General features: G+C 41.2%; 1 protein-coding gene, 1 long non-coding RNA gene and 1 pseudogene across 3 annotated transcripts; all 3 read left to right on the top strand.

Moving 5' to 3' along the window:
• Positions 1-82: 82 nt before the first annotated feature.
• Positions 83-2,675, top strand: LOC101012080 (annotated as a pseudogene). The gene is made up of 2 exons (XR_160232.3): positions 83-1,519; positions 1,831-2,675. The product of XR_160232.3 is annotated as a ubiquitin-protein ligase E3A-like (transcript).
• A 10,295-nt stretch (positions 2,676-12,970) lies between these two features.
• LOC103882634 lies at positions 12,971-24,225 on the top strand. Its single transcript, XR_644532.4, has 3 exons — positions 12,971-13,960; positions 15,649-15,773; positions 21,302-24,225. It is a non-coding gene; the product is annotated as an uncharacterized LOC103882634 (long non-coding RNA).
• LOC116274601 (keratin-associated protein 19-8) lies at positions 20,152-21,305 on the top strand. The gene has a single exon (XM_031665708.1). It carries the CDS (start codon positions 21,046-21,048, stop codon positions 21,211-21,213), a length of 168 nt encoding a protein of 55 aa, XP_031521568.1. The 5' UTR covers positions 20,152-21,045; the 3' UTR covers positions 21,214-21,305.
• Positions 24,226-69,223: the final 44,998 nt, after the last annotated feature.

The raw sequence follows: 69,223 nt of genomic DNA, 5'->3' as shown, positions 1-69,223 counted from the left end.
ATCGGGCCACTGCACTCCAGCCTGGGCGACAGAGCAAGACTCCGTCTCAAAAGGAAAAAAAAAAAAAAAAAAAAAATTTCATATGGATTTTAAAGATGTGACTTACTTAACAGAAGAGAAGGTATATGAAATTCTTGAATTATGTAGAGAAAGAGGATTATTCCCCTTTAATCTGTGTTACTGGAAGAGTTTTTTCTAGTGCTGAGGCATTGGTACAGAGCTTCCGGAAAGTTAACACACCAAGGAAGAACTGAAGTCTCTTCAAGCAAAGGATGAAGACAAGGATGAAAATGAAAATGAAAAAGCTGCATCTTCTGCTGCTGCTATGGAAGAAGACTCAGAAGCATCTTCCTCAAGGACAGGTGATAGCTCACAGGGAGACAACAATTTGCAAAAATTAGGCCCTGGTCATGTGTCTGTGGATATTGATGCCATTAACAAGGTCTACACCAGATTGCTCTCTAATGAAAAAATTCAAACAGCCTTTCTCAATGCACTTGTATATTTGTCACCTAATGTGGAATGTGACTTGATGTATCACAATGTATACTCTCAAGATCCTAATTATCTGAATTTGTTCATTATCGTAATGGAGAATAGAAATCTCCACAGTCCTGAATATCTGGAAATGGCTTTGCCATGATTTTGCAAAGCAATGAGCAAGCTACCCCTTGCAGCCCAAGGAAAACTGATCAGACTGTGGTCTAAATACAATGCAGACCAGATTCGGAGAATGATGGAGACATATCAGCAACTTATTACTTACAAAGTCATAAGCAATGAATTTAACAGTCGAAATCTAGTGAACGATGATGATGCCATTGTTGCTGCTTCGAAGTGCTTGAAAATGGTTTACTATGCAAATGTAGTGGGAGGGGAAGTGGACACAAACCACAATGAGGAAGATGATGAAGAGTCCATCCCTGAGTCCAGTGAGCTTACACTTCAGGAGAAGAAAGAAGAAACAAGAAAGGTCCTTGAGTGGACCCTCTGGAAACTGAACTTGGTGTTAAAACCCTGGATAGTCAAAAATCACTTACTCCTTTTGAAGAGTTTATTAATGAACCACTGAAGGAGGTTCTAGAAATGCATAAAGATTATACTGTTTTCAAAGTAGAAGCAGAGAACAAATTCTCTTTTATGGCATATCCCTTTATAGTGTATGCTGTCACAAAGAATCTGGGATCATATTACGACAACAGAATTCACATGTACAGTGAACGAAGAATCACTGTTCTCTACAGCTTAGTTCAAGGACATCAGTTGAATCCATATTTGAGACTCATCGTTAGATGTGACCATATAATAGATGATGCATTTGTCTGGCTAGAGATGATTACTATGGAAAATCCTGCAGACTTGAAGAAGCAGTTCTATGTGGAATTTGAAGGAGAACAAGGAGTTGATGAGGGAGGTGTTTCCAAATAATTTTTTCAGCTGATTTTGGAGGAAATCTTCAATCCAGATATTGGTATGTTCACATACGATGAACCTACAAAATTGCTTTGGTTTAATCCATCTTCTTTTCTTTTCCTTTTTTGAGATGTAGTCTCGCTCTGTCACCCAGGCTGGAGTACAGTGGCACGATCTCCGCTCACTGCAACCTCCGCCTCCTGGGTTCACGCAATTCTACTGCCTCAGCCTCCCAAGTAGCTGGGACTACAGGCGCCCACCACCACGCCCGGCTAATTTTTTTTTTGTACCCTTTAGTAGAGACGGGGTTTCACTATGTTAGCCAGGATGGTCTCAATCTCCTGACCTTGTGATCCGCCCACCTCGGCTTCCCAAAGTGCTGGGATTACAGGCGTGAGCCACCATGCCCAGCTAATCCATCTTTCCAAACTGAGGGTCAGTTTACTCTGACTGGCATAGTACTGGGTCTGGCTATTTACAATAACTGTATACTGGATGTACCTTTTCCCATGGTTGTCTACAGAAAGCTAATGGGGAAAAAAGGAACTTTTCGTGACTTGGGAGACTCTCACCCAGTTCTGTATCAGAGTTAAAAAGATTTATTGGTGTATGAAGGGAATGTGGAAGATGATATGATGATCACTTTCCAGGTATCACAGACAGATCTTTTTGGTAACCCAATGATGTATGATCTAAAGGAAAATGGTGATAAAATTCCAATGACAAATGAAAACAGGAAGGAATTTGTCAATCTTTATTCTGACTACATTCTCAATAAATCAGTAGATAAACAGTTCAAGGCTTTTTGGAGAGGTTTTCATATGGTGACCAATGAATCGCCCTTAAAGTATTTATTCAGACCAGAAGAAATTGAATTGTTTATATGTGGAAGCCAGAATCTAGATTTCCAAGCACTAGAAGAAACTATGGAATATGATGGTGGCTATACCAGGGACTACGTTCTGATTAGGGAGTTCTGGGAAATCATTAATTCATTTACAGATGAACAGAAGAGACTCTTCTTGCTGTTTACAATGGGCACAGACAGAGCACTTGTGGGAGGACTAGGAAAATTAAAGAAGATTATAGCCAAAAATGGCCCAGACACAGAAAGGTTACCTACATCTCATACTTGCTTTCATGTGCTTTTACTTCCGGAATATTCAAGCAAAGAAAAACTTAAAGAGAGATTGTTGAAGGCCATCACATATGTCAAAGGATTTGGCATGCTGTAAAACAAAACAAAATAAAACAAAAAAAAAAAAAAAGGAAGAAAAAATTAAAAACATTTAAAAATAAAACAAGAGGGATAAATTTTTGGTGGTAATAGTATCCCAGTACAAAAAGGCTGTAAGAAAACCACAGTGGTCACCTATGTCTGTGACTCCCTTCTGGGAACATGTGGGCCAGAACAGCAGATTTCAGCTACATGTATGAACAAATCCTTTATTATTATTATAATTTTTTGAGTGAAAGTGTTACATATTCTTTCACTTGTATGTACAGAGAGGTTTTTCTGAGTATTTATTTTAAGGGTTAAATCACTTTTGCTTGTGTTTATTACTGCTTGAGGTTGAGCCTTTTGAGTATTTAAAAAATAAATACCAACAGAACTACTCTCCCAAGCAAAATATTGCCACCATTTGTAGACCATGTAACCTTCAAGTATGTGCTGCTTTTTTGTCTCTGTATCTAACTCAAATCAGGAGCTATATATATTTTTTAGTGATTTGCTTTTGAAACCTGAAATTTTGAAAACAGTGTGATGCAATTACTGTTCTTCTAACCCCCAAAGAGTTTTCTGTGCAAAATCTTGAGAATCAATAAAGATGGATGGGAGAAATTGGAAAAAAAATTTCATACAATGCAGCATAATGGAATAAATTACTAATAGTGCCACATGCATGCATCTCAAAAACATGACGCTGAGTGGATGAAGCCAGACCCCAAATAGCACACACTGCATGATTTCATTTATATGAAATTCTGGCACACTCAAAATTAATCTGTGATGATAGAAATCAGAAAAGTGTTTGCCTAGGAGTGATAATTGATGGGGGAGTGGGAAGCATAAGAAAAATTTCTGGGGTGATAGAATATTCTATATCTTGATAAGGCTATAGGTTACAAAAGTGTATACATTTATTAAAACTCATTGAATTGTTCATATACTCTATGTAAGTTATACCTTAGTGAAAGAAAGGAGATAAAAGTCTATCTAGCGGAAGCGAGGAGGAGATTTGGAGAGAAAGTACACATGGTTTGGATACTAGTGTGTACTGAAGATACCTCTTTCCCCAGCCTTGCTGACCACACTTTGTTTCTCTTGACCCAAGAATGTCCAACATGGCATCGGAGACTGTATGGCTAAGGTGTCCAGGTAATGAACTGAGAGAGTCTAACAGAATCTAGCCGATATGTTTGGCTGTGTTCCCACCCAAATCTCATCTTGAGCTGTAGCTCCCATAATCCTCATGGTTTGTGGGAGGGATCTGGTGGGAGGTAATTGAATCATGGGGACAGATTTTTTCCCATGATGTTCTTGTGATAGCGAATATGTCCTGTGAGAACTGATGGTTTTATAAAGGACAATTATTTTGCACACACTCTCTTGCCCATCACCATGTAAGACGTCCCTTTGCTCCTCCTTCACCTTCCGCCATGATCGTGAGGCCTCCCCAGCCATGTGGAACTGTGAGTCCATTAAACCTCTTTTTCTTTATAAACTACCCAGTCTCTGGTATTTCTTCACAGCAGTATGAAAATGGACTAATACACTAGACCTCACTGTGTATGAGGTAGAGCAAAGAAAAGCCACTTAGATTTTCCCAATCCCTTCATTCTATGTCCTCTTTTCCTATTGGAGGTAGGTTGCAGCATTCTGGGACAGAGCTAGTGAACCTAAGGCAAACTTGATTGGGTTTAGAGGAAGTCAGTTGTAGATGCCAACTCCAGTTGCCTCTTACACCTGGTGCCAGGACAATGCAAACCCACCCACCAGTAAAAACCATTCCCAGGGAGAAAGGAGCTGAGGAACAAAGGCTTGAATTGACTGAGTTTAATATTGAGTCGCTACATTTTAAAATGGTAGCAATTGAGTTTAACTTGAATGACAAGGTAAGATGTTTCAATCGTCAAGGAGAAATATGTTCTCAAGAGCCAAGTTGATTTTAGTTAAACAAAGTCTTCTCATCCTCAATAGGTGCTCAGAGCCATTTATAAGACTCTTCCTCTCTCTTTCCCTCTCTCAAATAAACATTAATAACTTAAGGCTATATTTGTGAGAGGAAATTCTACAGCACCTACCAGTGGGCATGTGAGCTCAGCTGAGGTGGCAGGGAAGAACTCCAGACATGAAATTGATAGAATTACAAAAATTAAAATGCAGCAACATTTAGAAATATGACACTCACCGTGAAAAATAATTTTTGCAATTATAGACCAAAATATGATTTTTTTAAAGGATGAATGGTATCTGGAAAAAAGCACTGACAATTTAAAAATGAAAACTAAAAATGACTTTGTCAGCAACATTTTAAAGATTTTTTTAAAAAAGTGAACTTAAACATATTTTTATTTGATACTCTGATAATTTCAATTATTTGCTTCAGTGGTCAGTTCATCTGGTAATTTTGAATGAATTTTTACTATGGAAGCCTGCACTTATGGAAAAACAACCTTTCATGTAGGGCATTGTAAAGCTTCCGTTACTGAGCTATATGAACAATTAAAATTATTTAGAGCATGTTACCTAATGACATGGAAACAGAGAAATCTTAGCTGCTGAGCTACAGGAGGGTCTCTTATTGGGATTGTGTTTTCTCAGTCTAATTCGTGCATTCCTCTGAGTTTCTATAACTGAATCCATGTATTATTTTTCCAAATTGAACTAGTTTTTTTCTGATAATTTCTTATGAGTGTTTCAATCACCTTTCAGGCACAATGCAGTGAATCATGGTGTTTTAAGCACCCCAAGAACATGAATTTTCCAAAAAGTGGAGAAGCTGTATTGTTCAGGGATGATATGGTTTGGCCATGTCCCCACCCAAATCTCATCTTGATTTGTAGCTCCTATGATTCCCATGTGTTGTGGGAGGGACCCGGTGGGAGGTGATTGAATCATGGGGGCAGGTCTTCACAATGCTGTTCTCATGATAGTGAATAAGTGTCATGAGATCTGATGGCTTTATGAAGGGGAGTTTCCCTACACAAGCCGTCTTTGCCTCCCACCTTACATGTAAGATGGGCTTTTGCTGCTCCTTGCCTTCCACCATGATTACGAGGCCTCCCTAGTCATGTGGAACTGTGAGCTCATTAAACCTGTTTTTCTTTATAAATTACCCAGTCTCACGTATGTCTTTATTAGCAGTAAGAGAATGAGCTAATACAAGGGACATTGAGGCACTGACTACCCTCACCCCCTGGAGGAGGATAGGGCCTTGCTAGTGCTAATTTGGGTTCAAAAAGCAGGAGAGCTTGATGTTTGTAAAAGTTTTGTTAAAGGGTAGCACACAGATTTTAATGTACCTCATTTATTTTAATATAAATGCTTCTGAAATGATGATATATAAGCCATGTATATTAAAAGGGCAGTGACTTGGCAGTTTTCCACCAAGACCTTACCTTGAGCCAAAAAAGTCAATGGTGACTACATGCCCTCCATGAAACATTTTGAGGGTGAAGTATATCACATCTGTTTCTGCCCTGCATGGCCACTATGCTTTCAGTAGGGTTTGTAACCTTGCTGAAGTAGTGTGGGAATATAATCTAATCTCACAGTGGGGTATGAATTTGTGGTTACTCCCCATCAATATATATAGCCCACCAGAAAAATCTATAAAATTTTTGGAAAAATTTTATTTTTCCTTTGCAGAAAGAAGCATTATTAAGAATAGGTAGGTTCTATGCTTTCAGGGGCTAAATGTTCAACATAATCCAAGGATGTTGGGTATCTCTGGAAGTGACTTGTCACTGTTTCATGATTGGCTCAAGTCCAGTAGTGCAAAGAGACTTTCAGTTTAGTGGGAGAAATCCTTTAGAGATTGAGAGTGAAGAACTGGTATAAATATATATGTATATAATATATAATTTATATATAATATATAAAACAATGAACTGAATTGTGTCCCTCAAAAATTTGTGTGTTGAAGCCTTAACCGCCATTGTGATTGTATTTAGAGATTGAGTTTTTAGGAGGCAATTAAGGGTAGGTGAGGTCGTAAGGGTGGGGCCCTAAACTGATAGGATTAGTGTCCTTATAAGAAGAGAGAGAAACCAGCTGGGCATGGTGGCTTATGCCTGTAATCCTAGCACTTTGGGAGGCTGAGGTAGGTAGATTAGGTTAGAGAGCTCGGGAGTTAGAGACCAACCTGGGCAACATGGTGAAACCCTGTCTCTACTAAAATACAAAAAATTAGATGGCCATTGTGGTGCACACCTGTAATCCCAGGTACTCGGGAGGCTGAGGCAAGAGAATCCTTTGAACCCCGGAGGCAGAGGTTACAGTAAGCCAAGATTGTGCCACTGCACTCTAGCCTGGGCGACAGGCCAAGACTCCGTCTCAAGAAAAAAAAAAAGAGAGAGAGAGAGAGAGTGAGAGAGTGAGAAAGGGAGAGCTTTGCTTTGCTCTCTCTTTCTCTCTCTATCATATAAGAACATAGGGAGAAGGTGGCTGTCTACAAGCCAAGAGAAGAGGCCTCAGAATGAAACATAGCTTGCTGGCACCTTAATCTTGGACTTCTCAGCCTCTAGAATGGTGAAAAATAAATTTCTGTTGTCTAAGCCACCCAGTCTGTGGCATTTTGTTATGGCAACCTAACCAAACTAATACAATTATTGAGCACCGAATTAAGTATTTATTGAGTTTCACAAGCTATATATATTTGCTGGGTTGTTAGATTTATTCAATCAGTTGTTTTACACACACACATCACACACACACACACACACAGACACACACACACACGATACCAGTATTCACCTTTAGAAGTGGGCATGGTGGTTAAACCTTATGACAGATGAAGCCAGTTCTGGGGTGCTACCAGAGTGGTTCTGCAGTCACTGGCCAGGTTACCTGATTTTATCCTCTAGTGACATCCCACAGTGAAGCCACACAGGCCTTTACATTATTCAAATTCCTGACTAAGTAATCTGTTTCTCTCTGGTGATGGATTTCTTAACCTTGGGTCTACAGGTAGACTTCATGGTTTTATACATTTCATGAAATTTTATGCCAAATATATCTATGTGCATTTTCAGAGGAGAGAATTTGTAGTTTTAAACAGATTCGCTAGTAATTCCAGACTCTAAGGTTAAGACCAATGGCTTCAGGCCAGCATGTGGTGGAGATCTTATTAATAGTGAAGAGTCCAGCTCCAGGTTAAAGTCCTGGGTACGATCTCTCAGGTCTGACCAAAGACAATTGCAAGGCTTTTCCTGGCAGGTCTCAGGGGAGAAAGTTGACCTCCCCACATTACAGTCTCTGGAGGAGGGAGGTGCAGTCAAGGATTCAAATCCCCCCACACTTACTGCTCATACACTTATGGATATTCACATTCACAGCCAAAACATCTCCATTTGGGGTCCTCCTTATCTATAGCCCTGAGAGAGCGGGGGCACTTTTCAGGTACATCCACCAAGATGTTCCTTATGGGGGGACCTTGACTAAGACTCTTCTCTCCATTGGGACCTAGTACCTTTTAACCCTAGTTCTTCCCCCTCCCTCCTTTTTCTCTTTCTTTGTCTCTTGCCTTCACTCTTGTGATAAATGAATAAAGGCCTGGTTGTTTCTTTCAGTTTGGCTTGTTGTCCTCCTTGATCACCTTGGGATCTGGCAGCTCAACAGGAGCCGAGGGACTTTAAGAGGTCACACTAAAATAATCATTTACGGGAGATCTTTACAGAAGAACATGAATATCTCAGAGACATGTTAATTCCAAGGAGCCTCAAAATGACCCATGCTCTTAATAATTCATGTGGATTCTTCTTTACTTGGCCAGTAATCTGATTTTAGTTCTATTTGGCATTTGGAAACTGGTGAACATACTCCATCAAATTCTGGCTTTTTCTTCCAAATGTTCCACCAGGGTCACCTGTGGCCTCTGGTGTTAGTCAGACTATCCAACTACAATTATAGCACAAAACCACTCATTAGAATGGATCCCAAGCTTACACAGTAGGCTCAGAGAACAGCCACACCTGCCCCATGTTAGGCACCTCGCCCATGCATTTGTGCACACACTCAGGCTTATATGCATTTATTTCACTCAGTAACTTTTACTCGTCTATTTGGCATTTTCCAATTACCTTAGAACCGAGGCCTTACTACTCCTATGTAACTGAGTTGGACAGGAAGATGAGGGCAGGGCATTGACATATGTTAAGCAGTGGCCTTTAAGAACTATGAAAAATGCTTTTATGAACCTTATCTCCTGTGATCCTTCCATGAGTGTCATTTCGCAGAAGAGGATATGGATTCGCAGGTTAAGTAACATGCCCAAGGGAGCAAGTGGAGGCTTTGGGATATGATTGCAAAGTCTGTGTCCTTTACCCCCATCCCCCACAGTATTTCCCTGGATGGAGGTCTGCTCTGTCCAACTTACCATTGTCTATTGAAGTTATCCATGATGTAATAATACTACTCTGTTAATGTTTGTATTAGTCTGTTCAGGCTGCGATAACAAAATACCACAGACTGGGTGGCTTAAACAACAGAAATTTATTTTCTCACAGTTCAGGAGGCTGGAACTCCAAAATCAAGGCCCGTGGGATTGTTTTGTTCTGAGGCCTCTCTCCTTGGCTTGTAGCTGGACCACCTCCTTGCTGTGAACTCATGTGGTCTTCTCTCCGTGTGTGCACATTCCTAGTGTTTCTCTAGTGTGCCCAAATATCCTTTTTTTTTTTTAGATGGAGTCTCGCTATGTTGCCCAGGCTGGAGTGCAGTGGATTGATCCCGGCTCACTGCAACCTCTGCCTCCCGGGTTCAAGCGATTCTCCTGCCTCAGCCTCCTGAGTAGCTGGGACTACAGGAATGTGCCATCACACCCAGCTAATTTTTTAAAAATATTTTTCGTAGAGATGGGGTTTCATCATATTGGTCAGGCTGCTCTTGAACTCCTGACATTATGATCTGCCCTCCTCGGCATCCCAAAGTGCTGGGATTACAGGTGTGAGCCACCGGGCCTGGCCAACAAATACACTTTCATGTAGCTTTGAATTTAAAGGGCATATACAGAGTGATGCCTTTAGCATTTTAGCCTTATTAGAGCCAGAGAAATGTATTAGTATTTGATAAAGTATAGTGAAGGAAGAATATAATAATAGTGATGATAATGATGACAATGTGAACATAAAAAAATTCATTTATTGAAGGCTAATCACATGCCAGACACTTGGCTACACACATTTCTGAGAACAATTCATTCAGTCCCTACAACACATTTTTAGAGTCTTGGACCCTCAGTCTCTTCAGCTCTAACTTCTCTTAACTTCGTGGGATGGCTAATTTCATGTGTCAACTTGTCTGGGCTAAAGGATGCCCAGATAACTGAGAAAATATTATTTTTGTGTTGTCTGTGAGGGGTTTCAAGAAGAAGTTAACATTTGAATCAATCTGCTGAGTTAAAGAATCGCCCACCAATGTGGGCAGACATCACCCAATACTTTGAGTCTCTAAATAGAATGAAGAGGCAGAGGAAGGGCAAATTTGCTCCCTCTATTTGAGTTGGAACATACACCTTATTGTGTCTCAAGAACCAAGGATATCAGAGCTCCTGGTTCTTGTAGCTTTGGACTTAGCCTGGTATACCATTGGCTCCTCTGGCTCTCAGGCCAGAGGACTTGGATTGAACTATACCACTGGCTTTCTTGCTTCCCCAACTTGCAGTGGCGTATGACGGGGCTTCTTGGCTTCCAAAGTTGCATGAGACAATTTCCATTATAAACTTCTCTCTGTCTCATATATATATATGAGATATATATGTGAGACATATATATATATATATGTGAGACAGAGAGAGGTTTATAAATATATGTATACACACACACACACACACACATATACACACACATTCTCTTTTCCTGTTTCTCTGGAAAACCCTGACTAATACACTTCATTAGACCTCTGTTTTCCCATCTGAAAAGTAAGGACAGTAATTTTTACCTCTAGAGTCGTTGCAAAGATTACATGAAACAGTGGACCCAAGGCCCATAGCACAGCGTCTGTTACTGAGTAAGCATTCACTAGAAATTGTATTTATGTTTGTGACTATTATAAGGAAATGTCTTTAGGCATGTGTCCAAGGGCTGAATTCAGCTGTGTCTCTCACTTCTCCCTGAGGGCTGTGCCATGGCCAGGTGTCTTCCAATCTGTACTCAACTGTTACTGTACAGACTGTTTCTTTTTCAGTGGCAGCCCCTTAGGTCCCAAGGTGAATAGGCCACTACTTAAAAGAAGCTCATGTTTTGTGACCCGCCCCAATATTTATTACCCTATGAGAGTGGGTAATGCCCTGCTGTGGGCCTGAGGGACGCCCACAAGTGCTTTTAGAAGTCGCAGTATTATGATACCTTTCCAGCCTTCTCCTGCTTCCACTGTTCTCAACCCCTTGGCAACACACATCCCAAAAGCAAGAGGAGGGAAATTTTCAGATGTATTTCTGTATTAGTGTTTTCTAGAGAAACAGAACCAACAAGATGTGTATATGTAGAAAGAGATTTATTACAAGAAATCGGTTCATGCAATCATGGAGGCTGAGCAGTCTTAATATCTGCAGGGTGGGTTGGTAGGCTGGAGACCCAGGAGAGCTGATGGTTTGACTCCAGTCTGAATCTGAAGGCCTGAGAACCAGGAGAGTCTGTGTTGTGGTACCAGTCCAAAGCCTGGCAGACTAAAGACTCAGGAAGAGCCTGTGCATCAGTGTGAGTCTGAAGGCAGGAAAAAATCTCATGTCAGTCAAAAGGCAGTCAGGCAGAAGAGATTCCCTCCTACTTGGGCAATAGTTGGCTTTTTAGCTCTATTTAGACCTTCAGCTGATTGGATGAGGCCCACTGACACTAGGGAAGGCAATTGCTTCACTTAGTCCATTGGTTTAAATGTTAATCCATCCAAAACACTTTTGCAGAAACACCGGGAGAAATACTTAACCTTGAATTTTGCTTGATATTCTTGAATATCAAGCACTCCATGACCCAGTCAGTTTGCCAAATAAAAGTAACCATCATAATTTTGGTTCTCATCAGTCTTGAAGAACCCTTCCTCACCCTCCAGTAAACTGGCATTTTGTTCAAAGCTTCTAAGTTATTTAAAGTTTTACACACCATTGAGGGTGAGCTTTTAATCTAAGGGGTAGGAAAGGAAGAATAGGGTGAGGAGGGAATAGCAGAAGTAATTAAAAGTAATTGTCATAATTGCTTCTTGTTAAACCCAGCTAATTGGTAAAAAGTAACAAGGAGGAGGCCATTATGCAAATATATGGCCACTCTGTTTGGCTCCAGTTGAAGATATTAGAGCAGAGAACGGGAACATTTCTACTAGCCAGTTACATGATGATCTGTTCATTGTCCTTCCTTATCAGTAACCCTTGGCCGCTTGCAGCATCAGACTTCTGCAATCTTGTTAGTTTTTCCCAACCTGTCCAAATCCAATTCGGTATATTTAGAGTCATTCCTGACCCTTAAGTTATACTATTTTCCTCTCTGTCTTCCAACTACTACCACCCTTTCATGCCCAGCTCAAATTCTGTCTTCCCCTTGATGCGTTCTGTGACTGTTTCAGTCCTTAGTCTTCCATTTTCTCTGTATTCTTTTCTTCTTGCCTTTTCTGTACGCTGACAGCTGCCTGTATGACCTGTGTTACTAGTGGCTGCTTTTCCCTGTTATTTCCCCATCAGGAGAGTAAAAAACCTTACAACAAAGCTCTGTTTCTTGTGTACCTTCTTTAGTACCAAGAATAATCCCAGGAATAGAGTTGCTAATAAATACTTATGAATAATGAGTGACTCTAACATGTAAGCCAAATCATATCATTCCTCTGGGCAAAACTCTCTAATGACTCCCCATCTTACAAGAAAACCTAAAGTTCTATAACAGACAACATGGGAAAGTTTGATCGGATCCCTTGTCCCTTCTCTTGTCTCCTTAATTCTCCACCTTGTTCACTGGAGCATCATCTAAATTGTCTTCCACGAAAACCTCTCAAGTGTAGGGGTTTCTAGGTACTGTAAGGGCAAATACAAACAAAAATAAGAGGCTGGGCCTGTAATCCCAGCACTTTGGGAGGCTGAGGCGGGTGGATCACCTGAGGTCAGGAGTTCGGGACCAGCCTGGCCAACATGGTGAAACCCTGTCTCTACTAAAAATACAAAACATTAGCTGGGCGTGGTGGCAGGCGCCTGTAATCCCAGCTACTCAGGAGGCTGAGGCAATAGAATTGCCCGAACCCGGGAGGTGGAGATTGCAGTAAGCTGAGATTGTGCTATTGCACTCCGGCCTGGATGACAAGAGCCAGACTCCATCTCAAAAAAAAAAAAAAAAAAAAAAAAAGAAGGAGAAGAAGAAGAGGAAGTGTCATTGTCTCTGTTGAAAATAAGGGAAGATACCTCCTTTTTCTTAGATAATTTACTTTAGAAAACTTGTCATTGTAAATTCTCTGTCACTTTGGTAGGTGTCTTGATCCCAAACTACCTTCTATCATCAGGATATAAGAAGTTTATTTTTCCTTTGAATAAAGCCAATTGGGAAACACAGATGGTCACTGCAATTACTCAGTGAATCTAGGATGAGCTATGTGTGACAAATCGTGCTGCCAAGTCCTCTTGTGGAGGCGTAGGTGTTGTTTATTTTGAGAACATGTATGTAACGGGCTGTATCTGCTTGGCTGTATAAAAAGGTGAGACTTCTTTCTGTCTTCACAATTTCTTAGTGGGTCGCCTGTGATGTGCACCACATTCTGGTTCAATGTTTATTCAATAACGAAATTGTTTTCTTCCTCTTGTTCCTTCGTGGGAAGTTTTCTGGGTTGGAGATGTGCTGTTGTTAATTGTATTTCTCTAACAGCACCTGCCTGGATGTTTCTAGTTGCCCTTCACACTACAGACTTCTATCTTGAGAAGGGGAAGGTGAGGACTTGTGTCTACAATTTCTTCCTCCCCCCCTTTGTTTTATACTCCAGTGCATTATACAGAGTGGGTGCTACAGTCCAAATGCTACAGTCCAAATTCCTATGTTGGAATTCTAACCCCTGAGATGACGATGTTAGGAGGTGGGGCTTTGGGAAGGTGATTAGGTAGTGAGGACATAGCCTGCATGAATGGCATTAGTGTCCTCATAAAAGGGAACCCAGAGAGCGAGCTTGCCTCTTCCACCTTGAGAGAACACAGGGAGAAGGTGCCATCTACGAACGAGGGAGCAGACCCTCACCAGACACCAAATCTACTGGCACCTTGATCTTAGACTTCCCAGACTCCAGAACTGTGAGAAATAGATTTCTATTGATATAAGCCATCCATTTTATGGTTTTAAAAAATAGCAGCCTGAACGGACTAAAATAGTAGGTTGTGTTTGTTCTTTTTCTTCTTGGAAAGGATTTCATTTTACTATATCCTTCTTCTTCCTGTTGGCATTAATCTCTACATATTGGTTTTTTTGTTAATGAGAGAAACTCTATGATCTGTGTCTACCAGGCATATATATATATGTATGATATGGGAGCTGTTTAGTTTGGCTTCTCCCAGAGGTAGATCCTTGGATAAAGATTTGAGTGCAAGTAGTTTATTTGGGAGGGGGAGGGAACAGACGTAGGGGAGTGGGAAAGTGAGAAATGGAGGGGAAGATGGACAGCAAAGGGTGGGCTGCTAAGACAGTTCCTGCAGTGGGTGACTGGCACTTAATCTCCCATGGAAACTGGAGGAATAGCGGGAAACATACATCAGAACTAGCCCACGGAGGGGTTAGGTAGCTGGGTCTTTATTAACTCCCAAGAGTCAGTGATTAAAGGCTGCTGGTGGGAGGGAGGGAGATATTCATTCCCTGGCACTTCCAAATGTTCTCACTTATGAGCAAAGCTGCCTTTAGTGGTTCAGCCAAAAGCCGGCAGGCACAGCGATGTGGATTACATCTGTGGGAGGTGTATTAGTCCATTCTCTAACTGCTATAAAGAACTACCAGGTCATGCCTGTAATCCTAGCACTTTGGGAGGCCGAGGCAGGCAGATCATGAGGTCAGGAGTTTGAGACCAGCCTGGCCAATATGGTGAAACCCCACGCTACTAAAAAATATATATAAAAATTAGCCAGGCGTGGTGGTGCATGCCTGTAGTCCCAGCTACTCTGGAGGCTGAGGCAGGAGAATTGCTTGAACCCAGGAGGAGGAGGTTGCAATGAGCCGAGATTGCGCCACTGCACTCCAACCTGGGTGACAGAGTGAGACTCCATCTTAAAAAACAAAAAAAACCCCCAAAAAACAGAAAAAGAACTACTAGAGACTGGGTAATTTAGGAAGAAAAGACGTTTAATTGACTCACAGTTCTGCAGGCTGTACAGGAAGCATGACTGGGAGGCCTCAGGAAACTTACAATCACGGCAGAAAGGTGAAGGGGAAGCAAGCACCTTCTTCACATGGTGGCAAGACAGAGAGTGAAGGGGGAGGTGCTACACACTTTTATACCACCAGATCTCATAAGAACTCACTCACTGTCACGAGAGCAGCAAGGGGGAAGTTCACCCCCATGATTCAGTCACCTCCCACCAGGCACTTCATCCAACACGTGGGGATTACAATTCGACATGAGATTTGGGTGGGGACACAGAGCCAAACCGTAACAGGAGGACTGCTGGCATTGAGGGTCTAACCATACAGGCGAGGCCCGGGCAGCATCTGCAGCAGGAGCCTGGGGTAGCATGTGCTCAACACCGGGATGTGCTGCCAGATCCCCTCCAAGAACTGACTTGTTCCCCAGGCACTGGGAGCATGGTGAGTACACAACCTGCAGCTGTGAGCCCCTTCCAGGATTGGCTCAGCTGCTGAGCTGCTCACCCAAGCTCACACTTCTTCCCACATTTGATGACTGATCAGTATAGGAATATAAAGGCCTGGCCATCTGGCACAGCACTGCGAGGGCCAGTCTAGCTGCAGAGGACCTGAGAGGTCAGCCCAGGCTCCCTTCCTTAGGGCGGATCCTAGGGCTCTCCTTACTAAACATCCCATACTCACAACTCCTTTCCCAAATCGGTTTCCCAGAGAACCCCAGTGCTTTCATGTGGTTGCAGATATTGCCAAGAATGAAAGCACATCGGCTTGGTATCCTAGGACTAGTATGCCAGCTAAACAACGATAAAGGAGCTACAAATCCCGGTTTCCACAGGGTAAGTAAGAGTGGGTCTTTGTAAAGGCAATGATTATTTTTAATCATGATTATCTCCATTTTTTCTCAGAAAAAAAAATTATCTTCCAATCTCTTCTTTGTACCCTGTCTGATTCTTGCATTGGATCTCTTTTCCTCATTTCTGATAGCTTATTTTTCTGTCTTTAAAGCAGTTTTTCTCTCAACCACTCAATCTTTATCAGTTGATTTCTAAGGATATATTTATTTTTTCTGTACTGCCTGCCAAAAGCTGGCTGCCTCCTTAAAGAATTTTGGCCTGAGACTGCAGCTCTGGGCCTCGCCGGCCTGAGTGCTCTGACTCTGTGGTCTTCTTTTTCCAGCTGCATTTGTTTCTCTGATGTGATGGAGGTTCTGCTTGCTGTGGCAGTAGGAGAGGTGTTTGGATTCCCTTGAGTGGGAGGAAGCACTTTCTCCTCGGTGTCCAGGCTGAAGACACACTCCCCTTGGTAGACCATCAGGGCTCCTTACATGCGATGCCACGAGTCAGCTCTCTGGCAGAAGCAGCTCGAGAGTGTTACCTTGGGGTCACATAGCATCCAGGATTTCGGCTATGCTTTTATATCCTAAAACTTAGTATGGCCCATAAATGGAGAGAAACAATAAAAGTGTATATCAGTATATCAGTGTTTTTATACTGTATATCAGTGTTTTTACATAAACACAAAATTTCTGCTTATATACGTTTAAAAATAGCCTCCTTACATCACTGACTATAAAGACATGTATATATGTGTATGTGTGTACATATATGTGTGTATGTATATATGTACATGTGCGTATATATACATATATGTGTGTATATACATATGTGTGTATATGTGTGTGTATATACATGTGTGTACATGTGTATATATTGTTAGCTCTGCAAGAATATGTAAGTATGTATATATTTGTGTGTGTACACACACACATATATCTCGCTAGCTCTGTAAGTCAACTCAGTTTGGGGGAATGATTTTACCACGAATATCAGATCAGTACTTTCTCAGGTATAATTTATGCCTATTACCAGAACTACACTAGTGCTGCTAAATATATATATATATATTTTGAGACAGAGTTTTGCTCTGTCGCCCAGGCTGGAGTGCAGTGGAGTGATCTCAGCTCACTGCAAGCTCCACCTCCCAGGTTCACGCCATTCTCCTGCCTCAGCCTCCCGAGTAGCTGGGACTACAGGTGCCCACCACCACACCTGGCTAATTTTTTGTATTTTTAGTAGAGACAGAGTTTCACCATGTTAGCCAGGATGGTCTTGACCTCCTGACCTCATGATCTGCCCACCTCAGCCTCCCAAAGTGCTGGGATTACAGGTGTGAGCCACCGCGCCCGGCCAATATATTACTTTTAACAACTCTTGTGCAAGAAAGAGTTGGGCTTCAACTTTCCTCTGTAAACCTATAAACCAGCAGTGGTGAGAGAGGCAGGGTGGACCTCTCTCTTAAGCATCGGTCTCACCTCTAGGCTGCTCTGACTCTTCTGGGGTTAAAACAGGGATTGGGGGAGAGATGCATGCCTCTGACAATCTGACCAGAGGGTTCTCCGAATTGTGCATCTTTTGGAGCTGACTCTTGCACTCATGGGCCTCTCATCAGTGCTCTGGTATAACAATCCCTCTAGTGGACTGCTCACATCCTCCCTCACTTTCTGCATCTCATGGGACCATCCAAATTGCTTTGGCTGAGGTTGCTTCACCCTCTTGACCAGGATCCCTTTTAAATCAGCTCAGTGGCATTCCCACCCCAGATTCCTATCTGGCAGCCAGGAACCATGTATCTTTGAACAGTCACAGATAGGGGGCAAGGTTACTCTGAAACTCAGCCCTGGCTCATTGCGATGGACTGGTCAGCCCTGTCTCTCACCTGTAGTCACTTTCCCAGCCCTGAGTCAGACAGCAGTTGGCTGTGTCTTCCATATTCAAGGGATACAGTACACTTCCCATGGAAGTTGGCTAGAAAATGCCCAGGTTCTTGAAAACCATTTCCAAAGAAATCTCTTCCCCTTCCTAATGCTTGGCCTCTCCAGCGTATTTCATGATTGGAGATAGGAGCTTAGTGTAACTGGCCAATGGGTTCTTGCCCGCTGCCTAGACAGAGTCAATTTATCAAGATGGGGGAATTGCAATAGAGAATTTAATTCTCACAGAGCCAGCTGTACAGGAGACTGGAGTTTTATTATTACTCAAATCAGTCTCCCTGAAAATTTGAGGATCAGGGTTTTAAAGGATAATTTGGTGGGTAGGGGATCGGGAAGTGGGGGGTACTGAGTGGCTGGGTCAGGATGAAATCAGTGGGTTGAAGTGGGTTTTCTTGTTATCTTCTGTTTCTGGGTGGGATTGCAGAACTCGTTGAGCCAGGTTACTGGTCTGGGTGGCACCCCTTGGTGCATCAGAAGGCAGAGTCTGCCAAATATTTCAAGTGCTGATCTTAGGTTTCACGACACTGATGTTATCCCCAGGAGCAACTCGGGGAGGTTGAGAATCTTGCAGCTGGAGCCTCTGGCTGCATGACTCTGAAGCCACACTTCCCAATCTTTTTTTTTTTTTTGAGATGGAGTCTCGCTCTGTCGCCCAGGCTGGAGTGCAGTGGTATAATCTTGGCTCACTGCAACTTCCACCTCCTGGGTTCAAGCAATTCTCCTGCCTCAGCCTCCCGAGTAGCTGGGACTACAGGCGCCCACCACCACACCTGGCTAATTTTTATATTTTTAGTAGAGATGGGGTTTCACCATATAGGTCAGGCTGGTCTCAAACTCCTGACCTCAGGTGAGCCACTGCACCTGGCCTCTAATCTTATAGTTCATTTGTTAGTCCTACAAAGGCAGACTGGTCCTCATGCAAGAAGGGGCTTTATCTCAGGAAAGGGCTGTTATCATTGTTGTTTTGAAGTTAAACTATAAATTCCTCCCAAAGTTAGTCTGGCCTACACCCAGGAATGAACAAGGACAGCTTAGAGGTTAAAAGCAAGAAGGAGTCGGTTAGATCAGATCTCTTTCACTGTTATAATTTTCTCAGATCTCTTTCACTGTTATAATTTTTTCAGTTAAAATTATTGCAAAGGGGGTTTCAATTAGTTGCAGACCGCAGATCTAGGTTTCTACAGCTCCCTTTGCAAGTCCTTCTTAGGTAGACTACCACCTTTCTTTGTAATGTGAGAGCTGTTGTCACTGATGATACAGGTCCTCAGCTAAAACTAAGAGTCCTATTTTACATGTTGTTTTGCTTTAATATTTATCTCTTGGTGAATACATATACTTTTAACTCTAAGACAAGAAGGAGTTGGGCTTCAACTTTCCACTTCAAAACTTTTGAACCTATCTTTGTTCTCCCCTCTCAGTTTTACATCTCTTGAACAATCAGTGCAACAAGCATTTCGATTGTAATCACATCGAGAATAAGTGGGTGTGACATTCAGTTTTCACTTGCTAATTTTAGTCCTTTGAGTTCTGGCCCAAAGGAAAGGAACAGACCAATCAGCATATAGATCAAAAATCAAAATGAGAAAGCTCACCAGCCCAGAAAGCAAAGAAAAGTTTTCATTTTTCTGTTGTGATAATACAATATTTCTTGCTTTTGCCTTTGTTGTTCAACATCTATAAAATATGATGATGAAAAGAAAGAGGTGAAAGTGAATGATTTAGGTTCTAGTCTGGGTTTTGTCACTCACTGGGTGATCTGACCAGTCTTCTCCAATGCTGTTTCATCATCTGTAAAATAAGAGGTTACACCAGTTCCAATATTATATTATTCTACCTGAAGTGATTATTAATAGTACATAGAATAATTCTACTGCTTATGTGTTTGAAATTGGTTTTGATACCAATGGTTAAGTAGTAATGATTCTGACCCTCATCATGAACACTTCAGTGGGCTTCATTCTTCAAAAAGAAAATGTCATATTTAAGTATGTTTAATTTTACGTATTTCTGTAAATTATAGTTTAATTAAGGTTTCCTTAGAGAACAGAAGACGGAATCCCAGAATTTGGAAAACAACTTTTTAAAACCTCTTTCCTGATCGTGTTAGAAATTCAGTAAGGCAGAGAAGGCTGCCTGCCCACCTGTGGCTGTGGAGTCAGATGCATAGAGCCAATACTCAGATGTTAATCTCTTTAGAAGATTATTATTCTTATTTTTTATTTTTAGTTTTTTAGATGGAGTTTCACTCTTGTTGCCCAGGCTGGAGTGCAGTGGTGCGATCTCAGCTCACTGCAACCTCTGCCTCCTGGTTTCCTGCCTCAGCCTCCCGAGTAGCTGGGATTACAGTCATGCGCCACCACACTTGGCTAATTTTGTGTTTTTAGTAGAGATGAGGTTTCTCCCTGTTGGTCAGGCTCGTCTCGAACTCCCAACCTCAGGTGATCTGCCCGCCTTGGGCTCCCAAAATGCTGGGATTACAAGCATAAGCCACCGCGCCTGGCCTTAAAAGTTTATTTTTTAAAAAGAAGAAGATTACAAAGATGAAGAATAGGGTATTACTTTGCAAAAATCACACCCACAGCTCTTGCCTCCAGTGGCATTTCCTATATAAACATTGAATAATGGAAAAGAATCTTGCAGTAAGAGCTAAGAGCCATCAAAAGTTTCATAAACAACATTGAGTAAAAGGGTAGTAATGTGTAAGGAAACAAAATTTTGCCATTTGGGTTTTTTTATTTCTCTTAAAAAGATAAATGTGATCCTATTGTGCTGTTGGCCACATTTTGTTGGATTTATACAGTAAATGTACCTCTTCTATTACTTCAATAACTTAAATAACAAAGATGAAGGGGTAAAACTCATGGGATTGGGAAGGGCAGTTCTTATTTACAGCTGTATCCCTAGCTCTGAGCATAGCGCCTGGGATGCATTAGTTGGGCATTAAATATTTGGGAAAGGAATACATTAAGAATCAGACACTGGGAAGGGGCTGTAATGAAAGAACAATTTTAGGTGACAAAATTGAAGCTGATTGCTGCTCTTATGTCTGATTATAGAGCTTTAACTATGATGGTCAAAGCAGGAGGGCTTTGAAGACAGCATAACCATCCTGTGGAATCCAAACTGCACAGAAATCAAATGCAAACATAGTTACTTAGTGTCAGGAATTGTTCTACAGTTTTAAGGTGAATGAGATTTTCTTCATGCAATTGAATCTACGCCATGAGAAGTCTACCCTACCCATCACTGAGGATGTACAAAAGTCCCAGGGAAGCTGGTGATAGTTGTACTCAGGAAACTTGCCCTTGACCTCCAAATATATCTACAGTTGCTGAACCATGAGCTACTACAGCAGCTATTATGGAGGCCTGGGCTGTGGTTCTGGAGGCTTTGGTGGCTGGGTCTATGGCTTTGGCTGTGGTTGTGGCAGCTTCTGCAGGCTGGGCTATGGCTGTGGCTATGGAGGCTATGGATTCAGCTGCTGCCAACCATTATACTATGGATGATATGGATTATCTAGCTTCTACTGAAGAGTGAACTCATTCTTTGGATCACTAGAATCTGTGTATCATCCTGACTTAATTCTCCTTTCAGGTCTTTTTACCCCCTCTGTCAACTGCACAGCCACTTTCTTGATAAACCAGACAAAGCAGCAAAGGGTGCCTTGTGAACTCTTCAAAGTGAAGACTCAATTCTGGCAACAAACACAACAGAAACAGTGGCAGCAGCAAGGGGAACCCTTCCTGTAGAATGACCTAGAATCTCACCTTTCAAGCTGTGAATCCCTCTCTTCCCTTATTAATATATCAACATGGCACCAACTCTTCTATTTCAATAAACTAATTTTAATAGTAGAGCAAACTTGGTTGAAAATTTTTTTCTATTTTATTTTGGTAAGAACACTTAACATGACATCTACCCTCCTAACAACTTTTTGAGTTGACCATACATTATTGCTGACTACAGGTACCATACTGTATAGCTGATCTCTAGAGTCCGTTCACCTTGTCTGACTGAAACTTCATGCCTTTTTGTCAATAACTCCCTATTTCCCCCTTCCCCTAGCTCCTGGTAACTGTCATTCTACTCTTGGATTCTACGAAGTTGACTCTTTTGGATGCCTCATGTAAAGTGGAATTGGGTAGTATTTGTCTTTCTGTGGCTGGTATATCACACTTCGTTTCATTTCTATTGATTCATTTCACAGAACCAGACCCAAGCTTCCAGGGGCTGTGTGTGTGCATTCACCATTGTATATTCTGTGGTCATGACAATACCTGGCACGTATAAGGCAGTCAAGAATATTTGTGGATTAAGAAACTTGCTCATCGGTGTTATAATATAAAATCATTTTTAATATGTCCAATGGTTTGGGGATAATGGTGTTCTTTTACAGCTCTCCACCCTCTTCTCACCCCATTTCCTCTTACACACAAACATACTCACAAATTCTGGTCAAACATCTCTCACCCTAGGTGGAATTTATTTTTGTCCCAGCAGCTGACAAAAAAGCTCAACAGTAGCACTCCATATGTACAACCTTACAGGGTCAGGCAGAATGCCTTGCATTTTGTTAAGAAACATGTATGAAAAATTATTTGCTTTCAAGGCAAGCTACAGATATTTGCCACATAACTAGAAAATGTGCACATTTGGACTTCACCATAAACAACCTAATGTCTATCAATGTTATAATGGAAAAATAAATTGCAGTATATTTTTACAATGGAATATTACACAACAATGACAATGGCCAAACTAGAGCTATAGGCGACATCCTGGCTGAACCTCACAATCATAATGTGGAGTGAAAGAACCCAGGCATAATAGAATAAATACAGTATGAGCCCATTTATTTAAGTTTTTAGACAAGAAAAATGAGATTACAGGGTTAGAAGTCAGGATAGTCATTACCTTTGGGAAGACAGTATTCACGGGAAGACTCGAGGGGGGCTTCTGAGGTGCAGGCAATGTTCCATGTTTTGATCTGGCAGTGGTTACATGGAGGTTCTTTCTAAGTCATTAAATTTATGCTGTGTGTGTTTTTCAGCATGTTTGTTATATTTTGATATAAAATAGTCTAAAAATTAATAATATTCCATGATTTGAAAAGTGCCTTCTAAGAGCAGATAATTCAGATGGTTCAAAATTTTTTGAGGACCTACTTTGTATTACATGCTGGCTGCACATATGGAAATTTCAGATGAATGATCTATCACTTTTGATGTCAAGAAACTCAAAATATAGCAGCCCATAATAGAGGCATAGGTGGGGACGGGAGGTCTGAGAAGGGGGTGGTGAGTTTCTATTCCAAAATTTAGGAGAAGATTAGGAAAGTTTCTCCTAATGTGTCTAAGCCTCAACTTCAGGATATACACATGGTATTAGTATCGTTAGTCATAAATCTAATCACATCTGAAAGAATAAGACCTAAAGAAAGTTAAACAGTAACCACAAAGAAAATCAAGTAAAAAACATGAATTAGGAAACTTGCTCACCTATGGGTTTCTCTCTTTAGCTTAAATAGGAAGTGCATTTTGCTCAATGGACATGGAGTATATTTACTGAGTGTGCTGTGGGTGATATGAGTGGGAGATGTGTATGATTAACAGAGAAAACAAGTCTAGCTCAATATCGACAAAACTTCAAAGGGAATTTTGATGCCTAAAAATTGTTCTAGATGATTTTTGAAAATTACATAATAGGCTAAATTATTCTTTGGAATATCGTGAGAAAATTTGTTATGCTGATAGGAAAGATGCAAATCTATTAACAAAAATGGTGTTTGCCATTCCTTTAATTAATTTATCTACTCTATTAAAATGGTTTGGATAAGTAAAGATACACAGTTAATAATATCCTTTGTGTTTCTCAAGGATATTTTAGTTAGGCAACAGTATTCATGATTTTATATGAAGCCTTCAGCATTTCAATAGTGTTGCCTGATGTGTTTGGGATAGCAGATTGGAGATTTAACAAAATTGCTGTTGATATCAAACATTCCTCATGCTAATGAATATGTCTGAAAAATGTATGTGGATAAACAATGACTTGAGAACTAGGAGTTACTCATGAGGGTGATAAACATAGTGATCAGCACAAATCTTGACCAGGCAGTTGCTTTTATAACCCCATTGGCAGCTAGTATCTTCTATTTGACAGAAATAATATACCACATATGAACCTCTCAGTAAATTCAACTTTCCCCAAATGCCTGCTAGATTTATCTTGCACAGAATGGATTAAACTTTCAAGGCTTAGTGGAAAAATGTACATTCATCCCCAACTCACTAGCTAAATAGAATGCCAAGCTCACGTCTTACGTGAAAGGAAGCCTTTAAGAACCATTCGGATGACCCAGAGAGAGATGACATTCTCTACCTCCCACGACGCCAGGACTGGAGGCTTTTAAAAACACCTGTTTGTGCTGGAGCCTAATTAGCACTAATCCTATGTGGCAAAATAAGCCGGGGTCTGATAAGGTTCAGAACATTTGCTAGGAATAATTTTTCAGTGTTCCTTAAAATTAGTATTTTTTTATTTTTTATTTTTATTTTATTTTTTGAGACAGGTCTTACTCTGTCACCCAGGCTGGAGTGTAACAGCATGATCTCGGCTCACTGCAACCTCCGCTTCCTGGGCTCAAGTGATTCCCATGCCTCAGCCTCCCGAGTAGCTGTGGAGCATGCACCACCATGCCCGCCTAGTTTTTGTATTTTTGGTAGAGACAGGGTTTCACCATGTTGCCTAGACTCGTCTTGAACCTCTGAGCTCAAGCAATTCACCTGCCTCAGCCTCTCAAAGTGCTGGGATTACAGGTGTGAGCCACTGTACCCAGCCACAATTACTATTTTTTTTTTTAAATTTTGAGACAGAGTCTCGATCTGTTGCTCAGGCTGGAGTGCAGTGGCGCTATCTCGGCTCACTGCAAGCTCTGCCTTCTGGGTTCGCGCCATTCTCCTGCCTCAGCCTCCCAAGTAGCTGGGACTACAGGCGCCTGCCACCACGCCCGGCTAATTTTTTGTATTTTTAGTAGAGATGGGGTTTCACCGTGTTAGCCAGGATGGTCTTTATCTCCTGACCTCATGATCCGCCCACCTCAGCCTCCCAAAGTGCTGGGATTACAGGCATGAGCCACCACGCCCAGCCCAAAAAGTATTTTTCAAATTAAACTTTGGGTGACTACTATCTGGAAGGTGCTTGTAAGTAGTAAAACAAAACAAAACAAAATCTCTGTGCATTTTGTAAATTCCTCTGATTTATTGGCTATTTTCTTATCTATTATTAGTTGACTATAGATGATAAATATTTATAATAAAGAAGTAAGTTTTTGCTAGTTCCTCTATAATGTCTAATTTGTGTTGTAGGTAATTTGAAACAGTTGAATCCCAGTTGACTTCAGATCAAGAAATATTTGTGTTTATGATTTGGAATAATGTTTTGGTATTAGGATAATACAGACTATACTGCAATAACAAGTACACCCTCAAATCTCAGGCTTAATCCAATAAAGTTATTTATGACTCTTGTCTAAGTCTTACTCAGTGAGTCAGTTCTCCTCGGAGCTCTCCTACAGTGACTCAGGGATCTGGGCTGCTTTGTTTTTTTTTCTTTTTTTCTTTTTTATGAGACGGAGTCTCGCTCTGTCGCCCAGGCTGGAGTGCTGTGGCGCGATCTCGGCTCACTGCAAGCTCCGCCTCCCGGGTTCCCGCCATTCTCCTGCCTCAGCCTCCCGAGTAGCTGGGACTACAGGCGCCCGCCACCACGCCCTTGTATTTTTAGTAGAGACGGGGTTTCACCGTGTTAGCCAGGATGGTCTTGATCTCCTGACCTCGTGATCCGCCCATCTCGGCCTCCCAAAGTGCTGGGATTACAGGCTTGAGCCACCGCGCCCGGCCGGCTGCTATGTTTTATAGCTCTGCTATCTCGTTGTTCCAGCCACACTAAAGGGCGAGAAGAGAACAGAGAGAAAACATACCTGCCTCTGACTGCTTTGGATGAGATGAAACACGTTAGTTCTGCTCCTGTTCCCAGTGGCAAGTATTCAGCCTTTTGTCTCTGTGTGCCCCGAAAAGGGAGAATTGGTGGTCTTTCCACAGTTACTTTTCTCAACCAGAACTGGATTATTTTGCATGTCTTAGGGACCCCTTGCTCCATTTCTCTTTTAAACTTATTGTAGCTCAAACATACATATGATGGAGATGTGGAAAGACCAGGGGTAAATTTTCCACACTTGATAGAAAGTTTTTCTAGGCTGATACCTTTTTTGTCACTCTAAAATGGTACAAGCTGCGTTATTGGAACTCCAAGTCTTAAATAAATGTCTAAATTCATATATCTATGTACTTTCGTATCATTATATATTAAATCAACAAAATATTTCAATTTTAAATCTTATAAACACAACAAAGAGATGTGTTTATTTTCAAAATCTTAGGTTTAAAAAATAAATCTAGAGAGAGACCATTGAATCCCTCATTAAATGGATGAATTTCTTCAGGAGAACCTTGCCAAATGGTTTAGGGTACATAAGGGTAGGAACTAAAGCTTATCTGATAATTATTAATTTATTTGTTCAGTCTTCATCTGGGGTCTTCCTGTGTCTCAGCAATTATGATAAAAACATTCAAAGATGTATAATAGCTTAAAGTCTCTTTTGTCCTTACTCCTATTTCTATCTATGTAACTACGTTTGACGTTTGTACCATCATCTTTCTCCACCTGGCCTTAACCATCTGCACCAAGAAAAAAAATCCCATTTACATAATAGCATTTTGACAGATTAGGACTTTCACTGAAGTTTCAGGGTGGGAGGGGCACAGGGTGTGATGGGAAAATGATCAGGTAAGGCCATTTCCTCCACCACCTTGCCTTGGAGCCCATTCCTACCAGCCTGGTTTAGCCCAAGCTGACACTATCCATGTGTGACCCATTCATTATGTGAATCTTTAAGAAAGTGATTCTGTTCTTGGATCTCCTTGAGAAAGATCCCTTCCTGCTCTTTTCTTTAGGACCCCTGAAATTTTAGAAAAAGACTTTTCTCCATTTTGTCATATTTTATATCTTGTGTACTTCCTAATAAGCTTTCAGGTAATTTACAGTAAAACAAAGTATCACATTAAAACCATCAAGCATTAGAGACAAAGGACAAGAGGCAGGGCAACTATGCCAGATAAGCCAGGCTAAGGGAAAACTGTAACTGAGTTAAGACAAACCTAGCTCCAAGCTTCCTAGCTGCCAAAGTCATTAAGGAACTAATTAATCTTCATTTTAGTTGATTGAAATGCTTGTTTTTTTTTTTTTTAGTTTGCCATGACTCTTCTTAATTTCAACTGTGTTACTCAATGTTTGGCCCAGCTTTGTTTCACTTATCTCTTTGATGTACATTGCTTCTACATTTTCGTTCATTGACCCAAGTCAGTTTGGGTAAATTCATTAACACAATCTCATTGGCCCACGTCAGTGAAAGAAACATTGACAAAACAGGCCCAAATATAGCTTTACAGTATGTTTTGGGGATAACTTTCAATGTTATTCATTCATTCATCCTTTTAAATAGTTGCAAACACTGGCATGTCTTGGGCCCTGTGCAAAGTATATGGGAAGTGGTAGTTGGTACCCCTGCTCCTAAGTAGATTGTAATCTATAGAAAGTGAAGCTTGAGAAGTTTAGCAATTTAACCTGACTTTAAACAGAGACCCACTCAAATTACAGAGCTGGAATTTGAAAGCAAATCAGTCTTCACCAAAACCCGTGTTATTGACTTTTATCCACTGCTTTCTTTGTGACGGGCAGAATTTCTACAACGGCCTCCACAAAAATGCCCCTGCCCTGATTCATGGGAACTGGGAATAGGATAAGATAGCACTCTCGTGATTGTGGTATGTTACATGGCACACGATCTTGCAATGATCTGGTTAGGTCTGACCTAATCACACGAGTTCTTAAAAGCAGAGGGTTTTCTGTACTGATAGCAGAAGTCAGAGATTCAAAGCATGGAGGAGATTCAACACACTGTTGCTAACTTTGACGATGGAGCGGACCCCATATGAAGGGATGCAGGCGCTGCTTAGAAGCAGAGAGATGCTCCCACCTAACAGCCAGCAAGTAAATGGGAACCACCGACCTACATCCACAAAGAGCTGAATTCTGTCAACAAACTGAACGAGTTTAGAATTAGATTCTTCTCCAGAACCTCCAGATAAAGGCCCAGCCTGGCTGATGCCTTGACTTTGGTTTTGTGAAATTCTAAACAGAGAACCCAGCCAGGCTTACTGAATTTCTGACCTACAGAACTGTGAGATAATAAAATGTGTTGTTTTAAGCTGCTAAATTTTGGGTATTGTGTTTGGCACCAATAGAAATGTAATACATCCTCTCAGATTAAAAGGAAACCACGAATCCCCTCTCATTGGGCAATTCATGAATCAAAATAGCTGGATCTCTTATCTTCTACCCATTTCCCCCATATATTCCTAGGGTTATCATGAGAAAATTTCATGGAATCCAATTTCAGCTGTATTTCCAATTCACCATGTGAATGACTCTTCATGCTCTGCCAGGTGTGTTCTGGTAACTGTTTCTCTTTGGGGAGCCAGGAATGGCCATTGACCAGTTGGGAAACCAAAGCTCAGAGTAAACTTATGTAAGGTCATATAGAAAACGGGTGGTAGGGCTGGGCGCAGTGGCTCACGCCTGTAATCCCAGCACTTTGGGAGGCTGAGGTGGACAGATCATGAGGTCAGGAAGATGGAAACCATCCTGGCTAACATGGTGAAACCCCGTTTCTACTAGCCGTGTGTGGTGGCGGGTGCCTGTAGTCCCAGCTACTCGGGAGGCTGAGGCAGGAGAATGGCGTGAACCCGGGAGGCAGAGCTTGCAGTGAGCCGAGATAGCGCCACTGCACTCCAGCCTGGGCGACAGAGCGAGACTCTGTTTCAAAAAACAAAACAAAACAAAAAAAACAAAACAAACAAACAAACAAACAAAAAAAAAAAAAACAAAAGAAAAATGGTGGTAGACCTGGGTTGTTTAAATGTGTTTTATTTATTTTAAAATTTCTTCTTTCCTTTAGGAAGCAGAGGTCTACTCTTCTGAGCAAGATAATTCTGAAGGTAAATTTAACGTCTGATGCAGTTTAACACTTACGTAGGGAAATATTTTTCTACTCTCATTTTCAGGCATATTTTATTACCACAGCCTCTTGGGTTTTGCCAACAAAATGTCTTTTTGTGACCTCAATTATATGCTGCTGATTTCTTTAAGCCACGCTATTTCCACCTAAGCAGTGATCCAACTTGTTGGCATTGGATAGACCTTCACGTTCATTGTTATGTGAATAGACACTTAAAACCACTTCGACATGGTAAAAGAAAGTAACTAAATTTAGGTTATTAAAGAAAACTCCTGCTGAAATCTTTGACCCTGAGCTCCAAAGAGCATAGTATAAATGCTGGGCAAACTATTTTTGTCCTCTGCTCTATAAATGAGTTCTGTTCTTTCTTCCATTGAGTACTGTTGGGCACAGCTGCTGTTTTTAGAGCCGAAAAAAAAAAAAAGATGGGAACTGAAAATAAAGAAACAAAACCTTGTCTGAAACACCTGAGCCTGTGACTCATGGCCTGCTTCCTGCATAGACTGTGTGTAGCTGCTAAGTAATTTATGAATGAGGGAGTGTAGACGAGGGATGACATCAACGAAAAGAACTAAGACTGATGAATTCTATTTCTAGTTCCAAACTGATGATGAAACGACTTCAGATAAGTCACTTAAACTTCTTTTGGGATCTCTACCTGTAAAATAGGAAGAAACTCATTTTTTTTCTTGACAATGATATAAAGACCTGCTTAGCTTCTCACCTTTGCTGACTTCTCATTTAAGACTTGATTCTTTTCAGCTCCTCTTTTAATATTCAACCCTGTACAACAGCGATGGAATCTGTGCTTTTCCTTGGGACAAAAGAACTCAGGACAATAATTCAAATGATTCAGCCTTAGTGCTGGTTCACTTGGAGTGTTGGCCCTGGATGGGTTCTGGCTTTGTTCTATGTTATCTATCCCTTTCCTGTGACCTCGTTCTAGTAACTGGATCCCCAGGTTGTTTTATTACATCTGAGCCTCTCCACTGGTTTTCGATCTGCTATGCCACTTCCTCTGAGACTAAGGTTCTGCAGCTGATCCTTTTTGTCCCTCCTGTCGTATTTCAGCCAGAGTATCCAGTCTAGGTAAGGTTCCAACACTTTTTGTTCATCTATGCCACTACTTCTTGAAAGACAATCCTTGAAGACCATTCATTAAAAAATTTTAAATTCATTATTGAGGAGACCCCCAAAATACTTGTAAACTATGTATAAAATATAAAAACTAATGATACAATGAACATCTGGAGTATCTCACCTGGTTACCACCGCTACCACTACAAAAAAAAAAAATTATTATTATAATTGAAGTCCTTTGTCCCATTCCCTTTCCTCTCTACTCAGAGGAAACCACCCTGGCTGAATTAACTTGTGTTTATCTCTCTGTCTCTCTGCTGGAGTGCAGTGGTGCCATCTCAGCTCACTGCAAGCTCTGCCTCCCAGATTCATGGCCTCCCAGCCATTCTCCTGCCTCAGCATCCCGCATAGCTGGCACAACAGGGGCTCGCCACCACGCCCTGCTAATTTTTTTGTATTTTTAGTAGAGACGGGGTTTCACTGTGTTAGCCAGGATGGTCTTGATCTCCTGACCTCGTGATCCACCCGCCTCGGCCTCCCAAAACTGGGATTACAGGTGTGAGCCACTGTGCCTGGCCTATCTCTCTTTTTAACTTTAGTTTTCCCAGATGGTATTTTTCTAAGTAACATATTATTTAATGTTGCATATTTTTGAATTTTATATAGATAAAATTATAGTGTATGTGTTATGATATTTCCTTTTTAGTTCAACATTATGTCTCTGAGATTCTCCATGTTTTTACATTTACCTGTAATTTATTAATTGTCACAAGAAGGCAGTGTTTTCATTGTATGACTCTCACATAGTTTGTTACCTCTGCTATCTTTGATGAACATTCGGATTTTTCCTATTTTTATTATGAAAACGAGTGCTATGAATATACACCTGTCTTCTAGAAGAAACACTTGCTGGTTGATAACAGTTTTCATAGATGCTTGTCTCAATTTATTATCCCACCAGAAGGATAATTCCATATCCTTGCCAACGTTAGATTTTGTTAGGCTCTTCAACTTTTGTCAGTCTGGAAGTCATAATATAGTACCTAATTGTGGTTTGAATTTTTATTTTCTTGGCAATTAACAAAGCTGAGAATCTTACTTGTATTTTTTTGATCCTTTGGATTTTCTCTCCTCTGAAGAACTGTTTAAATTTTTTGTTTCAGTTTCCTATCAAGTCATTTGCTTTTTTTTTTTTTTTAATTTATTGATTAGTATTATACTTTAAGTTGTAGGGTACATGTGCATAACATGCAGGTTTGTTACATATGTATACTTGTGCCATGTTAGTCTGCTGCACCCATCAACTCGTCATTTACATCAGGTATAACTCCCAATGCAATCCCTCCCCCCTCCCCCCTCCCCATGATAGGCCCCGGTGTGTGATGTTCCCCTTCCTGAGTCCAAGTGATCTCATTGTTCAGTTCCCACCTATGAGTGAGAACATGCGGTGTTTGGTTTTCTGTTCTTGTGATAGTTTGCTAAGAATGATGGTTTCCAGCTGCATCCATGTCCCTACAAAGGACGCAAACTCATCCTTTTTTATGGCTGCATAGTATTCCATGGTGTATATGTGCCACATTTTCTTAATCCAATCTGTCACTGATGGACATTTGGGTTGATTCCAAGTCTTTGCTATTGTGAATAGTGCTGCAATAAACATACGTGTGCATGTGTCTTTATAGCAGCATAATTTATAATCCTTTGGGTATATCCCCAGTAATGGGATGGCTGGGTCATATGGTACATCTAGTTCTAGATCCTTGAGGAATCGCCATACTGTTTTCCATAATGGTTGAACTAGTTTACAATCCCACCAACAGTGTAAAAGTGTTCCTATTTCTCCACATCCTCTCCAGCACCTGTTGTTTCCTGACTTTTTAATGATCGCCATTCTAACTGGTGTGAGATGGTATCTCATTGTGGTTTTGATTTGCATTTCTCTGATGGCCAGTGATGATGAGCATTTTTTCATATGTCTGTTGGCTGTATGAATGTCCTCTTTTGAGAAATGTCTGTTCATATCCTTTGCCCACTTTTTGATGGGGTTGTTTGTTTTTTTCTTGTAAATTTGTTGGAGTTCTTTGTAGGTTCTGGATATTAGCCCTTTGTCAGATGAGTAGATTGCAAAAATTTTCTCCCATTCTGTAGGTTGCCTGTTCACTCTGATGGTAGTTTCTTTTGCTGTGCAGAAGCTCTTTAGTTTAATTAGATCCCATTTGTCAATTTTAGCTTTTGCTGCCGTTGCTTTTGGTGTTTTAGACATGAAGTCTTTGCCCATGCCTATGTCCTGAATGATACTACCTAGGTTTTCCTCTAGGATTTTTACGGTATTAGGTCTAACATTTAAGTCTCTAATCCATCTTGAATTAATTTTCGTATAAGGAGTAAGGAAAGGATCCAGTTTCAGCTTTCTACTGATGGCTAGCCAATTTTCCCAGCACCATTTATTAAATAGGGAATCCTTTCCCCATTTCTTGTTTTTCTCAGGTTTGTCAAAGATCAGATGGCTGTAGATGTGTGGTATTATTTCTGAGGACTCTGTTCTGTTCCATTGGTCTATATCTCTGTTTTGGTACCAGTACCATGCTGTTTTGGTTACTGTAGCCTTGTAGTATAGTTTGAAGTCAGGTAGCGTGATGCCTCCAGCTTTGTTCTTTTGACTTAGGATTGTCTTGGAGATGCGGGCTCTTTTTTGGTTCCATATGAACTTTAAAGCAGTTTTTTCCAATTCTGTGAAGAAACTCATTGGTAGCTTGATGGGGATGGCATTGAATCTATAAATAACCTTGGGCAGTATGGCCATTTTCACGATGTTGATTCTTCCTATCCATGAGCATGGTATGTTCTTCCATTTGTTTGTGTCCTCTTTTATTTCACTGAGCAGTGGTTTGTAGTTCTCCTTGAAGAGGTCCTTTACATCCCTTGTAAGTTGGATTCCTAGGTATTTTATTCTCTTTGAAGCAATTGTGAATGGAAGTTCATTCATGATTTGGCTCTGTGTTTGTCTGTTATTGGTGTATAAGAATGCTTGTGATTTTTGCACATTAATTTTGTATCCTGAGACTTTGCTGAAGTTGCTTATCAGCTTAAGGAGATTTTGGGCTGAGACAATGGGGTTTTCTAAATATACAATCATGTCATCTGCAAACAGGGACAATTTGACTTCTTCTTTTCCTAACTGAATACCCCTGATTTCTTTCTCTTGCCTAATTGCCCTAGCCAGAACTTCCAACACTATGTTGAATAGGAGTGGTGAGAGAGGGCATCCCTGTCTTGTGCCAGTTTTCAAAGGGAATTTTTCCAGTTTTTGCCCATTCAGTATGATATTGGCTGTGGGTTTGTCATAAATAGCTCTTATTATTTTGAGGTACGTTCCATCAATACCGAATTTATTGAGCGTTTTTAGCATGAAGGGCTGTTGAATTTTGTCAAAAGCCTTTTCTGCATCTATTGAGATAATCATGTGGTTCTTGTCTTTGGTTCTGTTTATATGCTGGATTATGTTTATTGATTTGCGAATGTTGAACCAGCCTTGCATCCCAGGGATGAAGCCCACTTGATCATGGTGGATAAGCTTTTTGATGTGTTGTTGAATCCGGTTTGCCAGTATTTTATTGAGGATTTTTGCATCGATGTTCATCAGGGATATTGGTCTAAAATTCTCTTTTTTTGTTGTGTCTCTGCCAGGCTTTGGTATCAGGATGATGTTGGCCTCATAAAATGAGTTAGGGAGGATTCCCTCTTTTTCTATTGATTGGAATAGTTTCAGAAGGAATGGTACCAACTCCTCCTTGTACCTCTGGTAGAATTCAGCTGTGAATCCATCTGGTCCTGGACTTTTTTTTGGTTGGTAGGCTATTAATTATTGCCTCAATTTCAGAGCCTACTATTGGTCTATTCAGGGATTCAACTTCTTCCTGGTTTAGTCTTGGAAGAGTGTAAGTGTCCAGGAAATTATCCATTTCTTCTAGGTTTTCCAGTTTATTTGCGTAGAGGTGTTTATAGTATTCTCTGATGGTAGTTTGTATTTCTATGGGGTCGGTGGTGATATCCCCTTTATCATTTTTAATTGCGTCGATTTGATTCTTCTCTCTTTTCTTCTTTATTAGTCTTGCTAGTGGTCTGTCAATTTTGTTGATCTTTTCAAAAAACCAACTCCTGGATTCATTGATTTTTTGGAGGGTTTTTTGTGTCTCTATCTCCTTCAGTTCTGCTCTGATCTTAGTTATTTCTTGCCTTCTGCTAGCTTTGGAATGTGTTTGCTCTTGCTTCTCTAGTTCTTTTAATTGCGATGTTAGAGTGTCAATTTTTGATCTTTCCTGCTTTCTCTTGTGGGCATTTAGTGCTATAAATTTCCCTCTGCACACTGCTTTAAATGTGTCCCAGAGATTCTGGTATGTTGTATCTTTGTTCTCATTGGTTTCAAAGAACATCTTTATTTCTGCCTTCATTTCGTTATGTACCCAGTAGTCATTCAGGAGCAGGTTGTTCAGTTTCCATGTAGTTGAGCGGTTTTGATTGAGTTTCTTAGTCCTGAGTTCTAGTTTGATTGCACTGTGGTCTGAGAGACAGTTTGTTATAATTTCTGTTCTTGTACATTTGCTGAGGAGTGCTTTACTTCCAATTATATGGTCAATTTTGGAGTAAGTACGATGTGGTGCTGAGAAGAATGTATATTCTGTTGATTTGGGGTGGAGAGTTCTATAGATGTCTATTAGGTCTGCTTGCTGCAGAGATGAGTTCAATTCCTGGACATCCTTGTTAACTTTCTGTCTCGTTGATCTGTCTAATGTTGACAGTGGAGTGTTGAAGTCTCCCATTATTATTGTATGGGAGTCTAAGTCTCTTTGTAAGTCTCTAAGGACTTGCTTTATGAATCTGGGTGCTCCTGTATTGGGTGCATATATATTTAGCATAGTTAGCTCTTCCTGTTGAATTGATCCCTTGACCATTATGTAATGGCCTTCTTTGTCTCTTTTGATCTTTGATGGTTTAAAGTCTGTTTTATCAGAGACTAGTATTGCAACCCCTGCTTTTTTTTGTTCTCCATTTGCTTGGTAAATCTTCCTCCATCCCTTTATTTTGAGCCTATGTATGTCTCTGCGTGTGAGATGGGTCTCCTGAATACAGCAGACTGATGGGTCTTGACTCTTTATCCAGTTTGCCAGTCTGTGTCTTTTAATTGGAGCATTTAGTCCATTTACATTTAAGGTTAAGATTGTTATGTGTGAACTTGATCCTGCCATTATGATATTAACTGGTTATTTTGCTCGTTAGTTGATGCAGTTTCTTCCTAGCCTCGATGGTCTTTACATTTTGGCATGTTTTTGCAATGGCTGGTACCGGTTGTTCCTTTCCATGTTGAGTGCTTCCTTCAGGGTCTCTTGTAAGGCAGGCCTAGTGGTGACAAAATCTCTAAGCATTTGCTTATCTGTAAAGGATTTTATTTCTCCTTCACTTATGAAACTTAGTTTGGCTGGATATGAAATTCTGGGTTGAAAATTCTTTTCTTTAAGAATGTTGAATATTGGCCCCCACTCTCTTCTGGCTTGGAGAGTTTCTGCCGAGAGATCTGCTGTGAGTCTGATGGGCTTCCCTTTGTGGGTAACCCGACCTTTCTCTCTGGCTGCCCTTAAGATTTTTTCCTTCATTTCAACTTTGGTGAATCTGGCAATTATGTGTCTTGGAGTTGCTCTTCTCGAGGAGTATCTTTGTGGCGTTCTCTGTATTTCCTGGATTTGAATGTTGGCCTGCCCTACTAGGTTGGGGAAGTTCTCCTGGATGATATCCTGAAGAGTGTTTTCCAACTTGGTTCCATTTTCCCCCTCACTTTCAGGCACCCCAATCAGACGGAGATTTGGTCTTTTTACATAATCCCATACTTCTTGCAGGCTTTGTTCATTTCTTTTTCTTCTTTTTTCTTTTGGTTTCTCTTCTCGCTTCATTTCATTCATTTGATCCTCAATCGCTGATACTCTTTCTTCCAGTTGATCGAGTCGGTTACTGAAGCTTGTGCATTTGTCACGTATTTCTCGTGTCATGGTTTTCATCTCTTTCATTTCGTTTATGACCTTCTCTGCATTAATTAGTCTAGCCGTCAATTCTTCCACTTTTTTTTCAAGATTTTTAGTTTCTTTGCGCTGGGTACGTAATTCCTCCTTTAGCTCTAAGAAATTTGATGGACTGAAGCCTTCTTCTCTCATCTCGTCAAAGTCATTTTCCGTCCAGCTTTGATCCGTTGCTGGCGATGAGCTGCGCTCCTTTGCCGGGGGAGATGTGCTCTTATTTTTTGAATTTCCAGCTTTTCTGCCCTGCTTTTTCCCCATCTTTGTGGTTTTATCTGCCTCTGGTCTTTGATGATGGTGATGTACTGATGGGGTTTTGGTGTAGGTGTCCTTCCTGTTTGATAGTTTTCCTTCTAACAGTCAGGACCCTCAGCTGTAGGTCTGTTGGAGATTGCTTGAGGTCCACTCCAGACCCTGTTTGCCTGGGTATCAGCAGCAGAGGCTGCAGAAGATAGAATATTTCTGAACAGCGAGTGTACCTGTCTGATTCTTGCTTTGGAAGCTTCCTCTCAGGGGTATACTCCACCCTGTGAGGTGTGGGGTGTCAGACTGCCCCTATTGGGGGATGTCTCCCAGTTAGGCTACTCAGGGGTCAGGGACCCACTTGAGCAGGCAGTCTGTCCGTTCTCAGATCTCAGCCTCCGTGTTGGGAGATCCACTGCTCTCTTCAAAGCTGTCAGACAGAGTCGTTTGCGTCTGCAGAGTTTTCTGCTGCTTTGTTGTTGTTGTTGTTGTTGTTGTGTAGCTGTGCCCTGTCCCCAGAGGTGGAGTCTACAGAGACAGGCAGGTTTCCTTGAGCTGCTGTGAGCTCCACCCAGTTGGAGCTTCCCAGCAGCTTTGTTTACCTACTTAAGCCTCAGCAATGGCGGGCGCCCCTCCCCCAGCCTCGCTGCTGCCTTGCCGGTAGATCACAGACTGCTGTGCTAGCAATGAGGGAGGCTCCGTGGGCGTGGGACCCTCCCGGCCAGGTGTGGGATATGATCTCCTGGTGTGCCTGTTTGCTTAAAGCGCAATATTGGGGTGGGAGTTACCCGATTTTCCAGGTGTTGTGTGTCTCAGTTCCCCTGGCTAGGAAAAGGGATTCCCTTCCCCCTTGCGCTTCCCAGGTGAGGCGATGCCTCGCCCTGCTTCAGCTCTCGCTGGTCGGGCTGCAGCAGCTGACCAGCACCGATCGTCCGGCACTCCCCAGTGAGATGAACCCAGTACCTCAGTTGAAAATGCAGAAATCACCGGTCTTCTGTGTCGCTGGCGCTGGGAGTTGGAGACTGGAGCTGTTCCTATTCGGCCATCTTGCTCCGCCCCCCGTCATTTGCTTTTTAAAATGATTTGCAGAAGTTCTTTGCTCAGTTACTATTCCTTTGTCTAGTAACATATAGGGCAAGCATTTTTTTCTCCAGTTTGTGGGTTGTCTTTTTATATTTCATATCTTTTAGGGACCAAAAATCCTTAATTTTAATTTAGCTAATTTATCACTTTTAAAAAATGACTTGCATCTTTTGCATCTTAAGACAGTTTTCCTGGCCCAGTGTGGTGGCTCCTGCCTGTAATCCCAGAACTTTGGAAGACCAAGGTGGGAGGATTGCTTGAGGTCAAGAGTGAGACCAGCTTCAGCAACATAGTGAGATCCCATGTCTACCAAAAAAAAAAAAAAAAAAAAAAAAAAGAGAGACTTTTTCCTTCTCCTAATACTACAAATATGTTGTCCTATATTTTGACTAAAAGTTGTACAGTTTTGCCTTTCATATTTACATCTTTAATCTGTCTGGAATCTGTTTCTGTGCAAGAAGTTAAAAGGGGCTTTGATTTAATTTTTTCCACACCAATAACAATTGTCTAAGTAATGTTTATTTAAAGTCTACACTTTTCGCACTGGTTTGCAATGCCAGCTCTGACATAAATCAAGTTTCAAGTCTGTTTCATTGATCTGTTTGCTTTCCCGATAATAATTCTATAGTGCCATGAATGTAAACATTTTGTAAGAATTCTTGATATCTGGTAAAGCAAGCTTCACTAACTTGTTGTCTTAAAATGTCTTGGTTATCCTGGCTCCATGTTTTTCCATATATATTTTGGAAACTTCTTTTGACAAGTTACATATACACACATACACACAAATTCATTGCAACTTACACTGTAAATACCTTTGATATATACATGAATTTGCAGAGAACTGACTTGTTTTATATTGCTTCTTCCAATCCACGAACATGGTATATCTTGTATATCTCTCCATTTAATTAGGACTTATTTGAAGTCTTTTAATAATTAATATGTCTAGCATAGTCATGCATATTTTGCTTAATTTGTTGCTAGGAATGCACACACACATTTGCTATGATTAATCATGATATTGGATTTTAATTGTGTGCACTTGAATTGTATTTGTATATTCTCAGCACACTTCATCATTTTCATTCCATGCTGTGATGAATCATTAATATTCTCATTTGTGATGTCTAGATCAGGTCTATTTTCCTGCCTTCCCTCCCACTTTAATTTGATGGTCTTCATTTTTCTTACTGGTTAATAGACATCACATTAAAAAATTAAATTATGAATGTACACTTTTGTCATATATAAATATATAAATAAATGTATTTACTGTCTCTATACATAGAGCAAATATCTTTTTCTACTAATGGCTTGCCATTTTACTTTTTATTTCTGAATGAACCAGATATAAATATATATAATTTTGGCATATATAAAAACACGCAGATAAACACATATATGATTTTTACATTGCTATTTGGAAGATTGGTCTGTAATTTTTCATTCTTATAATGCCCTTGCCAGTTTTTCATACAAAGTGATACTAACTGTATAAAATGAATTGGGGAGTGTCTCTCCTTTTATTCTTAGAAACTTACCTTTTCAGGAATTATTTGTTCCTAGAGCTGGCTAATCAAACTACGTGGAACTAATATTTTCTTTTCAGAAAATTGTTTTTGACTTATTCAATTCAAAAAAATGTTAATACGCCTATTTGTTGTTTTTTAGCTGTTTCCTAAGACATTTTGTAAATTATATTTTTCAATGATTTGCTCATCTGTTTTCATATTTATTAATACTAAGTTATTATCTTTTTAATATGTATAGTGTCTATAATTTTGGTTAAAGTTCATTCCAATATTATTTATTCTCTCTCTCTCTTTTTTTAGATTAAACTTGTTAGAAGGCTGTCAGTTTTATTATTCTTTCAAATAACCAAGTTCTCACATCACCATTCCTTTCTGTGTTTGCTTTCCTCTATTACATGTTCTTATCTTTAGTTTTACATCCTTTACCACTCTTTGGACATATAGATACATTTTCACCATATTAACTTTTTTTATTATAATCACATTACTTTATAAATTTTACTCTATGTAGCACTTTGCCTTTATATCACAAGTTTTATGGGGCTTGTGCTATTTTTGTTATTTAAATTCTAAATATTTATAATTTCTCTTGTGATTTCTTCTTTGACTTACGAGTTATTCAATTGTGCTTTTAAATTACCAAACATATAGGTGTTTTCATGTATGGTTTTGTCATTATAAGTAATAATTAAATTGACTTTTGGTTGAAAAGTGATCTCTATATGAGATCAATTATTTGACATGTTTAAAGACTTTAAGAGGTGGTCAGTTTTAATGCTTTTTTAAATATAAATATTCTTCATGTTCTTGAAAATAATGTATTTTGAAGATATAGTGCTCAATATATGCATGTAAGATAATGTTTTGGGTAGTGTTCAATCTGTATCCTTACCAATTTATTTTCTGTTTGATCTATTGTCGGAAAAAGTATGTTAAAATATCGTGCTACAATGGTAGAAGTGCCTATTTTTTTCTGTACTGCTCTGAATTTTTGTTTTAAATATTTTGAGGCTATGTTATTTACTGCTTTATTGCATCATAGCACCTTTGACATTGATGCCTAAGAGATATATATCTCTCTCTATATAACTCAATATATATAGAGAATTGAGTTTATATATTTATTAACTCAAATGTATATATACATATACGTACATGTATATAATACTATGTATATAATACTATATATATATACATATATGTATATAATACTATATATATACTTGGCTAGATTAGGGCTAATTTTCAGTGAACAATCCTCAATTCTGCAAAAGATCTCTCCATTGTCTAGACATTTATATCAATGTACATTTGAGGTATACAAATAAAATAAAGCTTAAATAAGTGATATGTGTAAATTATTAGCTTTGCTCTTTAATGATGGGAAGAGTTAGGTTTGTGCTTTTGTTGGATTCATTAAATAGGGTTACTATCATTTTTAAAAACATATGTGATGCATTTGCTTGTTCATGACTCTGAGTCCATTTTGTCCTCAGAGGGGAAAAACATGATGCTGGGGACCATGAGTCAAGGATGAAAGAAGGAAAAGAGAAGGAACCATAGAAGAGGATCCAGTTGGTTAATGTCTTAACAGCCTCCTTTCCTTTTTAGCTTCTTGGTTCCTTAAGGATGTAGGAAGAAGACAGGTTTTGAGAAAATTTCACTTTCAAGGGAAATATTATTGGTCCAGTTTCAATCATCATGTGAGAAATCCTTAAACAATATTATACAGGGCGTGGACATGAATAACATTAAATGTTGGACACCTAGACCAGCATTTTTGAAATCTTAGCTTGGTGGCACCATTTCATAAAGTCCAGGCTACCTTTAATCCTAAACATATTCAGAATGTGATAGCAATTACCCATAGTTTTTGAAGATATGAAAAATCAATACATTCTGAAACTGACAGAACAAAGTTTCTTTGGAAGTGCTTTATCAGGAATGAAAATGATGAAGTGTGCTGAGAATATGCAAATACAATTCAAGTGCACACAATTAAAATCCCAAGATGTGTTTTATGATAAATCATTTCACTGCAGTAGCAAGAATTAGCAATAGGAATTCAAATTGATAATTATGATTATATGATTTTTAGAATAGCTAACCATTTTCCATTTTCATCTGCTCTTTGAAATAAAAAGAAGAATATCATATCTTAAAACCAATCTATAAAAGGCAGATTGTATTTCAAATGTACAGGAAATTATTTTTTTCTCCCTGGCAGTCTTCTGTACCTTGAGAAAACCACAAATAGAATTTTTTTAAAAAGTCTGGTCCTATCTCCCATCCCCACCTCCCAACCTCAGAGTAAACTCTAAAACTTGTTTCAGTTCCCAAACTATTTCCACTACAGGCCTTAAAGAAAGACAGTAGGTGCTCTATGCTCCCATTACAGTGCAAATGTCCTATTGGAAGTTAAGCCACTTCTAACCAATCCCTTCGGTGAGCAAGCCCCGAACTGATGGAATCACCGTATGATGAACGTGTGTGGAGGGCTGTGTAAGACGAGGACTGCTACGACGTTTTTGATTTAGGCATTTATCATCAGCTAGGCCATTTCTTGTCTGCTTTCTGTTGCCTGTTCAACTTGAAGGAATAACTCAAGCTGAGCAGACAATCTTCCAATTCAGAAATCATATTGATTGCACATGTGATGGCTTTGCAGGGGTTCAGGAGGGAGAGGCAGATGTTAGGATTATCCTTCATCTGCTGGTCCAAGCTTCTTTTAATTTTTAATTTCTTTAGAGTTTAATGAATACAAGAGAAGAAATGTGCATGTTTTCAAATGTACGTTTCATTATTATTTGGATATAGTGAGGCAAACGGGTCAGTAGATAACTGCCATTGAAAAGATGACTTGTCATAGATTTGAAACAGAGGGGTCATGCCATGCCATGGGGAGTCGGGGCACACAGAGAAGCATCAGCGTTGGTCAGGAGGCAGAGGGAGAGAGGGGAAAACATGGGCAAGACTTTTTACTGTGATTTCCAGGGGAAAGAGCAGGTGAGGCAGGGTAAACCAGCTTAGAATTGGTTCGTTTGTATAATTTCAGCAGTTTTTGAGGCGCAGAAGATGTCGTCACTTGTCTAGTACCAGGCTCTGGGGTGATTAGGGCAAAGAAAGAATGGCCTAGAGTGTCAGAACCCAGTAAAAGAGGTGCTCGGGAGGCATGGGCTCTATTGCCTCTCAAGAGATTGGTTGGTTTGCATATGGAAAGCGCGCTTGCAAAAGAGTCCTTTACTATTTCCAGTCATTGGGGAAGTGGTGGTGGGGGTCTGTGGCAGGGGGTCACAGTGTCTCCAAGATTAGCAAGGCCCCAAGATGTCAAAGCATCGGAAATACATGGTTAATACGGTGTTGTACTAAACAAGTGTCACCCTTCCCGTGGTTGCTTTGTAAGGCTTCGTACAATTGTCCAAGGTTGACTGGACCCAAGGTAGTCCCATGACCTGGACAAGGGAGACTGCATAGACTGCATCTTGCTCCTATGCTTTGCTCTGGGTAGTGGATTCTGCCAAAGGCTTTGCTTAAGTCTGCATTTTCCCTCTTTGAGTTTCATCTGTGAAATGTGGACAAGAGCTGCTGTGTCTATTGAGGATGAATTAGAAAACAGGCACGAAGAGGGACTTAAAGCAAAAGATACTGTACTTTGCAAGTGTAATTCATGATTACTTAATAGGGAAAAGAAGCAGGTACTTCAAGAGAAGCATAAACGGAAAATGAAAAAAACATACTACCAACAATGAAATAAAACAGGTCTTTTAGTTTCTGATAAAGCATACATAGTAGGCATGGATTTCATTTAGCATTCCCAGACTCAGAATAATGGCTCTGTGTTGAGGCAATTCAGAGACTCTGGCAATCCCGTAACTCCATTGAGATGTTGGCCAATTCTATTGCAATCCTTAATCAAATTTTTGCAGTGTAGTATCTGTGTGCTCTTGTCTATTTCTTTTAAAGTGAGAGTTGGGAAGTTTCCCCTCAGGCCCTTGAGCATTTCAGGTTCCCTCAAAACAGCTTCCACAACATTGTTTTCCTTTATTGCCAGGTACAAAATCCTAGAGAGATCCTGATTATACGATTTGCCAATCCAATTAAAAAAAAATGCAAAAAAAAAAAAAAGCTTTCTCTTGGCCGGGGATCCTCCACGCAAGCTTGATTTATTTTCTTACGCGCCTGGTGTATAACTAGTTAGTAGCTGCCCAGTGTCCCAGATGTTAAAATAGAAGGTAGTGAGGCTTTCTATATGATTATTGAAGTTCCCAAGAAGCAAATGTAAACAAGGCATAAAGATGATTGCATTTGTGTTTTGAGGACCTCAGCAAGCAGAGACAATGGAAATATACCATCAACAGGAAGGAAATAGAGACGTGTGCATTTATAAAGCAGGATTAGAAACGAGTTTCCTGAATAAAAGACAGGAAGCTGAGAACACTTGTGTTCAAATGCCACCTCTGTTGAGAATATGCCTGTTGTTCCTATTTATTATTCAAAAAGTGGAATACACCATCCTGTTCTATAAGAAGGTCACAGGCACCAGCCAACTGATGACACTGAAACTCTCAGAAGCTTCAAATTTCTCTAGAAATGCAAAATAGTGCTCTTCAGTGGAGATGGTAAAATAATGATGTTTGCTATTTCCCCAGCTTTAAGTGTACACTTTGCACTTTAATCCCAGGAACAATATTGCTCTGTGAAAGGTATTATTCTCAGTAAATAGAGAAACTTAAAACATAAAAACCAATGATGAGACTGGGTGCGGTGGCTCATGGCTGTTATCCCAGCACTTTGGGAGGCTGAGCTGGGAGGACTGCTTGAGGCCAGGAGTTCAAGAGCAGCCTGGGTACCATAGTGAGACCACTATCTCTAAAAAAATAAAAAAAATAAAATTAGCTGGGCATTGTGGTGCTGCCTGTAGTCACGGCTATTTGGGAGGTTGAAGTGGGAGGACTGCTTGAGCCTAGGCGTTTGAGGCAGCAGTGAGTCATGATCCTGCCTGGGTGACAGAGTGAGACTCTGCATCAAAACACAACAACAAAAACCAGTGATGAGATTTGCCTTACCCAAAGGAGAGCAAAAATCATGTGCAAAATGAAGATTAAAAACCTAATGCCCTCTTTGTGGAAACATTCAGCTGTCCCCAAGCAGTAGACCTTAGACTCTGTGGCATTCTTCACCACAGGGCTGTTTGACGTTGCTACTATCCCAATGTGTGCCTTATGGGTCGTGTCCTTAGTCCCTGTTTTCATAAGACTTTGGAAATCTGGAATAAAGCAAATACTTGGTGGGGATAGTTCCAGGTTCCTTGAGAGAATCTAGGTCCTACTTATTATTAGAGAGTCCACGGAAATTGAGATAGTTGGTCCTGGGGTAGATGGCTTAGAGTGGGCGTCTCTGGGTTTAATAGCAGACCTGGTTCTCAGCATAGGCAGGGGATGTGGACTTTCTAGTAGTATTCTTTTTCATCTCCTAGGACTTTGTCAGATCTGGAGTTTCTCCTTCTCTAACCCTCATGTTCTCATTCGTGTTGAAGTGGCTCTTCATCCTCACTGGGACATCTGCTCCCACAGCTCCGGTCTCTTGTCTGAACTCTTTGCCCCAGTCGGCCTCAGTTGTTCCTCTACCCAGCCTGGACCCCATGGCTCCTTTGCACAGTTTCCTCGCCAGCACCTTAGCATCCCTCACCACCCTTAGCCCTTCACTGTCCCCATTTGTCACATCCATATCTGGATACTTCTTACTGAACCCTTTCTCATGCCATTTCTGGGTGACAGGACCTGATAGAGGAAGCTGAGAAACAGTGCTGAGGGCTTGGGGGTAAATTCAAGTTGTCTGGGTGCCCAGCTCCTTCTGCTGTTCAGCAATCCTCTGAATCAGCTGTCAATCCTCAGCTCTCCTCTCCTCACAGAAAACTCTCACCTCTTCCTTTACCGAGATCATCAAATCTATCTAATGAAAACTCCTCTCATTTTCTCTTATTTCATTTCTAAAGTTCTCTGAGGGTTCGGATCATATTTTTGAGATATTAACCTCTATCAACTTGTTTTCTTCCAACATTTCCTGCTTTTCCTTCCTGTCCATAGAAGCAGTAAATTGTCTCCATGTTCATTGTCTCAATGGAGAGGTAGGACAGGATAGGTCTTAATGGTTTTGGTTTCAAATACTCTAAGCTCTGAAGAAAGAGAGGGCAACTGAGGATGGACCCAATGGTGAGGAAAAACATGAAAGAAGAAGAATTCTCATCCCTGCCCCACTTCAGTCCTTCCCAAAACTAGAAGATTCCTCTGGGATGATGTGAGAACAGAGGATTTGCTCTTCGTAAATCCTGGAGAAAGTGCACCTGCTACCTTGTCTAGCAGAATTGCAGAGAGAAATTGGACTCGTGGTGTATAGCAGATGGGCCCTTAGTCTAGTAGAGATTACTGCACCCCTGGTGTGGCACAAAGGTGATAGTGAGAGTCCCTTGCCACTGGCATTATATGGAAACAGCAAATAAGCCAACAGACCTGAAGTCACCATAAGCAGAAACAAGCATGACTTGGCAGAAAACTTCACAGACCAATATTTCAGCTCCCTTCCCCCCAGCCATGTTTCAGGATTCTGTAAGCACCCCAGAACATTGATAGAACTCTGGAGAAGAAAGCAGGAAGGCCAGAACCAACTAGGATAAAATGTCCACCAACCCAGTGGGATGGGGGCTTATAATAGCAACTAGGTTGAGTTATAGAAAAATACAATATTTATTGCCTGCTTGAGTTAAAGACTGAGATTTAGACCCACTTCATCTGTGTCTTTAACCATCTTCATTCTTTCACATTAATGAGAAGTGTTTTATTGCCTTATGTTTCATTTCAATTTTAAGAATAACATGCCATCGTCCTAAATCATTGTCCTAATATTTCCAACATCTACCAAACCTTCGTTACATATATCCCTTCTTGTATTAGGTCATTTAAAGTCTCAAGGGGGCACATATATAACTCAGAGGACTTAAGACAAGAGAGTAAGTATGTTAGCTCATGGAAAGTAAGAAAATGTGGCGTGGGAAACCACTGGGCAGGCAGAATGTGGCTGTGCCTCCGAAATAACTGGAACTAGGGTCTAGCTGCCCTTAGGATTCTTGCTCTTCATTTCTTCAATCTGCTTCTCTCTGAGAACTGGAATCATTATCTTTGCACAGTGACTGACTTAGCACAGCAGGGAAGAAATATGACATCTGGAAACACCAAAGTTTTTCATCTTAAAATTTTTACCACACGGGAAGGACGGACTCATGCTTTCTCTCTGGTACCTCATTTAGAAATCCATATATTGGCCGGATGCAGTGGCTCATGTCTGTAATCCCAGCACTTTGGGAGGCTGAGGCGGGTGGATCACAAAGTCAGGAGATCGAGACCAGCCTGGCCAACATGGTGAAACTCCGTCTCCACTAAAAATACAAAAATTAGCAGGGCATGGTGGTGCGTGCCTGTAATCCCAGCTACTCAGGAGGCTGAGGCAGGAGAATCGCTTGAACCAGGGAGTCGGAGGTTGCAGTGAGCTGAGATTGTACCACAGCACTCCAGCCTGGGCGACAGAGTGAGACTCCATCTCAGAAAAGAAAAAATAAAATCCATGTATTGTTCATGTCACCTTCAAGGTTTGAGGTATGGGGAGAAGTAGTTTAAAGAACAAGTTGGGGATGGGATAGGACAGAAAAAGCAATAGATGTCTATGACCCATTTTTAAGAGAGAGAAGCTGCCTTTAGTAGTGTTGACTGTCATTTCAGTGGCCTATAAACACATGCATGTTCAGTCGCAGAAAGTAAATACTCACAAAAGAATGAGTATATTATCTATACTGCTTCCCCTTCCTCACTATTTTCTCTCTTCTCTATTTCTTGCAATCTAGTGTCTGCTTTGATCACCCTGAAGAAATTCTCTTAAGGGTTGCTCTGAATGACCTCATACTTCTCAAATTCAGCTGCTTCTTTTTTCCCAAATAGTTGATTTTGTTAATGGCCCATTTTTGTTAATGGCTAAAACATTTTTTCCTAGCTCAGATTCCAAGTGCCTGTCTTTATCTGGTTCTCTTCCTACCTCTCAGATAATGCTTTTTGGTTTCCTTTGCTAATTTTGCTTTCTCCTTTTGCCCTTAATTGTAGGTAACCATCACATTTCTGACTTAATCCATTCTTCTCTACTCTCGGTCTCGTGGTAGTTCAAAGACTTCAGTAGCCTTTTTATTTTCTAAAGCATGAAACCAAAGATATTGAAAGCATCAAAGAGCTAGTGCAAAGTTAACATTCCATAAAAACAATGTGATAAATGATAATGAGAACAGCAAGAGTTGACAGTTAGTGAGCACTGGCCATTGCTCTAAACACTTGACTTAAGTCCTTTGATCTTCACCCTATAAGATGAATACTATTTTTATGATTTCCATTTTAACAGGTGCGGGCAAGGTATTGTTCAGAGCTTGGATGCTTGTCCCAAATCAAATAGTAGGAAAGGCAGCAGTAAGCAAACTTGGGTGGTCTCCTGAACATGTCTGCAGCTTCCTTGCATCCTGTGTTTGCTCTGGGTGATGGTCCTCGTACCCAACTCCATCATTCAACATTCCGCTCCTCCTTCAAGTTAGAAGTTTCCAGATTACCTCTTCCAAGTGACTTGTAAGATGAATTCCTTCCCTCTTTTGAACTTCCATGGTGTTTATTTGTGCCTTTGTTATACATTTTTGATTCTATTTTCCACGTATTTAAAATATGTCATCTTGCCTAATAGACTGTAAGTAACCGTAGGCTTGTGTGTCCCCATCCTGCCCCACCATAGTACCTCTTACTGCCATCTTCCATCATAAATGCTCTGTCAATGTCTGTTAAGTGAACAGATGAGCCATTTGTCAAACAACCAATGTTTATTGAGAATTTGAAATAGACCTTTATAGAAAATCTCTGTAGACCAGTCCTACTCAAAGTATGGTCCACAGACTGGTGTTTTTCCCAGAACCATTTGTTATGGTGAGATACGAAGCTTATTCCAGAAAGGTGAATCAACATACAGATTTCTTCTTCAAGAAAGTCCTTCTCAGAAAAAAATGTTGGCTCAACTAAACAGTGTGCTTAGTGACATAGTTGATCTACTGTGTGGTTGAATTATATTTTGGTATAAGCTCCTGATCTCATCAAGGACCAGTAACAAATAGTTTGAGGCCAAGTACTTTGAGTAGCACCACTGTAGGGAATTGCTGTGGTTTAAATGTATGCGTCCCTCCAAAACTCATATGTTGGAACGTAAACCCCAAGGTGATGGTCTTAAAAGGTAGGGCCTTGAGAGGTGACTAGGTCATGAAAGCTTCACCCTCATGAATGAGGTTAATATTACTATAAAAAGGATGGAAGGAACTAGCTGCACCCCTTTTTGCCCTTCCATTTTCTTTCATTTGAAGACACAGCATTCATCTTTTCTGTCAGGTATGGATATAGGAACAGGGTGCCATCTTGGAAGCAGAGAACAGCCCTCACCAGACATAGAATCTACTGGTGCCTTGATCTTGGATTTCCCAGCCTCCAGAACTGTAAGAGATGCATTTCTATTTTTGTAAATTACTTAGTCTCATTTTGTTATAGCAGCAAACTCAAACTGAGGTGGAGATATAAAACAGATATGGTATGATTTCTGCTTCCAAGAGCTTAACATTTGAATTGAAGAAATACAATGTGAAATTTTAAAGTAAGAATAGCAACAACTAGATCACAAGATGATAAACATGCAGGTCAATAAAAAGAATAAAGAAATTAAAATGCCTCTTAACTGTTTTGTAGTTCTCTTAAGTTTTGCAGATCAAGAAACAAAGGCTTGGACAGGCCATTTTAAGCAAGTCTTAATATGGCAAAAATGTTTCCATGGAAACAAAACATTAGATGTACATTTTAAAATATGACTAGACGTTAACTGTGATTTGAACATTCACAACAGTTATAGCTGAGCATAGGTTCCACAAGGAAGTTTTCTGGTCTTTATTTGTAGATTTAATAAAATCCAAAAGTTTTTTTTTTGTTTGTTTCGTTTTGAGATGGAGTCTCGCTCTGTCGCCCAGGCTGGAGTGCAGTGACATGATCTTGGCTCACTGCAACCTCCACCTGCTGGGTTTAGCAATTCTCCTGCCTCAGCCTCCTGAGTAGCTGGGATTACAGGCATATGCCACCATGCCTGGCTAATTTTTGTATGTTTAGTAGAGATGGGGTTTTGCCATGTTGGGTAGGCTGGTCTGGAACTCCTGGCCTCAAGTGATCTGCCTGCCTCAGACTCCCAAAGTACTGGAATTATAGGCATGAGTCACCATGCCTGACCCAAAAGTTTATACGATGAAATATAACATTAGCATACAAATAAAATCTATTTCTGCAGTCTATACATCTTTGCTCTACTTAAAAATCCGAATTTGCCAGGTGTGGTGGCTCACACTTTTAATCTCAACACTCTGGGAGGCAAAGGTGGGAAGATTGCTTGAGTCCAGGAGTTCGAAACCAGCCTGGGCAACATAGCAAGACCCCATCTCTACAAAAAATTAAAAAATAAGAACTTAGCCAAGTGTGGTGGTGTGTGCCTGTAGTTTCAGCTACTTGGGAGGTCGAGTAAGGAGGATCACTTGAGCCCAGGAGGTCGAGGCTGCAGTAAGTTATGATTGTACCACAGTACTTCATGCTGGGTGACAGAGCAGGACTCTGTCTCTCGCCAAAAAAAAAAAAAAAAAAAAAAAAAAAAAATTCTAATTTATCTTATTAAAAAAAAGGATTGTAAATATTTAAGAAAGACTTTCTGGGTGTTTTCTTCCAAGGGCCTCTCAGTGTACATAGTTTGCAGCAAGGCTTTCAAATACTTATTTGTTGGTTGCAAATGCAATTTTAAGTAGTCTGACCATCATTCATTTTCTGAAATACTATCAACAAGAGTAGACTTACTGAAGCAGCCATTAGCAGAACTGATTATAAATATCAGGTTGTATGTGCCAGATGCCTTGAACTGTCACCTCTTAGAGACATATGAGTTAAATCAGCAGATTGCTGTGGAATTAGAAAAAGAAACGAAGACATCTTTAGGAACAAAATACACGATTTGACAGTACAAATGTATGCTGTTGCAGGCAAAGGAGAAAAAAAATCTTTACTCCAAGACAAAGTGAACACAGTTGTGGTTCATGGGCTTCCTGACAAAATATTTGATCTGCTTGCATGCACACAAGATGGGTCACAGCTGGCAAGAGGTAGAGCTACTAGCACAGGAGTATTCTAGCACACTCTTAGAAATGTGTTAGAGAAAACACCTGATTTACAATTCTGCTCTCTATTAGCTCCATCCTTGTCCCTGAGCTAAGGGAACACACACTAAAACTCACACATCAAAATGAAATCCCAAGGAAACCTAAGCAAAATGTAAACAAAAATATAACCCTTGAAAAAGACAGCAGGTCCAACAGTCACAGTAAGAAAGGTCTGGATAATTTTGTTCAAAAGCTGTTGCTTTGTTCAAATGTACTTTGAAATATTCATTTAAAAAGTCTATTTTTGACCCGTTAGGGCTTCTTTGGAGGAAATCTATGCAAAGATAAACAGAACAGATGAAGAAGGTGGGAGAATCATGATGGAGAGGTTTACAAGCTGATTTGTTAAAATGATCTTTTTTGATTGGAGATGAACTGTGGATAAATGAACACTGTCTGTGAGTGACTTTTCTGTTTTCGTTTTTGCACTTTCTAATCCCCTCAGAGATGAGAGGGCATCTAGAGGTCTTTCTCTTGAGATTCTAATGAGGCCAAGGCAGAGAGCAATTGCAGAAACTTATATGAGCATTACTCTTTTTATGGACCGAATTCTGTCTCCTCAAATTCGTATGTTAATGTTCTAACCCCCAATGTGACTGCATTTGCAAATAGGACTTTAATGAGAAAATTAATGTTAAATGAGGTCATAAGGTTGGGACCCTAACTCAATAGGACTGGTGTCCTTATAAGAAGAGAGAGGGATACAAGTGCACAGAGGAAAGGCCAGATGAGGACACAGCAAGAAGGCAGCCACCTGCAAGCCAAGGAGAAAGGCCTTTGGAGAGATGAAACCTACTGACAGCTTGATCTTGGACGTCCAGTATCCAGAACTGTGAGAAATGTGTTTCTGTTAAGTCACCCTGCCTGGGGCACTTTGTTATAGCAGCCCCAGCTGACTAAGATATCGCAATAGCTGTTCTGTTCAACTTGTGGTCTGTGGACCGGTGCCGGTGCTTGACCTCTTAGTAGATCACAGTAAGACAAGTACTAAAATTGAGAGTAAGACTTAAGAAACTTAAAAAAAAAAAAAGTAATTTGACAGAATTACTTTATGTCTCTTGAATTGATAATATAATATTAAGATATGTATTTTGTATGATTTAAAAATGTTCACTTTCCCAGTAATTCAATTTTCTTTTCCTTCCTTCCTTCCTTCCTTCCTTCCTTCCTTCCTTCCTTCCTTCCTTCCCTCCCTCCCTCCTTCCTTCCTGCCTTCCTTCCTTCCTTCCTGCCTTGCCTTGCCTTCCCTTTCCCCTTCCCCTTCTCCTTCTCCTTCTCCTTCCTTCCTTCCTTCCTTCCTTCCTTCCTTCCTTCCTTCCTTCCTGCCTGCCTGCCTGCCTCCCTTCCTTGCCTTCCCTTGCCTTGCCTTCCCCTTCCCCTTCCTTCCTTTCTTTTCTTTATTTCTTTATTTCTTTCCAAAGTTTCACTCTTGTTGCCCAGGCTGGAGTACAGTGTCACTATCTCGTCTCACTGCAAACTGCATCTCCTGGGTTCAAACAAGTCTCCCACCTCAGCCTCCCAAGTAGCTGAGATTACACGCATGCACCACCACACCGGGCTCATTTTATATTTTTGGTAGAGATGGGGTTTCACCATGTTGGCTAGGCTGGTCTTGAACTCCTGACCTTAGGTGATCTGCCTGCCTTGGGCTCCCAAAGTGCCAGGATTACAGGTATGAGCCACCATGCCTGGCTTTAGTTTTTTCGTATTTTATAAAAGTATAGCTCTGTGATGGATTGGAAAACAACTCTGCTCCTTCACCGTAGGCTCTGATTTGGAAGGAAACTGGTTCCCCAGTTCTCCTCTGTGTTCTGAATCTGAGACATAATTAAACACTGTGCTCTCTGTTCTGAAGCGAAGTAGATACTAGAGACCAAAGACGGATTGACTTGTAACTTACCTACTCAGATTTTCCTTGAGCAAGGGCCCAGAATTTGATGATCATATATCTTGTATTAAATTGTCTCTCTCTTCTGTTGAAAAAAATGCCATGTGAGAAGAAGAAGCTGATTAGTTTCTTCTTAGGTCAGATATTTTGAGGCTTTCCTTAGCTTCAAAGTAGCAACAAGCTGAACTCAATAGAATATTTTTTTACAGATTTGTTTCAACCCACAAGAAAAGGGAAGCTCTAACAGAGTTTGGGTTTCACCGCATATATCAAAACAATCCACATAATAGTGGCTTAGTGTTTTATGATCCTTTCAAATGACCAAGAAGTTTTGGGATAGTCAGACCATAGTTTGTGGAACAACTCAAAAATGTCCAGATGGATTTTTGAAGTTCTTTAGATTTTCTTTCATTTTCAGTTGTAATATGTCTGCTGCAGCTCCCGCTGTCATAGCTGCACTTCAATCAGAGAGAAGAGGAAAGCAAAGAGGACAATCCTAATTTACTGTGTATCAACTGATTCTATTCCATTTGAAGGTGCTTCCTGGTAGCCACATGAAAAAATGCTGCTTAATTATTATTGGCTAGAACTGTGTCCCATAGCCATTTCTAACTACAATTGATGCTGGAAAATGAGGAGGTGTTGTTTTGGTTTGATTTTAGCTAGGCACAATCGTTCTGTTTGTAGAGAGGAAGGGGAGAGTGATGATTGAGAAGGCAGCTAGCACTGTCTGCCACAGATTAATGCAGAGTGCATCTTCCAACTCAAGAAGTGAGCTGCTTGACTGGGTTGCTAAAGAGAGAAATTCTCCTTACCTGACCACCTTACTGGATAGGCTGATTGGGGATAAGAGAGGAGAGAGTCAGTGAGTACCATATACACCTCTTCATAGAAATCAGATCACAGAAGGAAAAGAGTGTTCTGAAAGTTTCGTGCTTCTCTGAAAGCGTCAGTGTGTTTCTTTTTCGCCTTATTTTTGGGTCTTAGCAGTTTTTGCCATAATATGCCTTGGTGTGGATTTCTTTGTGATTGTCTTGCGTGTGGTTTGCAGAACTTCTTGAGTCTATGGCTGCCTTTCAGTGTCAGAAAAGGCTCATTCATAATCTCTTCAAATATTTCTTCTGTTCATTCTCTCTTCCTTTGCCTCCTGGAACTCCACTTATTCATGCTTTAGGCCTTTTACCTTGTTCCGTAGAGCAATTCCACTCTTAAGTATTTCCTTTTTTTCCCTCTCATGCTTCAATCGTTATTTTTGTAATGAGCAATATCAGTTCATGAATCATTTCTTCTATTTATCTAAGCTGGTGTTAACCCTGTTTCTTGAGTTATTAATTTCAGCTAATGACTTTTTTATTTCTAAATTTTATATATTGTTTCTTAGTAGATTTCAATTCTCTGATAAAGTTCCCCATCTTGCTATCTTATATTCTTGAACACATCAATCACATTTATTTTAAAGAGCTGTGGGTATCTTTCTATTGTCCATTTTCCTTCCTCCTCTCTTTTTTACAATTACTTGGTTCTATTTCTTGACATGCCTGGTATTTTTCTGATGGCAGGAGGATGGCTTGAGCCCAGGAATTCAAAACCAGCCTGGGCAACATAAAGAGATATGTCTCTGCAAAAAATTAGAAACATTAGTTGAGTGTGATGGCATGCACCTCAGTTTCTCAGGAGGCTGAGGTGGGAAGATTGCTCGAGGCCAGGAAATCAAGGCTGCAGTGAGTTGTGTTCACACCACTGCACTCCAGCCCAGCCTGGATGACAGAGCAACATCCTGTCTAAAAACAAACAAACAAACAACAACAAAAAAGGAAAGCAATCAATAAAAAGAACACAAATAAAACACAATACAGTATAACGACTTATATAGCATTTACATTGTATTAGGTATTATAAGTAACCTAGAGATGATTAAAGCATAAGGAAGGACGTGCATAGGTTATAGGCAAAGACTATGCCATTTTATATGAGGGACTCTTTTTTTTCTTTGAGATGGAGTCTTGCTCTGTTGCCAGGCTGGAGTGCAGTGACGCGATCTTGGCTCACTGCAACCTCCGCCTCCCGGGTTCAAGAGATTCTCCTGCCTCAGCCTCCTGAGTAGCTGGGACTGCATGCACATGACACCATGCCTGCCTAATTTTTTGTATTTTTAGTAGAGACAAGGTTTCACCGTGTTAGCCAGGATGGTCTCCATCTCCTGATCTCGTGTTCCCCCATCCCTCCTTCCTTGTTTCATTCCTTCCTTCCTTCCTTTCTCTTTTTTGAGACAAGAAGGTCTTGCTCTGTCACCCAGGCTGGAGTGCAGTGGTGTGATCTTGGCTCACTGCAGCCTTGACCTCCTGGGCTCAATCCCTTGGGAGGCCGAGGGATTACAGGCATGAGCCACCGCGCCCAGCCTGTGAGTGACTCTTAAGTCCCTTGCATCCACAAATATCTGTATTGGAGTTGCGGGGGTGGGTCTTAGAACCTTTCCCCATGGATACTGAGGGATAACTGTATGTAGTGACTCTTTTGTCTCTTCTCCCATGCCACTGAGAAATTGGCAAACACCAGGAGGAGAAATGTGGCAGAGAATGTTATGATCATATCAGTGCATTTTATTTGTCTTTGGATCTTGATTCCTCAAATGTTGGCTACTTTGCTTTATCTGCTGTGGTTTTAAATAGCTACTTTAAACAGAAATTCAGCTTTTATAGTTTATCTAAGGGAAAGCTGCTTTGAAGCAAGCTATGCTCTCATAGCCAGAAGTTGAAATTTCACAGTTTAATTTAGCTTTTTCTGGGGTCACTAGGCACTGGTCCTTGGAGTCATCCAACTACAGAAAACATGGTTTTAAAGCACCCTAGAGTAGAAGCCCTTCTCATCACACTCGAGATGAGGATGGCAGCTCTGGGGGCTCAGCTAGAGGATATTACCAGCTCTCACCAAAGACACCTTCCTTCTAAATTGCCACTCCCTTTAGTCTTTATATTCCTGAAATAGGTGAGGGGATTCAAGAATCCTGGAGCAGGTCTTCAATTCACAGTGTAAACTTTCTTTTCTGTCCCTCCCCCCCTCACTCTCTCCTTCCCTTCCTTGCCTGGCCTTCTTCCCTTCCTCCCTCCCTCCTTCCCTCCTTCCTTCCTTCTTTCCTTCCTTCCTTCCTGCCTGCCTTCCTGCCTTCCTGCCTGCCTTCCTTCCTTTTTCTGTTTTGAGACAGGGTCTTGCTCTGTCACCCAGGCTGGAGTGCAGTGGTATGATCTTGGCTCACCGTAGTCTTGACCTCCTGGGCTCAAGCGATTCTCTCACTTCAGTCTCCTGAGTAAGTGGAACCACAGGTGTGTGCCGCCATGCTGACGAAATAATTTTTTTTTTTTTTTTTTTTTTTTAGAGATGGGAGTCTTGCTATGTTGCCCAGGCTGGTCTTGAACTCCTAGGCTCATCTGATCCTCTCGCCTCAGCCTCCTAAAGTTCTGGGATTATAGGCATGAACCACTACATCCAGCCTGTCAATTTTCTTGGTGGAGCTTTGAATTTTACAGTCATATGAGTATTGTCTGATTGGTGCCTAAGTTAATCCTGAGTCAGGAAAAGCCCCAGTCTATATCCTGTTGCGCAGTCAAACCAAATTTAACATGAAAACATCCACTGCTTCCTGGAAGTAAAATAAATATGAGAACTAAAAACATTTGAAAAGTGGCTTTCCCTTTGGAAGTACAGGAAGCCTTGCTCCCGGGATGTCAGACTCAGCCTGCTCTTTTGGGAATGGTACTTCAGTGACATTATGGATTAAACAGTTTTTTTTTTTTTTTTCTTGAACTGCCTAGGATTCTTTCACTCATAATATTATCACTATGAGAAAATGCTTCGTATGAGGCCATTTTATAAATAATCTGTGGAACACAGCTCATGTGAAAGCTTTGGTTTTGGATTACCTTTGTTAAACTTGTTATTTCAGGAAGCTAAAGATTTAGAAAAGGGAATTGGAACCCTTTGGGGAAAACTGCGCATCTCCTGAATTTTTTTCCCTGATAACCACTCAAATAAGGCATTCGAGTGTGCTTTCTTGTGATGACAGCTCTGTACACAGTTTATAAAAGGAAAAGTACATTTAAAAAATCTGTTGCCGGGCGTGGTGGCTCACGCCTGTAATCCCAGAACTTTGGGAGACTGAGGCCGGCAGATCACAAGGTCAGGAGATCGCGACCATACTGGCTAACATGGTGAAACCCGTCTCTACTGAAAATACAAAAAAAAATTAGCCTGGCATGGTGGCGGGTGCCTGTAATCCCAGCTACTTGGGACGTTGAGGCAGGAGAATGGCGTGAACCCAGGAGGTGGAGATTGCAGTGAGCCCAGATCATGCCACTGCATTCCAGCCTGAGCGACAGAGTGAGACTCCGTCTCAAAAAAGAAAAAAAAAAGTCTGTTTTATGCAAGCTTCTGGAGCCTATACAAAGAAACAAAAATTATGTTCTGGTAGAAGGAAAGGAAAACTAGTTTCAGAGCTGTGAGGGCCAATGGTTTTGAGCTTAGGTACATAAGTGACCTCGGCTGAAACCTGCAAGTGTGCTGGGAAGTACCAGAGTTCTTGAGGCCTCTGATGTGACCGTCTGGGCAGCACTTGAATTGTACTCACTTTGAAGAAGGTAATTTCTGTTGATGCCATTTGCTTGAGTCTAGTGGGAGATATTTTAACCACGCCAGTTTGAAAACGATTATCTGCCACATGTCCTGGATGTGGCTGGACAGAGGTCAGTTAGAGCAGAGCTAGAAATAGGCTTCTTCAATTCATTGTCTGAGGCTGCTGTCACAGAGTCCCACAGACTGGGTGACCTAAGCTACAGAAATGGATTCTCTCACAGTTCTGGAAGCCAAAAGTCTGAGATCCAGGTGTCAGCAGGGCTGGTTCCTTCTGAGGTTGGGAGGAAGAGTCTGCTCCAGGCCTCTCTTGCAGCCTTTGGCGGTTTGCTGGCAAGTTTGGACATTCCTTGACTTGTAGATGCATCACCCCAATCTCTGCTTTCATCTTCACATGGGGTTCTCCCTGTGTCTGTGTCCAGATTTCCTCTTTTTACGAGACACCAGTCACATTGGATTAGGGGCCCATCCTACTCCAGCATGACTTCATCTTAACTGATTATATCTGTAATAACCCTATTCCCAAATAAGGTCCCATTCTGAGCTACGGAGGGCTAGGTCTTCAATATATTAATTTTAGGTTGCCGGGGGCAGGACACAATTCAACCCATAACATTTCTGTTAACTTGAGATTCCCAAACACTCTTCCCCTAACTTCCAAGCACCACATCCATGAGAGTTAAGAATCTGATACATCACTTCACTCCAGGTAGCTATTATGACTGAATCTGGGTGTGAGCCATTAGCTATCAGACTTTGCTGGTAATAGGCAGGTTAATCTATTATGCTGAGAAACTCTCTCTGGGGTCATAGCTTCTTGGCACGGAGAACCTACCCCTGAAACCTTTTATTAGTTGCGCACACAATTGTGTTGATTGATCTGTTTTTAGAAACTTGCATTTTATAGCCATTCATTTTCAAATCTGATAATCAGGTTGATTAAACTTTGACAAGCATTAAAAAAAAAGAATGTGGAGAAGAGAGCTGACAGTCCTAGGAGGGAAAAATAATGGGTCTTTAAAAAATAAAATTTGAAAATACAATGGGCATCTGAAGGGTACTTGTTAAAATACTTGTTAAAATAATTAGTGACAAAGCTTTGAATCTCAAATCATCTCCAGATTTTTCAGCTTGATTAACATGAATAAAGAGTCTTAAAGTGATATATGGGGTTTTGGTTTTGACTGCTTTTTTTTTTTTTTCTTTTTTTTGAGTTTCAGTGTCTCTGAGCGCTGAACCACTTTCTAATCTCATCGTTCTATGCCACTGGTTCTCAACTAGGGGCAGTTTTGTGCCCTCCTCTCCACTCTGGGGATATTTGGCAATATCTGGAGACATTTTTGGTCTCAACTTGGAGGCAGGGGCAATGCTACTGGCACCCAGTGGGCAGAGGCCAGGTGATATGGTTTGGCTGTGTCCTCACCCAAATCTCAAATTGTAGCTCCCATAATTCCCATGTGTTGTGGAAGGTCCCTGGTGGGAGGTAATTTAATGGTGGGGGTGGGTATTTCCCATGCTGTTCTTGTGATAGTGAGTAAGTCTCATGAGATCTGATGGTTTTATAAAGGGGAGTTCCCCTGCACACGCTCTCTCTTGCCTGCTGCCATATAGGATGTGACTTTGCTCCTCCTTCACCTTCCGTCATGATTGTGAGGCCTCCCCAGCCATGTGGACCCATGAGTCCATTAAACCTCTTTCCTATGTAGATTACTCAGTCTCAGGTATGTCTTTATTAGCAGTGTGAGAGCAGACTAATACACCAGGGATGCTGCTTAACTTTCTACACTGTATACAGCACACCTCCTCACAACAAAGTTGTTAGCCTGAAATGTTAAGAGTGCCAAGGTTGAGAAACCATTATATTTTTCCATTTAGTTCTGCTTGGAAGTCCTGGTTCTGTTCTTTTTAACTGCAGCTTAGATGCCACCTGGCATTCACTCTGTGTGTGGAGAGTTAGCTACCACTATGGGGAGGTCAATCCAACATTTCAAGGGAGGTCCAAGGTGCTCCTCAAGGCTTTTGAAAATGGCTGTGAGCTCATATTTTCCTAGACATTAAAAAAAGGTCACATAATATAAAAAGGTCCTACAGGCTGGGGCTTCTGCTTTTAGTAAGCCTACAGATTTTAATCCAATCTTCTCTCCTACTGTTACTCTATCTGCTCACTGCTAAAACAGATGTGGAACTTGACCTCCCAATCTTTATATTCTCCAGTAGGCATTGGTGTAACAGATTTTGCTGCAGTTTTTTTTTCTTTTCTTTTTTCTTTTTGGAAGGGGGCAGGGGGTATGCATTTAGTTTTCATAGTCACACAAGAACAGACAAAAGGTCATCATAATTTAGTCATCCTACATGCTTCTCGGTTATATATTTTTTGGCCCAACTCCCTTCTGTGGGTTTGTAGGCCTCCTCAGGTTCCCCAGTGAAATTCAATTCTTCTGTACCTGAAGGTGCACTGTAATTTAGTATTCTGGGTTCAGCTTGGTTCCAAATCTCCCTTTGCATAACTTGGGGCTCATTACTGAGATACACTCTGCAGTCCCCTGTCCTCCCTAGGTCTTGCTTTAACTCACACACAGATCAGGTGAAGGGCTGATGTTCTGATTTATCCCTGTCATGCTCTGAGACCAGTCCCTAGAGGAGACAAAAGAAACACAGAGATTTCTGTTCCCACTCCAGTGACGATGCGGCCCCATTCCTCCAGACCCCTCTTAGTAGTTCTACTGGCCGTTCCCACCCCTCTCCTACTTTTTTCCTTGTTCACAAAACTATTTGATCCTGCACAAGTCAGTCAATTTAGAATCATTGAAAGTGCAGCTTAAGGAAACCCTAGAAAACATTTATTTTAAGCTTCTCATTTCAGAACTAAGAAAACTGCTTAGGATTAACCCAAGGTTAATTAATGGTATTTGGGACCAAGATCCAAGAGCCTATTGTCTGGTAGTATTTTCAAGATTACTAGGAGAAAAACACCCAAATCTTAGTTCTCAGGGAAATCTCTCTCTTTTTTTTTTTTTTTTTTGAGACGGATTCTTACTCTGTCGCCCAGGCTGGAGTGCAGTGGCACCATCTTGGCTCACTGCAAGCTCCGCCTCCCGGGTTCACACCATTCTCCTGCCTCAGCCTCCAGAGTAGCTGGGACTACAGGCGCCGCCACCACGCCAGGCTAATTTTTTCGTATTTTTAATAGAGACGGGGTTTCATCACATTAGCCAGGATAGTCTCAATCTCCTGACCTCGTGATCCACCGGCCTCGGCCTCCCAAAGTGCTGGGATTGCAGGAGTGAGCCATCGCGCCTGGCCCCAGGGAGATCTCTTTATTACTCTGAGCCTCAGTCTTGTTGATAAAAAATGGGAAGAGTTGGATTAGATGATCTCTAGGTTTTTTTTTTTTTTTTTTGCACTAGCAATAAAATAATTTTTACAAATTGCTTGGAGACCCTGAACATCCCGCAATTTAGACCAAAAAACCCTAAAATATTTTTCTTATATATTGAACATGTTTAACTTTTTTCACTCTTGTGACATTTTCACCCATGTGACATTTTTAGAGAGACATAAGAGTGTAATAATGGGTAAGAACACAGACATTAAATATGGAACATCCAGGTATGAATACAGGCTTGGCTTCTTACAGGACAAGCTGTGTGATCTTGGGCAAGCTACTTAACCTCTCTGTGCCTTTGTTTCATAATCTTTAAAAGGCTCTTGATAATCATAATACCTGTCCTAAAGTAGTTTGAGGGATTAGATGTGTTCAGAAAAGCACTTCAACTGGTAACTGGCACGTGGTAAGTACTATGTAAGTGCTACCACTTATTATTTCTGACACCTGCAATTAGTAGGATATAGATCATGAAATAAAATAATTTGGTTGGAATAGAAAGATTAGAGGGATACACTTGTCACCTTACATCACTTCTTTTCTTGCCATAGAGCAACTGAGTCAATATATAAGAGGCTCTCACGGTATTATTTTTAGACTGTTATGAGGAGAAATGTCTAACCTTATTCACACTTGAGATAACAAATTATTAATGTCATGAGAATTATCCATTACCGAGGGTGGGCTGAGAACCATCAAGATTGTGCTATGTAAGCACTTTGGCTTGTGCTGTTGGGTGAGGCTCTTTGGAATGTATTGCAGACAATTTATGTTTCCTGCAAAAATGCAGAGAAAAGCCAAAATCTTGCAAAGCAGGGCTTCAGAGCATTGGTTTTTTTAATGTAATTTTTCTAATCCTTGCCATCAGAGGAGATGTGTTTTGCCCTGGGAACCCCAACTGTATTTAAGTTAAATTATTTTTAATTAGTCTCAAATTATTTTCCTGGGAGGTCATAGATGTGAACATTCCTCCTCCCCTTCTCCATTATCCGATTCAGGAGCATCCAGTCAGAGCCACGGACCCAACTTTGGGCAAGAGTTTATCCCAAAGTCATTTGATCTTAGACCAGTTGCCAAAGGAGATGGAAAGGTGGTAACAGCTTGGGGATGGTTCTGAAACAGAAGTCCCCAGTGAGGGCCCTGCCTGATCCAACACCACGTGACTGTTTCCATTGGATGAGATGACAGAGGGGCTTGCGTCTTCCCTTCCTCCCTCTGCATCTTAGAGTTGAGGACCATGAGGCGCCACTGTGGGGAGATGAATACCAGCCATCAGCAGCCTCCGCCTCTGCCAGCAAGTCAAGGGGTGAGCGAGCAGCCACTGAGAATCACAGGTGCAGAGTCACCAGGCAGGTGAGGAAGACGTGTTCCAGGGGCCCCTGTTGACAATGAAGGACAGCCAAGTTACAAGGAGTCACCTGTTATGCCAAGACAATTTATACATAAATCAGCCTCCACCAGGGGTGAATATTAGGTGGAAAATGTGCCAGGCTATGGAGTTTGCTCATTGCCGTGCCAGGTATGAATCTGTGGCTTGAAAGAAAAATCAAAGCAGGCAGAGGAATGTCGGAGCAAGAACAAGGATGCTCAGAGGGGGGCTGGGGCTTCCCATGCCTTTTGAAGGCTCTTTCTAATGTTCTCTTTGAGGTGTTAAATTCTACAGCTCCTGTCCTTCTTTCAGAAGCCAGTGGCTTAGTCTCAGTACACTCAGGTGTTTTCTCTGCTCCATGATGATTTAGTGGTTGCACTTTCCAGACCCCTTTCCGCTCAATGCCCACATTCTTTCTACACTGGACGCTAAATTTGATCCCAGACTGTCATTTGTGATGGCATGAGGGGTCATTGCAGCTCTGGAGACACTGAATCAATACCAGAGAGGTGAGTTACTGGTTTCATGTGATCCTTTGAGGCCAGCCTGGGACAAGACATTTTTCTAAGCTTTAGCAACCATGAAAGTTTCCATGGATTTTCTAGGACAAGGGGTCTTGAGAAGAAGCATCGGGAATTAGAATCTAATATACAAGAGGATCACGAAATGCAGTAAGAGCACTGGGGCTGCAGGCTGTGGAATCCTGAGACAAGAGAAGAGGAAACCAAGGAGGGCCGGTCAGAAAGTTGATCTGAGACTTTACAGAGTTCCTGAGGAATAAAGTCGAAGGAGCCCAGACCTTTCTGGACCTTTGGACGCTCCGGCAGCTATGCAGATAGAAGGTGTGTTCTCCTCCCCGGGCCCCTTGGCTGACAGCCATGATGATAGCCGATTCCCTTCCTTCTGAGCAACAGGGCGTCCAGTTCTCACTGCAGACTCCACCCTGCTTCATCTACATCTTGCTGTCCTCCAGTTCCTGCACCTCTATGGAGCCCTTTTCAGCGTTCCCAGGTTGTCAGACGCCTCTCTGAGGGCCCTGCCCCTGGTACCGTGCCTCTATTAGAACCTGGCTCACCGTGTCTGGCGAGGCTTTGCTCTGCTCCTCAGTGGGGCACTAGATGGTGGAACCCTGGCGAACCAGAACTGTGCCACAGTCTTCTCTCTGTCCGTCCTCACACCTCATATGGAGCGTGGCATAAACTAGGCACCATTTGTTTGTTAAATAAAAACAAAATTCTTTCTCCTCATTTCCCATGAAAGTTGCAATCTAAACCAGCATAATTAAGAACAATGTGATTCACTTTAAAATTAGCATTTCCTTTGAAAAACTCTACTATAATTTTTTTAAAGGGGCAGGGATGAGAGGATAGACCAAAACCTTAGAGAATCTCTGGCACTGCCTAAAAGTGTTATATAAACCTGTTATCTCACTGAATCCTCAATGTAACTTGTGGGAATTGTTTGCACCATTTTATAAATCAAGAAACAGAAGTTCAAGGGGTAGAGGTGGGATGCCGAAGTGAGTTATAAAGTTGAATTTCAAACTTAGGTTCTGCTGACTCAAAGCCGGAGGTTACCCTACACTGCCTAGTACAATGAAGAGTGTTTCACTTTTCTCTGCAGTGTGGGGCAGTTCTAATTTCGAATTCTTGTAGGAGCCATATGTAACTTAGCATGTGTGCACAATATAGTTAAAAAGACACATGCATCTACTGAAATTCATGCTTAAAATGCACAAAGCCAGGGTACATTGGAAATACTTTCTAAATGAAGTTCATTGCCCACCTCCCCCCGCAGTTTTAAAAGAATTATTTATTTTTCACTAGGCCAAGTTAGAAGCAGAGGAAAAGGATTTTAGTAGCAGACCATTTCCCTGAGGAAAGTGATTTGTCTTCATTAGTATTCCAATTTTTAGTATGCAAATTGTATGTGCTTTTTTCCCTCCTTTATATTCATGGCAAATTATAATTCACTCTCACTGAGGGAATGGCATGGAAAATGAAAAGAGCCTAATCTTTAACATGAGTCAGACTTTCTCTGGTTTGGGTGGAAGTGTAGGGGCCTGTCTCAAGGCATGGGGTCAGCTGAAAGACCTTTCCAGGTTTTCTTCTAGTCCTAGGAGTCATTTAATTATTGTCTTTTTCTGATTAGTTTTTCCCATCACATTTTAATATTTATGAAATTGAGAAGGACCTTACTATTGATTGAATGCTTAAAATTTTGATGAATTGTTATTTCCTCCCATTTTTTGTTGTGTCTCACAGTTGATGGTGTCTATGAATTGAGTAAATCTAGGAATCCTTGTTGGGATGCTCAGGAGCTGTTCTGATTCCCTTTAGCCCTCTACTTCCAAGAAATGGGGGGCTAGCATCAAGGCTGCCATGGTTAATATTTCCTTCCAAATTTTCTCCTGGTTGACCAATGTCACAACCTTCTAACATCCTTTAATTCTTATCTATTAAACAACGTTATAGCAGTAATCAGCTGTTCCTTATATCTTAGAATATTCTTCCTTTGCTTGATGAATAGGATCAATGTAATTTGGAATGTTTTCTCATCTATTGATGCTGCACATGGAGAGGGCTGAAAGTCCAAGAGGAAGAGGTAAGCAACACAAGATCCCCAGAAAAGCAGACCCTGAGCACAAACATCTCCACGTTAGTGACAGGCTGACGCCTCCTGGTTGGCATGGTGATAGGGGGCTTTATCAGGAGACAGTCTTGGGATGTCACTATGGGATGAGGGTTTCTCTTATTCTCCTCTTTGTGATATGAGCCTGGCTCAGGTTGTCACTTTAGAGCTACAGTAAGGATGGTCATCCCTGAGGTCCGTTTGAGGACCTTCATGGCGTCAACACGTCCTCCCTATTTCTGTGTGTGGGACTGATCTTTATTTCCTCATGTTACTGCAGGATCCCAAATAGCCATGGGCTCTTGGTAACATCTTCATGATGCTGGAGTGTGATAGGTTTATTTCTTCCTTTTCTTCCCGCTGTCACTACCCTTACCTTCCCAGTGTTTATTTTGCATGCCTGAGCACAGACCCTGGCCAGCTGAGTTACTATTAGATGCAATAGGGTCTATCTTTTATTATATCTGGTAGGATAAACCCTCTACCTGGTCAACATCTGAGAAGAATTTAAATAATACTTTTTGTTTTTTTTTTGACAGAGTCTCTTTCTGTCACCCAGGCTGGAGAGCAGTGGCACAATCTCGGCTCCCTGCAACTTCTACCTCCCGGATTCAAGCGATCCAGGTGCCTCAGCATGTGAGTAGCTTCCTGAGTAGCTGGGATTACAGGCGCGCGCCACCATGCCCAGTTAAGTTTTTGTATTTTTAGTAGAGACAAGGTTTCACCATGTTGCCCAGACTGGTCTTGAACTCCTGGCCTCAGGTGATCTGCCCATCTCAGCCTCCCAAAGAGCTGGGATTACAGGCATGAGTCACGGTACCCGGCCAACAATACTATCTGTAATGCAGCTGTACACAGATCAACAGGATGTTGAAGGAGACATTTCCTATTGTCAGGGCTTTCAGCTAAAGTCCCAAAGCTGAGGATAATAAGCAGGAAGTGTTTCCATATTTTAAAGGGAATGCTAGGAAGTGGCAAATCCCTCTTCCAAATGCCTGGGTAAAGAGGAGTGGATTGTTGTGCTACTCCCACACTCTATGTAAAGAGAAGACTAGATTTCATGGCATTTCCTTCAAGAAGAGCATTGGTAGAAAGGGGGATTCATAGAAAGAGTGGCTGCTGATCTAGCAAGAGGTCTTAGGCAGTGAGACTATGTTTCCTCCTTGTGCTGCCTGAGGGCCAGGGCTCCAGGTTGCCTTTTGGAGATAGGAGCATGCCAACAAAAGCGGAGACTGATTCACTGACTGGAGGCCTGCTTAGCTGAAGAAATCCAAAGATCCATCTCCGTGTGGTAGAGGGTGGTGAGAACCTTCTTGGGAGAACCTGACACATTTCCTGAAATCTGTGCATGTATGTGAGTTTATGAGCTTGTTCCTCTCCTCTTGCCTTGCTTTCATAACTGTGGAGGGAGAAAAGGCTGATAAGAGCAGTTTGTGATGTCAGGAAGTTGGGAGAAGGCAGCTGGGAGGGTGACACTCACACCTTTTGTCTGGTACAAAGGTGTGCGTTCCTATGGACCAAATGAAATAATGGGCGATAACCTGGCAAAAAGTACCTTGAGGATACAATGGCCAAGAGGATATTCTGTGGTGTTCAGGGAATTACAGCAGTAACAGTTGTGTGGATGCACTACTAGGGCAGGAACTGGAGACAGCAGAATACATCGCCCCTACAGGGGACCTAGTAGGGTAGAGTTCCCTGCAGGCTTTTGAAAACTCTTCCATGCACCCCAAGAAAGAGGCAGTATGTGAACCTCTCCCAGTGGGCAACTCACTAGCACCCGGGAGGATGTGCACTGCTTCTTCTGTGATCTGGTTCCCACCTGCCTGGCTCTGGAGGAACAGATGTCAGGACAGGGAGGGAGAAGACAGAGTATGGCCCCCATTACACATCCCCACTCCAGGTCCAGGCTCGTGTTGTGACATGGACCTGAGGCCGAAGTTTAAGTTACGTTAGCGAATCGTGTCTACACAAATCAATTTATAAGAAGGCCCTTCTTACCCACTACAACTGACCAATAAGCTCCTTTGCCATCAAGAACTGGGAACAGGACTCAGACCAGGTACGTTGGAAGGAAGTGCTTGGAGAAAAATGAAGCCCATTTCAAAAGAAGCTCATCAACGTCAGGTGTTCAATAAGCTCATCACTCAGCTTGGGTCACAACGATGACATTTGGGACAAGCCATCAACAGGAGTTGCGTGGCCTTCCTGAGCTACATCTACTGTTAAAGGATTTGAGGGCCTGGTTGTTAATTAAAGCCTCCTCATGTCTGCTCAGAAGACGTTACTCAGACATTATTTCTTCCTTTTCTTCCCGCTGTCACTACCCTTGCCTTCCCAGTGTTTATTTTGCATGCCTTAGCACAGACCCTGGCCAGTTGAGTTACTATTAGATGCAATAGGGTCTATCTTTTATTATATCTGGTGGGATAAACCTTCTCAGAGCGAAGGATTATGAATTGTTATCAAAATAATCACAACTTGTATTTTATATTTAATTTGCTATATTCAGGCACTTGTGCTAAAATCTTCACATGTTTTTTATCCTCACAATTACCTATGAAGTAGAGATTCATTGTTATCATTTTAAAGATGAGAAATTGGGCCTGGCATGGTGGCTCATGCTTGTAATCCCAGCACTTTGGGAGGCCGAGGTGGGTAGATTGCCTGAGGTCAGGAGTTTGAGACCAGCCTGGCCAAGATGGTGAAACCCCATCTCTGTGAAAAATACAAAAATTAGCTGTGTGTGGTGGCACTGGCCTGTAGTCTCAGCTACTCGGGAGGCTGAGGCAGGAGGATTGCTTGAACCCGGGAGGTGGAGGTTGCAGTGAGCCGAGATCACGCCATTGCACTCCAGCCTGGGTGATAGAGTGAGACTCTGTCTCGAAAAATAAAATAAAATAAAATAAAATAAGGATGAAAAATCAGAGGCTTAGGGAAGTCAGTTGCCTGAGGTCACACAGCAGGTAAGTGGCATAGCCAGCACTTGGATTTGGATGTTTGTTTTTCTCAGGTCATCTGGCCTCTCTGCCTTGGACGGGGTCAGGGGTCCTGGACCAGGAATGATTTTGCCTCACTCCTTGACAATGTCAGGAGACGTATCTGGGTGTCCACAAACTGGAGAGGGAGGTGTGCTTCTAGCATCTAGTGAATGAAGGCCAGGGATGCTGCTTAACATCCTACAATGCACAAAAAACTCCCTCCAACAAAAGTCGGTAGTGCTGAGGCCAAGAACCCCTGGATTAGGCCCCCCACCCCTTTATCAAAGGAATGCAGCAATATTCAGGTTTTAAAAATACATTTTTTATTTTAGAATAGTTTTAGATTTTTTTTTCTTTTTTTGAAACGGTGTCTCGCTCTTGTTTCCCAGTCTGAAGTGCAATGGTGTGATCTCAGTTCACTGCAAACTCCGCCTCCCAGGTTCAAGGGATTCTCCTGTCTCAGCCTTTCGAGTAGCTGGAATTACAGGCACGTGCCACCACACCCGGCTAATTTTTTGTATTTTTAGTAGAGACAGGGTTTGTCATGTTGGCCAGGTTGGTCTCAAACTCCTGACCTCAGGTAATTTACCTGCCTCGGCCTCCCAAAGTGCTGGGATTACAGGTGGAGCCACCATGCCTGGATCAGTTTTAGATTTAAAGAAAAGCTGCAAAGGTAGATAGTTCAGAGTGTTCTCATAGACCCCAGGCCCGGCTATCCTTATCTCATATTACTATAGTTCACCTGTCACAGCTAATAAACCAGCATCATTACATTGCTATTAACTAAAGTCCACCCTTCTTTCAGACTTCCTGAGTTTTTACTGAACCTCCTTTTTTACTGTCCAGGATCCTGCATTACACTTTGTCATCCCATCTCATTAGGCTCCTTTAAGACTGTGATGTTTTTTCAGACTTTGGTTTTGGTGACCTTGAGAAGCTTTGAGGAGTACTAGTCATGCATTTTGTAGATTTTTTTTTTTTTCAATGAAGCTTTTTCTGATGCTTTTTTCAGCGTTAGAGGGTGTTATGGGTTTTTCCTTTTTTCTTTTTTTTTTAGTTTTGGAAGACAACAGAAACAAATGCCATTCTCTTCACATTATGCTATTAACGTGATTCTTTGCTGTTGACATTAACGTTGATCACCTGGCTTGGGTAGTGTTCGTTAGCTTTCTCCACTGTAGAGTTACTGTCTCCCCAACCCCTCTCACACTGTACTCTTTGGAAGGAAGTCACTAGGTACAGCCCATGTTTAAGGAGTGGAAAATTTTGTTCCACCTCCTCGAGTGGGGAGTAGCTCCATAAATTATTTAAAATTCTTTTGCATGGGAGAGTTGTCTATCCTCTCCATGTATTTGCCTGTTTACTCAGCCATTTATTCAATCAATCATTCGTTTATTTCAGCATAGTGGTTTGAACGGTGGCTCCCAAAAAGATATGCCCACTACCTAATCCCTGCAACTTGTGATGTGACCTTATTTGCAAAGAAGTCATCACATTCGTAACTAAGTTAAGAATTTCAAAATGAGATTTTCTGGATTATCTAGGTGGATCCTAAATCCAATGCCAAGTGTCCTTATAAGACACAGAAGAGCAGGTGCACCCAGGATAAGGCCATGTGGAGATGGAGGCAGAACTTGGAGTTACGCAGACACAAGACTAGGGACATCTGGAGCCACCAGAAGCTGAAGGAGACAAAGAATGGATTCTCCCCTAGGGTCTCAGAGGGAGTGTAGCCCAGCCAACACCTTAATTTCAGATTTTTATCCTTGAGAATTGTGAGAAAACAAATTTCTGTTGTCTAAGTCACCGACTGGGTGTTAATTTGTTATGGCAGCCATAGGAAAGTAATACAATGAGTATGAGTTTATGAATGCTTATTTTATAGTTTGCATTATAATCTCATATAATGTTATTTATTCTATTGCTCAGCTTCTTCCAGTTTTGGTCATTGGGAGCCCTTTCAGTTGGCGGCAGTGGTTGTTAACAGGCATCCCTGTCTCCCATCCTGGTGTGTGTTGCTGGCCTCTGCTTTGTAGAGCATTTTAATCTGCCCTATGCAAGCACCGCCTCTGAGTCAAGTCCAGAGCCTCTGACTCAGTTTGCCTGGAGCTAGGTCATCTCCAAATCCTGAACCAGAAAGTGACCTTTAGTGTTTTATTACTCTTTAATCATTCTGTTACCCATCAGCACACCT

Source organism: Papio anubis, chromosome 4 (genome assembly GCF_008728515.1).
Source record: "Papio anubis isolate 15944 chromosome 4, Panubis1.0, whole genome shotgun sequence".
NCBI classification, from domain to species: domain Eukaryota; kingdom Metazoa; phylum Chordata; class Mammalia; order Primates; family Cercopithecidae; genus Papio; species Papio anubis.
The sequence above is the reverse complement of the archived record's forward strand: the minus strand, read 5'-3'. Positions and strand labels throughout refer to the sequence as shown.

What these genes read in the sequence shown, in the direction of transcription:
- LOC116274601 (XM_031665708.1), top strand. Translation starts at nt 21,046, where the DNA reads ATGAGCTACTACAGCAGCTATTATGGAGGCCTGGGCTGTGGTTCTGGA.